The sequence below is a fragment of the Ambystoma mexicanum genome, chromosome 10 (assembly GCF_040938575.1).
Source record: "Ambystoma mexicanum isolate Mex_15411 chromosome 10, UKY_AmexF1_1, whole genome shotgun sequence".
Classification (NCBI taxonomy): Eukaryota; Metazoa; Chordata; class Amphibia; order Caudata; family Ambystomatidae; genus Ambystoma; species Ambystoma mexicanum.
Window position 1 is genome coordinate 1308032081 of NC_090932.1, and position 72089 is coordinate 1308104169.

The 72089-nt window shown below is 47.2% G+C and overlaps 1 long non-coding RNA gene across 1 annotated transcript; it reads left to right on the forward strand.

Moving 5' to 3' along the window:
- Positions 1 to 30358: 30358 nt before the first annotated feature.
- Positions 30359 to 50738, forward strand: LOC138492295 (uncharacterized). Its single transcript, XR_011276180.1, has 7 exons — positions 30359 to 30493; positions 31421 to 31448; positions 31654 to 31684; positions 33055 to 33098; positions 41675 to 41798; positions 47075 to 47277; positions 50665 to 50738. It is a non-coding gene; the product is annotated as an uncharacterized lncRNA (long non-coding RNA).
- Positions 50739 to 72089: the final 21351 nt, after the last annotated feature.

Here is a 72089-nt window from a genome sequence, read left to right on the forward strand (position 1 = left end):
TTGAGCATGTCCTATTCTATGTGTTTTAGGAGAGCTCAGTACCATTGCATGATTGGTATTTCTGGCCTCATCAATACATCATGGCCCACCGTCATTTGCTCGGTGTCAACAAGGGCCCAATATCGGGCGTGGCCAACATGCAAGCGCAGAGGACGTGAGCTCCGTGAGCTCCTCTTGCCGCCGACAACATCCTGAGGAAATTATCCTGTTTGGTGGGGCGATACGATTTGCAACTTCAGGATTAGCTGCATGAATGCCAGAAGAAGCGCCGTGTGCATTCTCACCCTAAGAACCCTGCTCTGGGCGAAGGAGAACGGCAGAGAAGATTCGGCGCGCAGGGCGCGAATAGCTGACTTCAAAATGGCCGCCGCGGCCCGATCCCTGTGTTAGACCGAACTCCTGAAGGGGGAGGAACCCTCGGCTGCCTAGCCCGGAGCGGTGTGCCATGCTGTGTCCCGACACCCGGTCGCTGGGAAAAGGAGAGTTGTGAGACTGTCGGAGCTGTCCCCGAGAGCGAGGGGGCCCGGTGGCGCCTTGTGAGCGGGAAGGACGCTCGACTGACGGAGGTCGGGCTGTCCGCACGCACCGGCGAGGAAGACCCACGGGGCTAGATCACACGAGAAGCTAGAACAGGCACCTTCTGGCTGGTCTCCTGCACACAGGCACCCCAGCAACCGGTGCTTACGTAACTTGGAGGGCTAATCACTGCGGACAATTGGCGGCCCTGGTCCAGGATGGCCTGCGGTGCCCGGTGACGCCGTACGTAGGGGACCCCGCGTGAGGAGTGTGCCTGCATCGGAAAGCGCCCTCTGGAGCAGCAAGCAAGTAAGTGGGACTTTCCCACCCCAACCACCCCATCTATCCCGGGGAGCGCCTGGGGTCTCGCAAGCCAACAAAGGGGAAGGGACTACACCGAGTACTCTCCGCCGGACCCCCGGGGCACTGGCCCTTCCCTGCGGAGCCACGGAACAGAGCATAACTGGGGTAAGAATCACCGAGGTGAAGCACACCGCCGGCGCCCTGCCCCGCCAGGTTTTCGCCGTTGGGCCTAGTGGGAGACGCGGTCTTCGACGCACGGCACGATGGGGAAGGACAGGCAGAGAAAAGCATCTACCCAAAGCAGTATGGATCAGTTTGCGATAGCCACGGCCCCGGCTCCCGCGGCGTCAACAACACGAGCGCTCCCTCAACCAGAGGATGAACCTCTCTCACTGCGGGACATTATGGCGGCTATTGCTAGCTCGCGCTCCTCCATGGAGATTAAGATGGATAGTATAGCAGCAGATGTCTCCTTCCTGCGGCACGACCTACAAAAGTTAACTTCCAGAACGAGTGAGGCCGAGCACCGTATCTCAACAGTAGAAGATAACGTCACTGGGATCAACAGGCAGATGTCCCAGGCACTGGCCCGCCTGAAGTCCCTAGAGGCCAAGGTCGATGAGGGGGAGGGAAGGTCTCGTCGCAATAATGTTCGCATCCTCGGCCTCCCCGAGGGGGAAGAGGGGCAGTGCATGGAACTGTTTCTAGAACAATGGCTCACTGACATTTTCGAACCCTACTCTTTCTCAAAGTTTTTCTCGGTAGAGAGGGCACACAGAATGCCCTCGGGCAGACCGATACCGGGCACTCCGCCCCGAACAATAATTGCCAGGCTGCTGAACTATCGTGACAGAGATGCACTCCTGCAATTGTCCCGCTCCCAAGGGTCGATTACACATAATGGGTCGCGAATAGCCTTTTTCCCAGACTACACCCGAGAGGTGCAACGCGCAAGGCAATCCTTCGAGCCTCTCAAAAGACAGTTGGCGCAGTTGAAGGTGAAATACGGCCTTCTCTTTCCGGCCCAACTAAAGATTCACCATAAGGGGACGACAGTGCATTTTACAGACCCACAGGAAGCCTGGAAATGGGCCGAGGCACACATTGAAGGGGATTGGTCCACGAGACCACGACGACAGAGGGGCAGGGTCCGACCCGGGTCACGGCAAATCTCCCCGAGGAGAGCTCCGGAACGAGGGGAGCAGGAAGCTCCGGAGCAACAAGCAGAGCAGGACGCACACTGAAAACGCTCAAAGCCGGCAGCGAAGAGAAAGAGCGTTCAAACGCAGCATACGACTGAGCCACGGGAGACACCCCACCATACAAAACACCAACATACGGCACAAGAAGGAGAGCCCCCCTGGGTAGGTCCCTTCTTGGAGTTTCTCTTAAACTTAAAGTCAAGCCACACCCGCGTTACAGGTAGACACCTGTACCGTTAAGGTAGTTTGTTTCATGTGAGTTGTCCAGTTGACAACTTGGTTTCTCATGTTCGGGCGACAGATGCTTCTAGTTGGGAGGAGTATAGGGTGGGTAGTTATGGGTTTGTTATGTTTAGTTATGAATGGGGCCAGACAAGCAGGGGAGATACGAAAGATCAAGATAGGGGCAGCACTAAACAAACACACGGAATCCCGGCGCCAGGCGTCGCCACCAGTGGCATATACCTTCTCGTCTACAAATAGTCATGGCCTCCAATAGCTTTGGGACCAGCAAGACCAAGTCACTTAACCTCATGACCTGGAACGTCAACGGACTCGGCAATGTAATCAAACGCCGACTGGTAGGGCAATACTTGAAAAGGCACACGCCAGATATAGTTTTTCTGGTAGAAACACACCTCGCAGGCACAGAATGCTCTTTTTTCAAACGCACTAACTACAGACTTGCACTCCATGCGGGCTTCACAATGGGTTCACGAGGTGTCCTGATCCTGATACATAAAAACCTCCCCTTCCATCTGAATACGGTGACTCAAGACACCGGAGGCAGGTACATACACACGACAGGCACGCTCTGGGGAAACTCCATCACATTGCTCGCTGCCTACGCACCACCAACTTTGCTAACACCACTACTCACCGACATTTCCCCCATGATTACGGAGGATAACTCCGACATCACGATACTTGGAGGTGACTTTAATGAAGTCATGAACCCAACCCTAGACCGCTCACACTTACGCAATAGAAACCCTGAGACACGTACCAAACTCGCCACGTTCACGAACGCCCTAGGCTTGTGTGACGTGTGGAGAGAGCTCCACCCCGACTCCAGGGAATATTCCTTCCACTCTGGGGCGCATGCCTCGCTCTCCAGACTGGATTATTTCTTCATTCCTTCAACAGACCTTCATAGAGCACAAGAAGCTTACCTATTACCCAGGGGAATCTCTGACCACTCCCCAGTGGTGCTGAAAATTATGACCTCTAGACCGACACCCCCGCCAAGTTGGCGCCTGAATAATTATTATTTGGGAAACCCAGACCTGGTAGAAAAACTCCAAGGGGCGACCGAAACGTATTTTGAGCTAAACACGGAGTCTGCAGCAGATCCAGGGTTACTGTGGGAGGCATATAAAGTAGTTCTAAGGGGGGAACTCATTTCATGGACTTCCGCACATAAGAAGAAACACCTCCTCAAAGTACACGAGGCAGAACAACAAGTTAAATTGGCAGAGGAAGCCCACATTGCCCAGGACACGCCTGAGACGAACCGAGCCCTACTCCGAGCACAGAAGCTGCTCCAGAACACAGCACTTGACAACGCCAAACAAGCACACACAGCAATGAGGGCACGTGTTTATGAAACAGGCGATAAAGCTGGCAAATTGCTAGCGTGGCTGGAGCGTAAGGAGCAGGGGAGCAGGCACGTGCATCAGTTACAGGGGGGGAGTGCAGGGCCACTATTATCGGATCAAGCCATTTCACAAGGGTTCGCTGACTACTACGCTGATCTCTACAAAGAGCCCACAACCTGCATGAACACGTCAATAATAGATGAAATTAACCTTCCCACTTTGGACGAGACCCAACAAGAACTATTGGACAGGGATATAACGGAAGAGGAAGTGGCTTGTGCGATGTCCGCCCTCCAATCTGGCAAATCCCCAGGCCCAAATGGCTTTCCGATCGAACTATGGCGGAAGGTGGGGACCAACGTAATTGCCCCACATCTCCTGAGAATGTACCAGCATGCAAAAGAACGGGGTACCCTATCCCCAGACCTGAGAGAAGCCACGATAATAGTATTGCCCAAACCGGACAAGCCCCCGGACAGCTGCAATTCGTACCGGCCAATTTCACTCATAAACAGCGAAGCGAAAATTCTAGCTAAGCTGCTAGCGGACCGTTTACAGCAGGTGATAACAGCGCTGATCCATCCGGACCAGTGTGGGTTCATGCCCCAGAGATCGACGCGCATGAACCTCCACAGACTGCATGCGGCACTGGAAAAAACTGACAGCATTCAAGGGCCGCTGGCCTTACTATCAATCGACTTTGAGAAGGCCTTCGATTCAGTGAGATGGGAGGCCATCTGGGACATAATGAGACGCATGGGGTTTGGAGGAAACTTCATGAGCTGGGTGCAGTTGCTGTACAGCGGGCCGGTGGCCAGGACTAAGGTTAACGGTTGGCAATCTGATCCGTTTAGTCTGGGCAGAGGCACAAGACAGGGCTGCCCCCTGTCAGCAATGATCTTCGCAATAGCCATAGAACCCTTGGCTATCCTCCTACGTGAAACGCTGCTCTGGGAAGGGTTCCGCTGGTCGGAGACATGGGAAGACAGAGTATCTCTCTATGCGGATGACCTGCTGATATATTTGAAAGACCCGTGCAACTCCTGCCACCGCGTCACACAGATGTTGAAGGAATACGGAGACTTCAGTGGCTTGCGGGTAAACTGGTCAAAATCCACCCTTTTTCCCATCAGCAACGTGGCAGCTGCTAGCCCCGCGGATTGCCCTTACCAGGTCGTGACAGATCAGATTAAATACCTGGGGGTAATCATCACGAAGAACCTGATGGACTACACATCGCTGAACCTACACCCGGTTGTGACAAGGTTTGCGGAGGACACTCGCCACTGGTCTTCCCTGCCACTAACGCTGATGGGCAGAGCAGCCCTATTCAAGATGATTGCACTCCCAAAGTTTCTGTACATCTTGCAAAACGCTCCACTACACATCCCACACCAGGAATTCCTGAAGATAGACCGCATCCTCAGAAAGCTGTTGTGGAGCGGGGGTCATCCGCGGATTGCCCTCTCTACCCTGCAAAGGTCCATCTGGGAAGGGGGGATTGGGCTGCCCAGACTGCAAACTTATTACTGGGCCAGCCAGATGGCGGTGGTGAACGACGTGCTCCATGGGGACAGGAATTTGCCGCACATCAAAAGGATCAACTCCCAGAGTGGAGCTGCCCCCTTGGAACTTCTGTATCGCGGCCGGGGCCGCAGACCAGCTCTAGATATGGACACTAGCATCACAAGCATCTGGTCGGAAGCGCATCGCCACATAGGATGGGACGCGAAACTGACTCTAGCCCAACCTCTGTGGCACAACAAATTTCTCCCCGAAATGTTAAAACTCCCCAAATGGCACGCATGGGCCAGTAGAGGTATCACCAAAATTGGAGACGTAATAAGGGAGGAGACACTGGTCACATTTGAAACACTATGTTCTGAATTCGCCCTCCCTCCTTCTGAGGAATACCACTATACCCAACTGAAACACGCACTGCACGTCCACCGTCACACCATCAGCGATATCCCGGAATGCACCCCGATAGAACGAAACATTGTCCAAGACCGTATACAGCGCAAAGTCACCTCAACCATGTACAACGTGATCACATCCTTTGCTACGCCTGAATTGCTCAGCCTGAAAGCCAGATGGGAGCGCGACGTGGGCTCGCTCCAACCTGAGGACTGGACAGAAGCACTGATGTATCCCCGGGAAGTGGCCATCTCATCGAGACTCCGGCTGGTGCAACTTAAAATCCTACACCGCATCTACTATCCCAGAGTGGCACTTTTCCGCTGGGGCAGAATCCCGGACGCGCGTTGCCTACGCTGTAAACGGGAAGAGGGCACCTTCTTCCACATTATATGGGAATGTGACAAAATACAGCAATTTTGGAGGAAATGCTGTGACAAGCTATCCAGAGCCATGGGCAAACCAGTGCAAAGGGGACCAAAACAACTCCTGTTAGGGATCTCCGACGAAAGTGATCTGACCCGCTACGAGAAATTGCTCTGGTCGACCGCAACAGCAGTCCTCAGAAGGAACATTGCGCAGCTATGGGGATCCGAGAGAACACCCTGTTATGACCAGTGGGTCACAGATGTGGACATTTGCGTGATAATGGAACGCAGGGTGTATGCTGCAAGGGGGTGCCCGCAGAAAGCAGACAAGATATGGCAGAGATGGGAAGAGGATGACTGAGTCCCAGACGAGATGTAACGAGTGTAACGAGTGTAACGAGACATATCGGCGGGCGACGCCAGGCTAGCGAACCTGGAACGCACAAACTGCCTCACGAGCCTCCTCACTGCAGAATTGATGACCCCGAGAATTAAAGCCCCATTCTTTGTTTTCTTTGCTTTCTTTTCCTTTTCCCTTTCCCTGGAGCTATTTAACCCCTCTCCTCCCCCCCCCTCCCCCTTCTTTGTTATGATGGGATACTTGTAATGTTATATGCATGTTTTCAAAACCAAATAAAGTTTTTGATTAAAAAAAAAAACAAGGGCCCAATAACATGCCAGCAACTGCTTCTCAAACGGAGTGTATGAGTTACCAGCATCGGGCAACTTACGACTCCAAAACCCCAATGGTACACGTTTCCTGTCCTGTTTCTGCCACACACTCCAGTTAGCATAATTGTCTTGTACAGACACATTCAATTCCACTTCGCCTTCCTTCAATGGCCATAAATCAAGCACCTGCTGCACGGTGTCTTTCACCAAATCAAGTGCTTTCTGCTGCTCTTCCCCCCACTGAAACTCATATTTCTTGCGTGTCACTTTGTAGAGGGGGGGACAATATCTGCCCTAAATGGGGAATGTGCTGTCTCCAAAACCCAAACAGCCCTATAAACTGCTGAGCTTGCTTTTTGTTCATTGGAGTGGTGAATTCAAGTATTTTCTGTCTGGCTTTTGGCACCATTTCTCGATGCCCATGATGCCACTGAATCCCTAGGAATATCACTGTTTCAGCTGGGCCTTGAATTTTATTCGGGTTAATCTCCCACCCTTCCTTCTTCAATCCTTCCATTATGACATTTAACTGGCTTTGCACACTGTGCTCATCCTTGCCCTGAATCAAAATATCATCAATGTAGTGAGAGATTTGTATGTCAGGTTTACACGGTATCTTGTCTAAGTGCTCTGCCACCAGTCGGTGACAGATAGTCGGGCTATGTATGTACCCCTTAGGTAACCTTGTAAAGGTGTACTGACGCCTGCTCCAAGAAAATGCAAACTGCTCTTGACACTCTTCAGCAATTGGCACAGAGAAAAATGCATTGGCTAAATCTACCACTGCATACCAAGTCCCCTCAAACTTTTGGACATTCTCAATCAAGGTAATGGCATCTGAGACTGCGGGCACTAAGGGAGGAGTGTGTTTATTCAACTCACGGTAATCCGCTGTCATCCTCCACGACCCATCCCCCTTTTTAATAGGCCAGAGAGGATTGTTCCATGCGGTGGTGATAGGGCATAACACACCCGCCTCCACATACTCTTTGATGGTGTCTGAAATTTCCTTGTGCCCCCCAGGAATGCGGTATTGCTTCATTGCTACCCGCTTGGTTGCCACAGACACTTGCACTGGGGGCATCTTCAATTTGCCTACGGTAATGGGTGTACAGGTCAATGCACTCACCCCAAACTGGTACGTTGTACCTCCAAGTCCCAAAGTCAACCCTTCCAGAATGTCAAAGCCAATTATATATTCAGGAATCGGGACAATCAACACTTGGTATTTCTGCATATTCAAATTGCCTATTTTCATCTCTGCTTTCGTTTGTACTGCGGGGGTCTCCTTTCCGCCGAGACCTGTAATAGTAAATTGTCTGCCTTTGAATCATGCTGGATTGCCATGAATCAGAGAGGCCTCCGCCCCGGTGTCTATCAATGCTCGCACCCCTTGCGTATTTCCTAGCCCCCAAAAAATCTTAACATCAACATGGGGCCGCCTATCAACTTTTAAGCGAGCAGACGCTGCGGGAGATTGGCCGTAGACCTAGTCAAATTTTGAATGAGTGTGACTTGACTCCGCCTCTAGCATTGCACTCACCACCTTCCTCAAATCAGTGTATGTTGGCTGGTACGGGGAAGGTGTCCCCATAGAGCCTTCTTCTTGTTCTTCCTCAGGAGGAGCGGAAGAGGAGGTGTCCCCCTGTGGCTTGGTTACTACCTGTTTCTTAACCTGGTTAAGTCCTCTTTTTTTTGTATAATTCATAATTCATACATTACTCTGGTTTCAATGCCATCAATTTCTTCTCGTGTCACACCATCTTTTAACAAAGCCAGAAACATGTCCTTTCGGGACACTCGGGAGTCTCTACTATCTTGCCTCCTGCCTTCGGTTCTTCTCTCACTACGCCACTCTCTCTCCCGTGGCTTGTCATCACTCTTGACCCACTCCCCTAAATCTGCCAGTTGCTGAATGCCATCTACTACCTCATCAGTGGGTTTGCCCGTCATACCTATGAGCAAAGTCATAATGACACTTTTGTATGGGGGTGATGCAGTTCTAATCACCATGTTTCGAGTTGAAACTAGGAGCGGCATGGCCCTCATGTGTCCTGGAGCATCTACGTGAATTGCCTCTTTCATAGCATGCTCTCTGACTTTTTGAATTGCCTGTTTCAAAGTATACCACTTTGTTTCCTCACTAGGCCAATCTGTGGTAACATGCTTGGGCTGCTAGGTGCAACAAAGACACCTGTGAATCGTGACCATTCTCATCAGGGGGCGGCCCTGCCCTTAAGACCTCCTGTACCTGTACATTGGTGTCAGTTGACAAGGGTAGAAAACGCGGTGAGTCCGTGGAATCTACCAACAACCCTGTAGCGCCCCCATCTAGCAACCTCACCATCCATGTCAATAAAGGTTCCCCTGATTTTTGCCTCAAATGGGTAATGATTTCCCCAACCTCCTGCTGGGTGTAATCCTCCAGCGTGGTTAAATCCACCACTCCGCCCGCAGGATTCTGTGGATGGGGTCCGGCTCACCGTCTTCTAACGGGCTTAGCCGCCACTGTTTTCTGCTTAATTTCTATTTTGGGGTCAGATTCATTTGTGGAACTACTCTCTGGACTGGTTGAGTCAAAATATCACCATCCCACTTATCCGGGTCCCAGTCCACACCGGCGGTAGCGATTACAGCTGCCACCTTTCTTTTGTTGACCCCTCACCGTCTTTTCCTATACTTACACCGGGCTACTCTGACTGCTGCCCTCTCGGCCACAGCCTGATATGTGTCAGCCTTATCTTTAAAAAGTTTCATTTGAATCTGCTGCATTACCGCAGTCTACCTTTCTGCAGCCAGCTCTCTTTTTAATCGCAAAACCTCATTTTTCATTTCCAAATTCCTTTGATGTATTTTCCTATAAGCATGCAAAAGAACCCAACCTCGCCTACCTAATGCAGCGCATTCTCTGCCACGTTCCACTGGAACTTGTTGCAAGCACACCATTACATCAGACGGATTAGCATCTCCCAATCCCAGATCCCATTTTTCACTTAGACCTGCGCCGCATGCCCACGCCTGGGCCAATTTATCATATGGACCCTTGGTCAAGCCTGGAATGATAACATCAGAACATTCACCGCCAGCGGGAACGCTCTTTTTCCTGAACAAACTACTCATTACTGCAAACGGTACAAAACCTCTTTATATCTATATTTTTTTTTTCTTTCCACACTGCAATCACTCCCACAAGCATGCACACACCGGCAAAAGGAGAAAAAAAAAAACAGTTTAACACAGTTCAACGCTCACTGCCAAATTACTTTCGCTTGTAAGGCAACTGAAGCCTGTCTACGTTCAAACAGATTCTTGAATATTTGGAACAATTCATCACAAATATCCTATTCGTGACGCCAAAATGTATTGCTCTCCCAGAGTGCACGGACAGTCATAAATCACCAGTGCAATTACGGAGCCAATACTTTGAACGCAGGAAGACGCAATAACTTGCAACCACACACTCTTAGAAAATAATGAGCACTTATACGGCTATTTATTCAAAGCTTAGAAGCAACCAGTGATAACATAGAAATAAATCACAGAAGAAACAGAGAATTCAAAAGAAAATTCATCACCGTGAGCGTAACTGGATTCCTCATCTCGCCAGAAGCGGCTGGAAGACCACGATAACAGCCAGGCCAAGAGCACAACAGCCCACAGGTATGTCGGACGGAAGCGTCCCCCCTCCGGCTGAAGTCTCACTTGACCGCTCAAGGGTTCCGCATATATGCACACTTCAAAAAGGGGTGGCAATTTCTCGAACCTTCTGGCAACGCACTTGCGCATTGATGAGCAGCTGTTGGTTGCCAGCAGGGTCAACCGACAGTAACCTCAAGGAGCAAAGTGCCTCCCTCCTCTAAAAACAAGCACCACGGAAAACAGTCCCATAGCTCATAACAAGACATAACAAAGTTAGCTTTCCCAGCAGAAATGTCCTTGACTGCATACCAGGTTTGGAAAGCATGTTTTCTTCAGCATCGTGAATCTAGCTCTCAGCAAAATGAGTACAGCTTTTCACTGCGGCATGAAGTAAATATACATCATGGCTCCGAGCACTCCCGGAATGCACTGCACACCAGCGCCATGTTTTAGCTCAAGCATAACAACCCTCCATCTTGAGTAGGGGCCAGACCCACCTAAATCACCAGGGCCTTTGTGCGGGGTATCCTAAACCCCCTATGGATATCCAAGAGAGCGGCGCGTAAGCCCCCGTATCCCCTCCTCCAAATAGAAATAGTGAACACTATCCTGATCTTCACAGTGATGCCGTATCTTAGATTATTTACAGTTAAAGATTTTCCCCCTGGACAGCTTTCTTGGCAGATGTAGGGGCAGGGCCACTTGGAGGGGGCCTGTTACGACCCCTTGAAACCTGTGACCACTCCCAAGGTCTTTGTCAGCGAGGGTGACTCGTTGGCCGCCCTCTGTCCACGGAGTCATGCTCGTCCTCCAAATTCAATAAACAGATCCCCTCCTGCAGCGAAGTGACCCTATGTTTGCCCTCCCACTGGAAGAGCAGCCCAAAGGGAAATATCCACCGATACCTAATTTGCTTTTCCTGCAGGATCTTTAGGACAGGTGCCATTTCTTTCCTTTTTAGAAGGGTAGCGTGGGCTAGGTCCTGAGATAAATGAAGCGCCACTGCGTTGAAGTTGACCAGTTCCACATGACTAGCAGCTCTGAGAATTGCTTCCTTTTGTGGGAATCTGGCCAGTGCTGCTACAACGTCCCTCGGTCTGGCCCCCGGATCCTGGTGCTTTGGGCCGATTCGATGGACCCTGTCGATTGGGATGTCACACACGTGGTCGTTTTCTATAAGGGTCTCAAAGATTTGCGTGACAGTGTTTCTCAGATCCTGATCCGAGACTGAATCTGGCAGGTTCCTTATTCGAATGTTCCATCTGCGGGACCAGTTCTTCAGGTCCTCGCATTGTTGCTCTATGTTGTGGGTGACTCTCGCTAGTTTTTCCAGTGCAATATCCATTTTCTGAGTGTCTTTCACCACCTCTTGCAGGGCCCTTTCCGTTGCATGCGGCCCGCCCAGCTCCGAGATGTACCTCCTCAGTTCAGTGATAGATTGCTTCATTTCCCCCATAAAGGATGAGAATTGGGCTTTGAACGCCAGAGTCATTTTGCTGGAGAATTCCTGAAAGCAAGCCTCCAGGTCCTGCCTCGTGGCTGCGTTCAAGACGGGGCCTACTGCTGTGATTTCTTCTCCTGGGCCGAGGGCGAATCCTCCTCGTCGACTTCCTTTGACAAGCAGTGCTGCAATGGGCCTTCTCTGGAGGAGTTAGTGAGGGGCTTCTTGTGTCCTCAGACTTTGCCCCTGCTTCCAGACATTGTGGATGGATGCCCTGTCCTCCTGGAGTTCGGGCTTATTGGTGCTCCTCTTCCCCCCGCCTCGTCGCGGGTCTGGGCCAATATAGAAATCCGGGTCTTGCCCGTTACCTTAATGTTTGGCGTTTGCCTGCCTAAGACTCCCATTTTCGTTGGCTGCTGCTGGGGGATGAGGCGTTGGGGCCCGAACCTTGAGATGAGGCCACAATAATTTGTTCCTGCCCTGTTTCACCCTCACGAGATATGTCCAGTATAGTAACGCCACGGACGGACCATAACCTCTGGACCCTTGCTCTCGGAGTGTGGGTGAGCAGGAGAAGCCCACCTAAGACGTCTTTGGGCCTCCTAGAGGCCCCCCCGCCACCCCTGTGATGGCGGTGAATGCCTGGAGGTTCGCCACTGTTGCTTCGGGGCTTTACAAGGTACAGTGCCTCCACACCTTCAGAAGCGAGTCGGGGATGTGGGGGGGTGGGGAACCCCCTCGATGCTAGTAATTCTCTCTCGCCGATGTCAGTCCCAGTGACCCGCCGGCGTGCCACCTCACGCTGCTCCACTGGGGGAGTGGGGCCCTCTCCACCCCCGCCCATGGAATTAATAGTCTCAGCCGGGATCAATGACCAAGGGCTATTGTCAGTTTACGCGTCGCTCCTGCGGCCGCGATTTTGAATTGAACTGCGTCCACCCTACCCCCGTGGTCCCCGGGCCGGCAGAGCCTGCTGCACCGTTTGTAGCTCTAGAAGGGCGCCTTGCCCCTCGTCTGGATGATGGCCCCCCGCTCCCCTTCTTTGCAGGGGAGTGAGTGGCCGTTGTCACTGAAGACGCAGCTCGCCTCCGGCGACATGGTAGTCAGGTAGGTGTTGTGTAGTAAATGTTGGCGGCCTGCGATGCCCGCACTGCCGCAATGTGCTTGGCAGCCGCCCAGCCATTCTGCTCGTCGCCTGCCTCTCAGTTGCTCGACAGCCAACTCTGTCTTTCACAGATGTCGTGGGGTGCGACCCCAGGAGGGCCCGCTTGCCCCCCGCCTGTCAGATGGATGTTTGCCCGGTTGTAAGCCTATGATGTTTCTCGGCGCTCCTGGTTTTAGCCCCAGGCACCCGGGCTGCCGCGAGGGCGGTCAATCACCGCCGATATTCAAGCCCCCCCTTTTTTACAAAGGGGGCAATCCTCTCTCTGCGGCCGGTGCCCAGGGAGGGTGACCCCCAAGCAATCGTGGAGTGCCGCTAGTGCTGTGTGCTGCTGTAGGGGGACAGAGCGCACCGCCTGTCTGCCTTAGCACGCCGCCATCTTGAAATCCAAAGTGCATTTCTAAGGATGACAGCTTGCACAAATTCTATATGCCTCACCATTGCTTTACTATTTGGCGATTAGTATTGGGAAGACACAATACAGGTACATGATTGCTGACGGCTATAAGCTCAAACAATATTCAATTTAGAGATTTGCCAACAGTTTCACTTTTGCCTGCACCTTTTCTGACAACATGTCACAACAGTACTTTACATACTGAAATGTCCATATCACTGAAAATGTCAATGCACTTCTGTACACTTCCTACAAACAAAGTGATCTTTTGTTTTACTTGTTGAAGGAAGACAATCGAAATGCGTCCATCATTTGCATTGCTCACATTGTACCTGGTAAATCAAAAATATGAAAATCAAGAGCATACATAGCATAGAAATACACATTGATTAACATTAAAATAAAAGTTGGTTATGAATTATACAAATGGCAATCTACGCTTCTGTTTGTATTTCACTCCAGTGACAAATACAATAATAGACTAGTGACCAAAGCATACTCTCTAGTTACAGACATGAATTAATTACTGTTAATCACCTATAGATATGTAGTCTTGACATAACAATCGACATAACAGCAGTGAGTCTATTGGGATATGTGAGGTAAGAGAACATTTGTCTAAGGTGTTTGAGGTGGTAGTGACAGGATGCAAACGTCTAACCTTTCTGTAATTACACAAGTGACACTCTCTACATCAATAACTAGCGTAATTTCACAATTTCATGTTTGACAAATATATGAATGCTGTATTTAGGATAGAAACTACAACTGACCATTCCTTCATCCAAACCTTTTGATTCAATGAAGTTGCAAGCCATACAATAGTCCTCAATGTTGCCTGCAAGAGAAACACGTGTTACTTTGTGTGACGCACTGCTTAATTATATACCACTCTTCTTCCATCAATATTTCCTCCAACTGGACCATGGGGGTCCTCAAACATGTCAAGCAAGGGCTGTTCTCGCAAGACATCTTGACTCCTCACTTGCAGTCCCCCAACGTGTTTGTGCGTGGTGCATGACTGTTTGTGAATTCAATGATACTCTCATTAGTTATGTTATGTGGCATTTAAATAGCGCTCTATATATCATTGGTATGATCTCAAAGTGCTTGTAGGTTGAACTCTCTTGGGGACCAGGTCAGTCGAGAGAGTAGGGCATTATAGGGTGCTTGGGTGCACCCTATATGTGAGAAGCTGATGAGATTGCCTGATGGTAGCTGCATCCTAACATTAGGTGTGTGGTATTGAGAGAACAGTTGAATGTATGCAGTCTGGTGGTTGGTCTCCCAGACTGCATTCTGTCGACCTTAGGCCTGTGTAGGATGCTTATTTGTGCAGCTAGGCTGTTTTTTTTGTGGGTATAACTGCGTTCTAGTATGATGTTGAGGTGTTCATGGAGTATTGTTCGTATGTGAGCAGCTAGGCCGAAATCGATCTAGGGGTGCAGCTGCGCTGTATTGTGTGTTGGTGTAGAGTAGAGAGTGAGCACAGTGATAGGAGAGGTGAGTGTCTGGAGTGGATGTGTTATTCTTGCCAGCCCACTGTTCCGGATTACATTCACGCATTTTGCGATAGATGCACTCAGAGGGAGATGGAACAGGAGGCTTCTAGGCATGTTTAGTAGACTCAGGAAGCGGATAGTCGGCAGTCATATCTAGCACCTGCAAGACGCTAAGGTTGTCATCTAAGGTAACCGTTTCCTGATTCTGTCTTGGTGACTTATTAGTCGCTTTCGGTGGTGTAATTGCTCGGTATCTCCTTGAACATTTGTCCGCAGGCTATGGTTACTTTCCAGTGTAATGTCAATGAGGTCATGATCGATGGTGTTGTAGGGTTTCAGCGGCCTCAGATGGTCTTATTCAGGTTTACAAAAAGAGCCAGGTTTTTAGAGCTTTGCGGAAGGCCATATAGTCTTGGGTGTGTCGAATGTGTGGGTGGAGTGAGTTCCACATAGTTGGTGCCAAGGTTGAGAAGGCGGATCTTCAAATCCTGACTGACTTGGACGTTGGACTCACTAGTAAGAGGGCAGTGCTTGATTTTAAAGTGCGTGATGGGAGGTAGGGTTTAATCTTCTCTTGTAGGAACATTGGGCCGGTCTTTGCACTGCTTGGTGGGTAATGCATAGGGTTTTGAAGGTGGCTCTTCGTCCTACAGGGAGCCAGTGAAGGGTGCGGAGAGCAGGGGAGATCTGGTCGCTGAGTCCAAGGGCGAGAAGGAGTTGGGCGGCAGCTTTTTGGGTTCTTTGGAGTTTGTGAAGTTGGTATGCCGGTGCTCCCAGGGATAAGGAGTTGGCATAGTCTAGTCTTGACATAACAATCGACATAACAGCAGTGAGTCTATTGGGATATGTGAGGTAAGAGAACATTTGTCTAAGGAGTTTGAGGTGGTAGTGACAGGATGTTGATACATTATTGATCTGACGGGAGAGGGTTAGGCCAGAGTCCATAGTGTAGCCAAGGTTTTTGACAATTTTTGAGGGGGGGTGCCAAGGGATGGGGGCCCTGGGAGTGGGGGCGGGAGAAGGGCAGTATTCTGGTTTCAGAAGGAGGTGGTTTGTTGTCATCCATCGGTCAATATCAGAGAGGCAAGCTTCAAGGTTGTGTGCTTGTTTTGGGAATTCTTAGGATAATTTGGGTATCGTCAGCGTAGTTGTAAAAGGAGAGGTTGTGCACATGGATGATTCCTGGTAGGGTGGTCAGATAGATCTTGAAATGGAGAGCAGAGAGGTAGGCGCCTTGGGGTACTCCAGTCTTCAGAGCACGAGCAGGTGAGACAAAAGGGGAGAGGAAAGCAATTTGTTTCCTTTTGCTGAGAAAGGAGGCAATCCATTTAAGTGCAGAGCCACGGATTCCTAGGGAGCGGAGGCGGTCAAGGAGGATAGAATGGGTAACAGTGTCAAGGGCTGCCGACAGAGCAAGGAGAAGCAGCGTTGAGCAACTCTCAGAATCTGATGCAACCTTGCAATCATGATCGATGTTGAAGCCTGATTGCGCGGGGTCAAGTAGTTTGTTGGATTCTACAAAGCAGTTGAACTGGGAGTATGCAGCCCGGTCAATGAGTTTTGTGAGAAATCTGGTGTTGGAGATCGGCCTGGGATGCCTTTTTTAGAAGCGGTTTGACATGCGCTATTTTAATTGCTCCTCGACATGGGAGAGCCCTGTATACCTCTGACACACGGTACAGGTTTGATCAGCCTTAGTTCCTAGTCTTCGGTTTCTGACTTTCAAAGGTTCATGAATGTAACAGTCTTTATAGGTCAAGGGTGCTTCCCGCCTTGCACCCCTCTCCTGTCTCGCCATCTTTCTCCTTCTATTAAACTGCCATCTTGGAACTGTTGTTTCCTCGTGTGTTGTGCCTCGCTCAGAGTGTGCTTTCCTGCTCCGCCTTTTATCTGTGTGGGGAAGTGTGATGGAAGTTAGGTGTGTATAATGATCCGTAATTGCCTGACCATGGTGTTGGGACATGTCAGGTATACAGCTCTGGTGTTAGACTGTTGTCGCTCACGGTGAACTGTCTGTGAGAAACTGTTTGTGTCGGGCAAGGGGGTGGGAGGTTGAGTTTCCTAGGTATCCTACCTGGGACGATGGGGAAAAGGTGCTACAGGGAAGGGGATACCGCATCTCACCCTCCGATGTCCCACTTCTACTCCCCGAAGACCCCTCATCCAGGTGATCCTCCCACACTGGTCCACCCCCAGGAACTGGATACAAAAGCAATGGCCTGGATGACAGATCCCCGGGCAGTGGCGGTTGAGACACACTACCAACGACACAATCTCAAGTTTGAGTGGAGACCTTCCAGTGGCAGTGCAGTAATAATAGACAAATAGACTTGCTGGTCAATGGCCAAGCATTCTACATGGAGCAGCAATCACTGTCTTAACCTGTAACTACCACCGACTGAGCTTGTTAAGCAGATTACTGAATTTGGGCATTTGCAGCACTGCCCTCCTACTGCCCCCTTATCCTTATGCCCCATGCAGGCCCTGACTGCCGCCAATTCGTCCTCCTGGATCTTCTGTGTCTTTCTAACCCCCCATCCCCCACCCCCAATCAACTTTGCTTGTCTTTTCCTGGACCCTTCTGCCTCTTGACTCAACCCTGATCCAATCCCTTCTTCACAAATCCCTGAATCAGTCCTCCCCTTTCCCTCCTCAGTCCCCCCCTTTAAGCCTCTCCCCTGCTCCTTTTTCATAATCCTTCCTGTAACTTCCCGCCCCCTTTCCTTAGCCAAAGTATTGAAATGGTCCCAACACCCATCGTCTGCATTTAATCCCCTGCTTGTGCTGGGTAACTCTTCCTTCATCAATATTTCCTCCAACTGGATCATGGGGTCCTCGAACATGTCAAACCAAGGGCTGTTCTTGTGAGACATCTTGATTCCTCGCTTGCAATCTCCCAGCGTGTGTGTGTGTGTGTAGTGCACAACTGTCTGTGTATTGAATGATACTCTCATTAGTACAGAGGGCAATGCCTGCTCTTCCTTCCCCCAATGCCTTCGGGGCGCACCCTACCTCAATGTCTCGAGCCACCCACTACATGCAACCCCCACACCGATCCATCATTCCCCCAGCGTCCCCCCCAACCTTGCCCCCCAGTACTAATCCAGATTGGCCCTGCGGTGGCCCCCTCCTGAATCCAAGCCCTCTATACCCAGGCAGGGACTCCATTGATACTCCCTGTTTCTCTTTTTTTTGTTGCCTTCCCGAGTCCTCCTACCAGCTCGCCATCTCAACTACCTGTCCACCTGTGTGATCTTCTTCCGCATCTCTCCAAAGCTCCTTGATAACCAGCTCTATTTTTTGTCAGACACTGTGCCCCTTCAAGAACTCTGTTATTGCAGGTTACATGCCCCCCATGCCATTCCCCGCCCCTATGCCACCCTGCCCACATTCAGCCAGTCCCTTACCTCCTTACCCCCACCCATTGTTGGCCCCTGACTCCACCTGTAATCTTTGCCCTGCCCGTTGCCTCCCCACCATTTATCGCTGCACGCTCGTCTGTGGGAGGGTTTATTTATTTTTATTTTTTTGCTTTTTTTAAACGCGGCTTAAGGGGAGGTGGGTTACATCAATGAGACGGGTCCCGCAGCAAGCACTGCTGGGCACACATTAGCTCACATGACATTTACATTCATATAAGAGTGCTCTTTCTTAAATATTATTTTTCTTTTTGGCAGAATATCCCAACTGTATCCTACAACGATCAAAGAGCGTCATGCTTTCTATAGTAGCATTCTGAAGACTCTTCGGTCCGACTGGAGCATAGAATTGCCTCAGGCACAATAGAAAATGGCCCACCATTGCCAATTGATATTGATATTTTATTTCTATCGCGCTCGTACACAATTTGTTTCAGAGCGCGAAATGGCAATGGCAATTCATTTTGTTGTGTCAGACTGTTTATGTAGGACACACGTTTTTTTGTGTGTGGATAAAATGTGATGCAATTGTGCATTTTAAAGAATATTCATTTAGTAACACTGGCCAAAACGAATCACTGCATGGTGAAGTACCTTTTCACAACTGGTGGCCCATTCTGACCAATACCACTGGCCCACACTAGCATTTTGCGTTTTGGTTCGGCCAGTGCCCTATAGGTCAATCCACACCTGCTCATTGCTTGCCACGGTTTTCGAAAAGAAACTTAAAACCTTGAGTGTGATTTATGAATGACACTCGCATTGCGGACATACGTCGGACCCTATACACCTTTTGCCATTTCCGTTTCCCATTAGTTCATAGGTTGAGCACAAACTACCTCATTCCTCACCAGTGATGCTGAAGGAAGGTTGCGTACCGAACGTACCTCAGACACTAGATCCTCTTGCCTCCTTAGACATTCTCACCTCCATTTAGTAGATAACTGCACATACCAGAATGCCGCTTGGCGTGATAGCAACTACGGCCCAATTCTTTAGCAGATGCCATTTTCAACCCTTCCCCAGCCTCCATGCAATACCCCTATCTCCCAACCCCTTCCTGTGTCTCCACTGACATGTGCGATCTTCCTACCACCTCTTCCACTGCTTGTGATGCAGCTCAACCCTGAATTGCTAGTAGGCTAGGCTATTTAATTCGCCATGTCTAACCGGTTAGCTGCCTCCGACCTTTAGGTTTTATTGCGCCCCTGTTTAGTCCCCTTCGCATACCCACGTGAACGTGAACGTTTAACCCCCCCCATACACAGGACTAGGAACTTTGGAATGCCAATGCCCCCTGCCCAGTGAGCTGTAACTTCAAAGAGAAGGACGACGTTAGCACTCTCTATCTCACACTTGTGACTGCCACATCCCAGTAATAAATTATAGATGGGAATTAGGGAAAGAATTGGGCCAGAACAGAACTCACAAGTGCTGAATGTGACTTGGCTGCAAGTGCAATGTTAGGGGAAAAAATGCACAAAGTGATTGATCACTTTTAAAAGTTCACCTGGGTAATAGCCAAATAAATTATTCATATATGGATCATGGGTGTGTGCTGACAGACAGCAGGCAGGCAGAGGACCAGGGTCGCACTGGCTGTCCAATATACAAATTAAACTGTGTGATGCGTTTTCTCGCAGCACACAGCTGCATGCGAGTATGGTGTCCAGGAGACATGAGCACAATGCTGTAAGTCACATCCTGTCCTCTATCTCCTCCTCCTCCTCCTCTCCCTCTTCCTCTCTTGGCCCCCCTGTGGCCATCTCATCCTCTCCTCCTCTTTCTCTCTGACAAATTGGTTTGTCTTTCTCATTGGTTTAGTTCTGTCCAGGTAAAACATGACTGCCCTACGCAAATCTAACGTGTGTAGGCTTCTTTCGGCCACGTTAGTAGGGTTCTGGAAGAAAGTAGGCAGTTTTATTGCTTGGTTCACATGGAACTTGGAGATAAATTTAGGCGCAAATCGAGGGTGAGTGCGCAGAACTACCTTAGCTCTGTGAACTGTAACGAAAGGGCCTAGAACTGAAAGGGCCTGTAGTTCACTAACCCTTCTAATAGAATTGATAGCCACTACGGAGGCTGTTTTATAGGTAAGACCTTTGAGACTTGCCTTATGCATAGGTCCAAATGGAGACCCCATAAGTATGGTTAATACCACATTCAGGTCCCATCCAGGAGCTGGATTAGAAATGGGGATGGGGAGGAATCCTCTTGACCCCTTCCATGAAAGCCTTAATAACTGGTATCTTCCACCACAACACCTTCTGTTGTGACGTAGTTTAGGCTGAGAAAGCAGCTAAGTAAACCTTAAGGGAATTAAAAAACAGCCCTGGGTCAAGTGAGTCAGTCAGGTACAATACAATGTGCATGGGAGAGCAGTCAATGGGATTGACGCCCTTGGTACCAGATAAAGCGTTTCCAGTTACTGGAATAGCAATATCAGGTGTTAGGTTTTCTCGCTTCCCTAAGTATGTCCATGCATCTCTGAGGGAGTTGCAGGTGTCCAAACTTTATGATCTTAGGAGGCAGGCCACTATCTTCAATGTTTGCGGGCATGGGTTGAGTGTCTCTCCTTTTTCCTGAGACAACAGGTGCTCCCCTGCTCCTCCAGAACCATCAAGGACCATATTAACACCCTCGCTCCAGCGTTGACCGATTTCTGTAATCACTCTTTCACCACTGGAACTTTTTCCTCTCCCCTTACGCACTCCCTTGTGCACCCCCTCCTCAAGAAGCCGTCTGATGATCGTACCTGCCCGGCAAACTATCGCCTGATCCCTATGAACCCTTTCCTGGGCAAACTCTTGGAAAAGCTGGCCATCTCCCATCTTACTCTCCGCACTGCATCCGTTGGTTGTCTCTATGACCATCAGTCTAGCTTCAGAGCTGCCAGAGGCCCGGAAACTGCTCTCCTGAACACCTGTGATGGTCTCCTCTCTAACCTTGATTCCAGCATCCCTTCTGTCCTCATCCTCCTTGATCTTTCCTCTACTTTCCACATGGTCAACCACACCATCCTGATCAATCGACTCTGTGAGAACCTGGGCATCACTGGTCAGGCACTGGAGTGGATGACCTCCTTCCTCTTGGACCGCCCCTCCCAGGTCCAGCTTGGTCCTTTTCTCTCTGCCACCTCTCTCTCTACCTGGTGCATTCCCCAGGGCTCTATCTTATCACCCTGGTTTTTCAACCTCTACTTGACCCCTTTGGCCCACCTGATCTCTACCTTCTCCTCTAACATTTTGTGTTATGTGGATGACACTCAGCTTTCCTTCAGGCTCCCCTCAGCCTCCTCTCCTCCCTTGCTCATTCCTGACTGTTTATCTGCGATTCAGGATTGGTGCGCCTCAAACGATATTTGCCTTAATGCCAGTAAGACAGAGATCCTTCTCATTGAGACCCCTCCTCCTGCTTTCCCTCTCACACTCTGGCCGCCCGCCTTGGGCCCTCTTTCTTCGCCTTCCTGTGAGGCAAAAAACATTGGTGTCATCTTCGACTGCACTCTCTTTCTCTCCTCACATCTCGGACGTCGCCAAGACATCCCACTACCAGCTGAACCTCCTCTAAGGGTCTCTTCCCTTCCTCACTCTCTCCCAGCAGCTCACCGTCTCCAGAGCCCTGGTTCTCTCTAGGCTGGACTACTGCAACAGCCTCTTTCTCAACCTGCCTTCCTCTACTCTCCACCCTCTGCAACTAATGCAGAACAGCACTGTGAGACTTATCCTTGGCCTCAAGCCCAGGGACCATATCTCTCCAGTCCTGAAATCTCTCCACTGGCTCTCGGTGGATGCAAGGATCAAGTTCAAGACCCTTTGCATTGTCCACAAGGCTTTCTGGGGCGGGGGCGCGCACTACATCCAACGCTCTCATCCAAAATACCTTCCTTCTCGAGCCCTTCGCTCAGCTACCTCCAATTCTCTAAGGGTCAAACGCTCCTCCAGGCAGAGAATGGGGGGTAGATCTCTGTCCTCGGCTGGAGCCTCCCTCTGGAACAGCCTCCCTGCCCCTCTCAAACTAGAGCTGGACCAACTGAAATTCCAGAAGCGGCTCAAAACTTTCCTCTTCTCCTCTGCTTTCTCTCTCTCCCTCCCCTGCTGACCTCCCAGACCTACCTGTCTGCTGGACTGACTGGTTTCTTGGCTACCCTCAGAGTCTCACGGAGTACAGGCTCCTCATGATCCGTCACCCTGCACTGCCTCCCGGCCTGCCACGCACTTAGGGGCTGTAACTGTCACCCTACGTTCCACTGTCTCCTTGCACTTACCCAGAGCCGCGCTGCACATACTCAGAGCTTCACTGCCCTGTTTTCCACTTGCACTCCCCCCTCCCTACCCCATTGCACTTCCCGTTCCTCGCACTTGCACAATCTGAATAACACAGGCCCAGTAAGATCGTTTGTCTTGTCGCGCCTAGAAGCAGTTGTGTACAGGCGCGTTATAAATGACATATCATATCATATCTGCAATAAACAGATCCCCGAAGGGGTAAGTGTGTCCCCTTAGGGATGTGACGACAGAGCGGTCTTCTATACTGAAGAGATAAACAAATCGCTATGGGCCCCCACTAGTCTCAGAGATATTTTTCCGATTGTACATGCTGGTTGTCCCTGGGTTCCTTTGGTGAAATGGATACAAAACATGAATACAAATGGAGGAACAATCTATCGCTTCTGTGAAAGTGGTATGAGCAGGCCTATTGAGTGTCCAGTTGGGAGAGGAGAGGGTCCCTGAAAGGTATCAGTGAAGAGAGGGGCTCAAAGTCACTGAATGGGACAGTCCACGGAGCTGCCGGAGTATGCCCATACAGGGGTGCACCTAAGCTAAAATTTCAGTGGGGGTGCAACCCTTTAAATGTCGGGAGAGGTGCTAACTTCAGAGACTGTGGGGACGGGGCAAACTTACTTGTGTGGGGGCAACGGGGCATCTAACTTCTATACTAATTATTTCTGATGAGACTATTTTGGTGAAGCTTCAATGTTACAAACAGTTAACTCTCTCCTTCATTTCTGATATTTCACACTTAAGGACTGCTGTGAGAATAGGCTGTCTCCTGTCCCCATTACCCTTTTAATCACTCTCCTGACATGCAAGTGCTAACCCCACGTCACATTTTCAAGTGCCCAAACCTGTATGCATATGAATGCAGGTGCTAACAGTGAAATGCTTTATGTTAGTAATTGCAGTCCTTTGTTAACAGCAAAGCCCAGTTTCTGTCCATGGCTCTGTAGGTCAACCAGGCTGAGTGAACATAAGGCCGAAATGTTCTGGGGTGCTCTAAAGTCCGATCTGCTCAATGGTGTTGCGCCACTAGTGTGGGGGCAATGGGGCATCTAACTTATTTACACATTATTTCTAATGCGACTTTTCTGGCTTACAAGCAAAGCAACTCTCGTCTTCATTTCTGACACATCACATTTAAGGACTGCTGCGAGAATGAGCTCTCTCCTCCTCCTGTCCACAAAGCGTTTTACACACCACAGGGCACACTCCGCGCACCACATTTGCAATATGAAGAGCATTATTAGACATGTTAAATGTGTGGCTGCGGGACCAATGGGTTTTTAGCCAGTTTTGAAAACAGTACGTACAGTGAAAGGTCAGGCACCCACATTTCGTATAGCTTCTGGTGAAACTTTAACAAATATTATGACATGTACAAACCTAGCACTTATATTCTACAGCACTGAGAAAACACTGATCGAGGACATTCACACATCTGCGGGTCTACAGCACTGAGAAGGGACTGTACAGGACATTCACACTTCTGGGGACTTCTCAGCACTTAGAAGGCACAGCTCGAGGACATTCCCCCACTGGGATCCTACAGCACAGAAAAGTTCCTGCTCAATGACATTTAAACCACATAACTTTGCCTATTCCTTGGAACCATCGGCTGCTGGTGTAGATGTACACAGGCACCCAGAGCTGGCATTGCGGGACCAAGCAGCAAGAGGTGGTACTGCATGATCAAGAAGCAGGAGGTGCCACTGCACGATCATGCAACAGGTGGTGGCACAGCACGATCAGGCAGCCAGAGCTGGCAATACAGAGCCAAACAGCCAGAGCTAGCACTCCAGATCCAGGCAGCAGGAGGTGGCACTGCACGATCAGGCAGCCAGAGCTGGCAATACAGAGCCAAACAGCCAGAGCTAGCACTCCAGATCCAGACAGCAGGAGGGGGCACTGCACGATCAGGCAGCCAGAGCTGGCAATACAGAGCCAAACAGCCAGAGGTAGCTCTCCAGGTCCAGACAGCAGGAGGTGGCACTGTACGATCAGGCAGCCAGAGCTGGCAATACAGAGCCAAACAGCCAGAGCTAGCTCTCCAGGTCTAGACAGCAGGAGGTGGCACCGCACAATCAGGCAGCCAGAGCTGGCAATACAGAGCCAAACAGCCAGAGCTAGCACTCCAGGTCCAGGCAGCAGGAGGTGGCACTGCACGATCAGGCAGCCAGAAATGTCAGTGAAAGATCAGGAACGCAGTGTTGGCACTGCATGCTTCTGTGCCCAGGACTGGCAATGCATTGTTATTTACCCTCGGCTGACATTGCAAGATCAGTCACCCAAATCTGGAGAACGGCAGGTACCCTGAGGAGACAGGCCCCAGCCAGAGACCCCCTTGGGGCAGAGGTGCCAGAGGCTGACAGGCATTCCCGGGTCACACTTTCGGGAACCTGACTCTTCTCCGTCTGCTTTGAGAATGCTGTACTCTGATCAGACACTGCTGATACTGTACTCGCAAACACTGCTGCAGGATACCGGACTAAAACGGAATGCAAATGATGCTGGGCTCACACACACACACTGCAGAGGATCCTGGACTGACGGACACAGCTGAGGATGTTGGATTCACAAACACTGCTGAGCAAGGATTCTAGCCTTGGGAACAGGCACGCTTTCCTTTTCAAAATTATGTGGGACTCGGGTATAATTTACTTCTCCATAAAGTGCACTCAATTTAAATCATGGAAAGGCAATGTGCGGTTGCAACACAAGTAGCCATTGGTGCTCCATAGGGTGATTGGAGAAGAGTTGCTGCATGTACACTTTGCATGTCTGTGGATACAATGCTCCTTTTTGAGATAGTTTTACAAAGGTAGCGGGCGCCCCTCTCTCGCAAGAACAGACATGATAACCTGTTCAGTGGTTATTAACCACTTGAGAGTTCGCAGCCACTGCTTTTACTCACTGTGCCTTTCACAGATGGGAAATATCCATTTGCATATCAGTCTTTGTCCTGCCCAGGGGCAGTCCAGCACCGGAATACAATGGCAACTCCAATCTGAACGAGAGTACCACCAGCAACCCCATACACATGTTTCACCCTTGTTGGGGATCATCAGTGAGGTGAAGCTGATGCCTCTCTAAGCACAGTGAGTGGGAGACCACGTCTGGTTGCCCCCAGGAGACCTAGGGTTACCAATCTCAGGTTCCTTAAAAAATAGTTTTACAAAGGTAGCGGGCGCCCCTCTCTCGCAAGAACAGACATGATAACCTGTTCAGTGGTTATTAACCACTTGAGAGTTCGCAGCCACTGCTTTTACTCACTGTGCCTTTCACAGATGGGAAATATCCATTTGCATATCAGTCTTTGTCCTGCCCAGGGGCAGTCCAGCACCGAATTACAATGGCAACTCCAATCTGAACGAGAGTACCACCAGCAACCCCATACACATGTTTCACCCTTGTTGGGGATCATCAGTGAGGTGAAGCTGATGCCTCTCTAAGCACAGTGAGTGGGAGACCACGTCTGGTTGCCCCAGGAGACCTAGGGTTACCAATCCCAGGTTCCTTAAAAAATAGTTTTACAAAGGTAGCGGGCGCCCCTCTCTCGCAAGAACAGACATGATAACCTGTTCAGTGGTTATTAACCACTTGAGAGTTCGCAGCCACTGCTTTTACTCACTGTGCCTTTCACAGATGGGAAATATCCATTTGCATATCAGTCTTTGTCCTGCCCAGGGGCAGTCCAGCACCGAAATACAATGGCAACTCCAATCTGAACGAGAGTACCACCAGCAACCCCATACACATGTTTCACCCTTGTTGGGGATCATCAGTGAGGTGAAGCTGATGCCTCTCTAAGCAAAGACTGATATGCAAATGGATATTTCCCATCTGTGAAAGGCACAGTGAGTAAAAGCAGTGGCTGCGAACTCTCAAGTGGTTAATAACCACTGAACAGGTTATCATGTCTGTTCTTGCGAGAGAGGGGCGCCCGCTACCTTTGTAAAACTATTTGTTAAGGAACCTGGGATTGGTAACCCTAGGTCTCCTGGGGGCAACCAGACGTGGTCTCCCTCTCACTGTGCTTAGAGAGGCATCAGCTTCACCTCACTGATGATCCCCAACAAGGGTGAAACACGTGTATGGGGTTGCTGGAGGTACTCTCGTTCAGATTGGAATTGCCATTGTATTTCGGTGCTGGACTGCCCCTGGGCAGGACAAAGACTGATATGCAAATGGATATTTCCCATCTGTGAAAGGCACAGTGAGTAAAAGCAGTGGCTGCGAACTCTCAAGTGGTTAATAACCACTGAACAGGTTATCATGTCTGTTCTTGCGAGAGAGGGGCGCCCGCTACCTTTGTAAAACTATTTGTTAAGGAACCTGGGATTGGTAACCCTAGGTCTCCTGGGGGCAACCAGACGTGGTCTCCCTCTCACTGTGCTTAGAGAGGCATCAGCTTCACCTCACTGATAATCCCCCACAAGGGTGAAACACGTGTATGGGGTTGCTGGTGGTACTCTCGTTCAGATTGGAATTGCCATTGTATTTCGGTGCTGGACTGCCCCTGGGCAGGACAAAGACTGATATGCAAATGGATATTTCCCATCTGTGAAAGGCACAGTGATTAAAAGCAGTGGCTGCGAACTCTCAAGTGGTTAATAACCACTGAACAGGTTATCATGTCTGTTCTTGCGAGAGAGGGGCGCCCGCTACCTTTGTAAAACTATTTGTTAAGGAACCTGGTATTGGTAACCCTAGGTCTCCTGGGGGCAACCAGACGTGGTCTCCCTCTCACTGTGCTTAGAGAGGCATCAGCTTCACCTCACTGATGATCCCCAACAAGGGTGAAACACGTGTATGGGGTTGCTGGTGGTACTCTCGTTCAGATTGGAATTGCCATTGTATTTCGGTGCTGGACTGCCCCTGGGCAGGTCAAAGACTGATATGCAAATGGATATTTCCCATCTGTGAAAGGCACAGTGAGTAAAAGCAGTGGCTGCGAACTCTCAAGTGGTTAATAACCACTGAACAGGTTATCATGTCTGTTCTTGCGAGAGAGGGGCGCCCGCTACTTTGTAAAAATATTTGTTAAGGAACCTGGGATTGGTAACCCTAGGTCTCCTGGGGGCAACCAGACGTGGTCTCCCTCTCACTGTGCTTAGAGAGGCATCAGCTTCACCTCACTGATGATCCCCAACAAGGGTGAAACACGTGTATGGGGTTGCTGGTGGTACTCTCGTTCAGATTGGAATTGCCATTGTATTTCGGTGCTGGACTGCCCCTGGGCAGGACAAAGACTGATATGCAAATGGATATTTCCCATCTGTGAAAGGCACAGTGAGTAAAAGCAGTGGCTGCGAACTCTCAAGTGGTTAATAACCACTGAACAGGTTATCATGTCTGTTCTTGCGAGAGAGGGGCGCCCGCTACCTTTGTAAAACTATTTGTTAAGGAACCTGGGATTGGTAACCCTAGGTCTCCTGGGGGCAACCAGACGTGGTCTCCCTCTCACTGTGCTTAGAGAGGCATCAGCTTCACCTCACTGATGATCCCCAACAAGGGTGAAACACGTGTATGGGGTTGCTGGTGGTACTCTCGTTCAGATTGGAATTGCCATTGTATTTCGGTGCTGGACTGCCCCTGGGCAGGACAAAGACTGATATGCAAATGGATATTTCCCATCTGTGAAAGGCACAGTGAGTAAAAGCAGTGGCTGCGAACTCTCAAGTGGTTAATAACCACTGAACAGGTTATCATGTCTGTTCTTGCGAGAGAGGGGCGCCCGCTACCTTTGTAAAACTATTTGTTAAGGAACCTGGGATTGGTAACCCTAGGTCTCCTGGGGGCAACCAGACGTGGTCTCCCTCTCACTGTGCTTAGAGAGGCATCAGCTTCACCTCACTGATGATCCCCAACAAGGGTGAAACACGTGTATGGGGTTTCTGGTGGTACTCTCGTTCAGATTGGAATTGCCATTGTATTTCGGTGCTGGACTGCCCCTGGGCAGGACAAAGACTGATATGCAAATGGATATTTCCCATCTGTGAAAGGCACAGTGAGTAAAAGCAGTGGCTGCGAACTCTCAAGTGGTTAATAACCACTGAACAGGTTATCATGTCTGTTCTTGCGAGAGAGGGGCGCCCGCTACCTTTGTAAAACTATTTGTTAAGGAACCTGGGATTGGTAACCCTAGGTCTCCTGGGGGCAACCAGACGTGGTCTCCCTCTCACTGTGCTTAGAGAGGCATCAGCTTCACCTCACTGATGATCCCCAACAAGGGTGAAACACATGTATGGGGTTGCTGGCGGTACTCTCGTTCAGATTGGAATTGCCATTGTATTTCGGTGCTGGACTGCCCCAGGGCAGGACAAAGACTGATATGCAAATGGATATTTCCCATCTGTGAAAGGCACAGTGAGTAAAAGCAGTGGCTGCGAACTCTCAAGTGGTTAATAACCACTGAACAGGTTATCATGTCTGTTCTTGCGAGAGAGGGGCGCCCGCTACCTTTGTAAAACTCCTTTTTGAGATACCCTCGCACCACATCTGCCAATGAAATACAGACCCCCTTAAACATTTCTTGACATGTTTTTCTTGCAGGAAGCTGCGCTAAGTACACCCCAGGACAAACCTGTATTTATACATTCGGAATTGACCTAGCTGCCCTGGCACGAAGCTGGATTAAAGCAAGATAATGATTTGTTATTTATATAGCGCTTTACAGAGAACACACATACATACAGTTTCACCTTACCGAAGTTGGTACTCATTTATCAACCTCAAACTAATGAAAGGCTGAGTTGGCCTTGCCGGGATTCGAGCCAGAAACCTGCAGATCACACACATCTCACAGCAGCAAATACTCAACCCTCTGAGCTATCTTACAGACACAGGACTGACACTCATATTGACACGCATTTTCACAGACCACGCCATGAACCTTGTGTGGTGAACTGGGGTACAATGCACCTTCCCTCATCAGATGGCTAGGATGGCTTTTGGTGTGTAATGTTCTAAAATAAACCAAACCGTGTAATCTGCACAGAGCAAAACAACACGCACCAGTCCATGATTTACAGTAGAAGGGGCAGGGTGCTTTGTGAAAGCGCTTGGCACAGTGGCATGTGCCCGACATGCTCCGTGTGCAACCCCAGCTATGATGCACGCAGGCACAGCACACCCCCTGTAAAGTTACACATGATTGCGATGTGTGTGCCTTGCACTTTGCAATCCAACTTCCTGCGGCTTTCAGAGCATGGGTCTAATGGGTTTCTTGTAACTAGTGCCCACTCGCAGCAGAGAGGGGAGGCTGAATTACCAAGATGTCAACCTGCAGACATCAAACACTCCCGAGATCTTTAGCCCTTAGAAAGCAGATAGCTCCCCAGGCATGAAACTCACGTGCTGCAAATGCACGCAGGCAGGCATTGCTGCTTCTCAGTGTTCCCAGCTTGCGCTCCTTTTGCAGTGGAGGGGGCAGGCTAGGTAGTGCAATAGCTGCCGTAATAACCCAGGTTGAGGGCAGCTGTGAGCAGCGGCCTTGTGGCTCCCCCTTGGCACCGTGGCGTGGGCCCCCCCCAGCACCGAGGGGCTGCGGGGTACAACGACGCTATCAGAAAATCCTACCCACTAATTACTTACTGAGCATGCGCAGACACACTACGCATGCTCAGTTGGCCAGATAGGATTTTCTGACAGTTACCAAAAAATGACGTTACACCGGCCCTCCCCGGCAACATAACAGGCCTTAAAACTGGTGTGCGGACCCCAACAGTGGTGCCAACACAGTTCACTTTCCCAAAATCACACGGGCATACACCGGTGTTGTATGCTATCCTGCCTCCCATGGTAGATTGTGGGAGGCAGTGTTCGGCAATCTTCGGAGTCACGCCCACTTGATGGCTACAGCCATACATGCAGCCCGAAATGAAAAGCTAATGTAATAGCCCGCCTACAGCCCGCCCTCCAACATCTCTGTTAAGGGATTGGCCAGTGATCTTCTTGTAACTCCACCCCTGTCCTCGGGCGTCTGTGCCATCATTTACACAGTTGTTCTGTATTTTCTTCTGTAGCAGTTGTTCACGGATTTTCGCAGTTTGCAGCACGATATTTTCTCTGCTTCCAGGTAAGCTCTGTCATTACTGCTATTGCTTGCATTTTGTAAAGATGGCCCATTTTGTAGGTGCCTTGGTGTTAGTTTTTGTCCGTGTTTTTTAGCTCCGCCCCTCTCCTCGAGCGCACGTGCCCAAAGTACGCAGTTCTATATTAGTATTTTCTTCTGTGTAGCAGTAGCAGCCGTGCTCACAATATACTGTATTAACTTATTTATATATTCTCTGCCTCCAGGTAAGCTCTGTCATTACTGTTATTGCTTGCATTTTGTAAAGATGGCCCATTTTGTAGGTGCCTCGGTGTTAGTTGTGTTTTTTAGCTCCGCCCCTCTCCTCGAGCGCACGTGTCCAAAGTACTCAGGCAGCCGTGCTCACAGGGGTCAAGTCCTAAAGAAAGAAGTAGTGGGACTCATAAAAAATGCAATTGTATTCGACATCGCCATCGCCAGAAATGAGCATATCAAGGTGAAAAATGCACAATACATTGAATTGGCTTTGCATATCCACCCAAATTGCACAGGACGAATGGCATTTGCCTTTCAAGAAATCAACATACAAAACCAAGAGAGGATATTTTCTTCTAATAGTGTTTTTGAAAATGTTTAAAGGTGTGCATGTTTTAAACTTCAAGAACAAATACCAGTTTTCCCTAGAACATGCACTACTGAAATGGAACATATCAGCTTTAGTAGTTTGTTATTTTTCATAAGGTTTTATAGTGCAGTGGTGAAGTGTCTGCCGTGCCAACGTAAAGACTGGTTCTGAGCCCCGAGGTTCGTGTTAATTCCTAAATTCAAAGAATATACTCAATGTTTCTCATTTTTGCTGGGGGGGGGACTGAGTCCACCCTCCGAAAAAAGTGGGTGGACTCCGTCCCACCGCGTGTACCCTCGACTTCAGCCCTGCGTGCTCATAATATACTGTATTAACTTCTTTTGCAGTCGAGCATGATATTTTCTCTGCCTCCAGGTAAGCTCTGTCATTAATGTTATTGCCTGCATTTTGTAAAGATGGCCCATTTTGTAGGTGTCTTGGTGTTCATTTTTGTCTGTGTTTTCTTAGCTCTGCCCCTCTCCTCGAGTGCACATGCCCATAAAGTACGCAGTTCTAGTATTAGTATTTTCTTCTTTGTAACAGCCGTGCTCATAATTTACTTTATTACTTTCTTTTGCAGTCGAGCACGATATTTTCTCTGCCGCCTCTAGGTAAGCTCTGTGATTCATGTTCTTCCATTGTGTAGGTGCCTTGTTGCTCATGTTTGTCCTAGCCGGACCCTTGTTCTCGATGATAGTGTTGCCATTTTCCAGATAGTGGGCCTGTGTATACCTAAGTGATGCTCTGTAGTGTGGTTGTAGATGTAGCTTGCAATCTTTAATAAGTGCTGACACTGAGTCTATTTACATAGACCCATAAACATGTTTTTAAAAAGTATATATATATGCATTTGATTTTATCAGGAAGAAACACCAAACCGCAAAAGTGTGCAGGAAAAAACTGTCACGTTTTGACTATGATTGTTGTGGAAGTGAATCCCAAGCCCAAAATCCTACTAGTTTCCAAAAAACATAAATTATGGCAGGTCCTGAGTCCCAGTTACCTTTGTGCCTAGTCCAGACCTGACACCCCCCACACTCACATAGCGCAAAAGGGCCAATGTTAGCATGCAAGTTAAGCTCCCTCCACGAACTCCTCACTGCCTTCCCCCTCCCTCCACACACATCATGGATCTTAACTTCCACTACGTCCCTTCGATCTACCGCTATAAACCTCAGCAGCCCTGGGACCCCAGTACCGGATGTTTCCACGCTCTGCCACACTTTTGAGTTTTGTTACCGAAACTCAATTTATCACTTATTTATTTATTTCATTTTATTGGTTATTTTTAACGTGCTTAATACCCAGAGGTTTCTAAGCGAAGACCCGGGGGTTGAACCTTTGTTGCTCAGTGTCGTCTTGCTTCCAAGGCGAGCCCGTTGCCCCTGAGCTATCCTCCTGAGACTTGCTTCTGTGTCATGGTAGCTACCTTCCCACAAATGCATTATTGCTTGCAGTAATATCCACATGTATTAATTACAGGTGTCATGTAGTCCAATGGCGCTCCAAAATGGGGACTAATAGAAGGATTCACATGACTCTGAATCATGCAGGCACTGGTAACGTAAATGAGTTTAGTGGCATTACCATATCTAATACCACCAAACTCATATTAAAGCAATATGAGTGTATGGAATCTAACTTCCAGTTCCTTGACAGATAATTCAGTTGGAATCCATCCAGGAGTACATATGCAGCACCTGTGGGTATGGCATGTTCGCATTTCCGGAAGATGAGCAAGTGGTAACCCCGCCCACCCACAGATGCTACAGCCATACATACAGCGTGAAATGAATATATAACGGGATAGCCCGCCCTCAACAGCTCTGTTCCTGGGATTGTCCAGTGATCTTCTTTGTAGATCCGCCCCTGCCCATCACTGTCCTACAGCGCCCGCGTATATAACTTGTGCAGTTGTCCTCATTTTCTTCTTTTGTACATTGCCCGTGCCCATTACTTACTGTATTTTCTTCTTTTGCAGTTTTCCAAAGTGTACATCAAGCATCGTATTTTTCCTGACTCAAGGTAAGCTCTGCGATCTGCAATGGGGATCTCGTCTCATACAATATTCTGCTCCCCTGTTGTATGCTTACCATTCGTTGCTCACAAGCTGTTTCATGTTCTTCCCCTGCCCTTACCCCCCATTTCCCTTCCCCTCAGCCCCCTGTACCTGACAAGAGCTGGTCTTTGCATAAGTGACCCTTGGTCCTCCTCAGCTCCTTGCCTCCACCATCCTGCTCTTTGTGTGGCAAAACCCCATGGCCTCCCTCAATCGTCTTATACCCCCTGCTCCCTGCCCCCAGACTTACCTTTTGGCTCTCGGTGAACCTTGCCTTCATGCCTGCACTTCTTCCCTCAATGGCACTTCTCCATTTTGGGTTGATACAAGAAACATAATGATTAAACCCATTTTCAAGCAATGCCGTTCGTAATAAGTGTAATCCTTAGCTTTTTAATGAATGTGGATGCACCGGTGTTGTATGATATTCTGCATCCCCATGGGAGCACTTTCTAATCTTCAAACAGTCAATATAAAGCAGTTTGACACCCACTTTAACTTTCTGTTCACTTTTTAAAATAACCTGTTTCCTTCCCTCACCCTTTAAAATATTCATCCAGTCCACACACAACGTTTATGCTGAAGGCAGGGTATGGGTGTAAAGATGTAGTTCATTCAAGTGAGAAATCGGAAGGCTCGCTTACGCATTACAACAACCCGTTACTTAACGTTCAACTTGGAGTAAATGTTTTACAACGCACCATCTTTTCAGCTCTCCTTTTTCCCCAGCGCATTTGCTCTCACCATTAAATAGTTCAAGTAGCCCAAAACATGTACACATGAAATTGCGAAGTGTTAAAGAAATCACAAACACTTTTCATGGAAATTAAAACGTTTAGGGCAGTAGTCACAAGCTACTTTCCTTTGCAACATAATGTACCCTGGCATAACACGTGTGTGTGTATAATACTTTCTACAGTGTATGTGCCCCCTACTTTTCTGCCCGATATTAACGGAACAATGAATACAAAATGATCAGGTGCAGTTCGTTCAAGGGGAAAATTATGATGGAGTTTATTGCTGCCTTAAATCTGGAGGCCAGGGAATACTCGATGCATTGGGAAAAGCCAAGAGGGATCATGAAGCTCTTAAGAAAGTCAACAGGTTCAGTGTAGCTGGAGATATTACATTCTTACCGCAAGAATCTCCCCTTCTCTAGTTTGCCTACCGTATTGATGTTTTGAAGACTTCCGTACACCACTTCCATCATTCTGCCATGGCGATGCAGAATATCATACAACACCCCCATGGCAGAACCCTGATGATTGTAACTACATACGTTGTACTGCATTTGCATGTGTTAGTCAGATCAAAGGCAGGGCATCGATCATTGGGAAGATCATGCACATCCCCCCACCAGGTCAGTTCCTAGCCAACTTGGTGACCAAGGCAAACTAGAATGCACATCCTCTGAATGGCAACTGTCACTCCCAAACTACATCTCTGTGTCACGCAATAAAACCCTCCTCAATATCCATGAATAGTTGCTAAATGAAGGAAGCTGGTTTCATTACATTGTAATTCAAGTACCTTACAGAATACATCTAATGTGAAAACAGCTGTTGCTATCCAAGTAAATGGTATTTCTGTCAGCTGCTCTTAGGGGATGCCTTGCCTGAATGCAGTTTCAAACTGTCCATAGTAGCAGACTGGTGTGACCAGCCTGCCACGGTATGAGGGCCCACTGGCCCTATGTTGCAGGCACTCTGTTCGAACCACCTCACTTGTTTATTTATTTTAAAATGTTTTTATTTGCATTTGGATTATACAACAATTAGCTCTTTCATTGCAGCCTGTATCAATTGTCATTTTGGATATTTCAGAGCATCAATAAACCAAACATATAACGTTAACAACACAAACTGTCTTCGATTCTCAGGCGAGATCTCTTCTAGGTTCCTAGTTAGGAAGTGCAGGAGTGGTTTGCTCCGTCTTGGGGGGTGGAGGGGGGACATCAATGGCGTGGTTCCATAAGTGAGTTTTGCTTCGCAGCTCTTGCATTACGGGTTCCGTTTATAAATTCAAGGTGGTTTGTCATCAGCCGGCAGGAACATGTCTCTTAGTAGGGCTTTCCATGCTTCGAACGTGACACTGATGTCACCCTCTGATCTATCCATTCCCTTTTCCCAGGCTGCGGTCTCCGCCTCTGCACATCTTTCCAGTTTCTTGCTCCATTTCTCGTATTTTGGGCCTGTAGTCGATTTCCAAGTCATGGCTATTGCCCTTTTGACCAGTATGCAAACTAGGTCCATCAGTTGCACCAGGTGTTTGTGTTTGCTCAGGCGAGGGTATGTTCCCAGGAGGCTTTCGTTGGAGTCCAGGTGTATCTGTTCATACCCCCTCTTCTGCAAGTATTTTCTATTTTAGTCCAGAAGGTCTGTATCTTGTTGCACTCCCAGAACATGTGTAGTAGGCCAGCATCTTTCTCACTGCATCGTGGGCATTTTGAACTCGGGTGCCTGCCAAACCCAGCTAATCGCTTCGGGGTCATTTTCACGCCTTGAAACACTTGTGTATAGGCGCGTTATAAATGCCATATCATATTATATCATGTAGGTCCTGTATTGGATGTTCAGTTGGATTAATTTGAATCTAGTGTTCCTAGACACCTCTTTCGGGGACGTCAGCGCTCTTTCCCATTCCTTTTCGGGTATGCTAGTCGTCAGGTCTTTCTCGCATTTCTCTTTCAAGGTTAGGCTGCAAGGGTTAGGTCTATCCGATAGTTGGCTATGTAATCGGGATATGGGCCTCCATCCATTGCTCAAGTTGTACATGCCTTCTGCACCGCCGTTGTGTAATCAGGATATATTGTAATTTTGGAGTTGTCTCGTTCTATCACTCCTCCTTCCCTTGAGTGTCTGAGTATCACCTCTCTATCTTGAAAGTTGAGTATTTTCGCTATTATCGGGCGGGGATATGAGCCCGGTGGTGGTCTTTACTGGAGGGATCGGTGCGCTCTTTCCACAGCGAATCCCTGTGACAGCCAGCCAGCACCTATTTCTTGTTGTAGTAGTGATTCTACATATCCGGTCGTATTTGGCCCTTCCTGTCCTTCAGGTACTCCCAGTATTCTGATGTCGCTGCATCTAGCCTGTTCCTCCGCGTCCTCAGACCTTGCCTCCAGCGTTGCTACTTTCTTTTCTAGCTCCGCCACCTTAGCTTTTAGTTCGGTCATGGATTCGGTCGTCTCTTGTAGCGTGGCTTCAGCAGTAGTGACTCTTTCTGCTAGGTTGCATGCATCTTGCCGCATCAATTGCATGTCAGCTTTTACTTTGTCTATCTTTGTGTCAATGAATGTTCTTAAGGCAGCTATTGCTTCCAGAACCTGGTGGTCCTTTTTTTCACCGTCCTCATTTCTCTGGGTCTCAGGCTCTGCCGTCGTTAACTCCATTGGTGAGCGGGGTTTGGTTGCGGCAAAGGAGTCCATTATGGATGCCCTCCCTTTGTTTTTGGATGGTGAAATGGCAATTCGCAAGTAGGTGTCTGGAGAGGCCTTGTCTAGGGACGGTATTTGGGGAGGTGTGCTCAGCGTCCTCTATTTGCATGATAGCTGTGTGTTTCGTTTCAGTTGTGGACTTGCCAGGAATTCTAAGCAATATTCCGGGCTTGGCTTCGCTCCCAGATCTAATCAACTTAGTGTCAGCAGCCTCCCAGCCTAGGTGTTCTGGGTTATCTGCGTCTTGCGTGTTGCTCGCTGAGGTCTGTCTCCTGTTCCTTATCCCTCCAGCCTGGCGTTATTATGTTAGTCTGCTAATGGTTGGGTGCTACCATTATCTTCCATTCCCATGGGGTCATCAGCGTTGTCTTGACCATTCCTGTGCCTTAGGTTATGCGTTGTTTGGCTGTGGTGGTACCCCAGGTTAGGCCTGCACATCAATGGTGTTAGTGCCAGGCCGTTGTTTACTTTCCAGGCTATAGGTTTGTTAGGAGCAGCACAGTACTCATAGTGTCTCGCTCTTCTTGTAGCGTGTCCCCTGTATGTTTATGTGGCCTCTCCAATATTAGCTCGTGGGTTCAGGATTACTCGCTTTGCATGGCCGTTGGGATTATGGCCATTCGGTCGGGTCCAGGATCAAGCATGAGCGTATGTGTGCTCTTTCTAATCTTTATCTCACTTAGCCAGTTTAGCGTTCCTATTATGGTTCTGTCCCTCGCATCCCCCGCGTAGTGCAGCTGCTCGCGCTTTTCACCCCGCTCACCTCAGCGTTTGTGTTGGCGCCAGTCCTCTCTTCCCCCCCCCTGGCGCCAGGGGTCCTGCTGATTCCTCTGCTCCTCAGGGCGGCCCGCTCAGGGCAGGCTTACAGACAGCGCTGTAGTGGAGCTGTAGGAACGCTCCTTTATATCAGCCCGGTCTGCACCGCTGAGCATCTAATAAGCCGGTCCAGCTCTGTTTTTTTCTGCCTGTATTCAGGCGTTCTCAGGCTGCTTCTCGTTCTATTGAGTCGGGTCTGCTCCGCCCCTCCCCCTCTTCTATCTCCAGCACCGGGTCCCGTCCGCCATTTTGTTGGGACCCAGGGGGGAGTAGTACACAGAGTTTTGCACCTCCTTTTCGGGTCCGATTTCTTCTGGATTTGTTGCGGTTGTGTGTAGAATCCCTTTGGCTTCTCTTGGGTGTCTTTAGTATTGTCTGTAGCGTCGTATAACCGCCAGTGCAGGATCTGTTTACAGGATCTCGGCCGGAGCCGCAGGTTAGCACCTCCTTACACCATGCTCACCAGGCCACGCCCCCCTCAAATCCCCTCACTGGTATTTCCATCAGGGTTAACACTAGACTATTGTTGATTGACTATACACTCTTGGCTTGGGTATTACTTGTAGCTTTTAGACTGTTTAAAGCTTTCCCTTGGTGCTTTTGGGCTTTCCACACTTTCATGCGCTTGTTTATACAGCCACTTAGTTTCAACAGGTGCCACTTTTGTTGGTTTCGTATAGTTCAGTATTCAAAGTTACTGTTGCTGCTGCTTTCATACACTCGGTTTATTTTTTTCACCTGGTAAGAGTGTGAGCCCTTTTCCCACTCTTACATGTGTTTTGCTGTGTGTGTTTTTACCATTTGTGTGACCTTGGGCTCTGGAGCCTCACCTACTCCATGGGCATCATTTCTTTATGTTACACAGCACCTCCAGTGCAGTGACACAGGGTTGTCTTTCAGACTTCCCACTGACTCAATATTTCTGGGACCTGACTATTGTCTCTGAGAAACATGTAAAGTGCCATTAACTTTATGTAGTCTCTTTAAACCACATAGCCAGTACACCCCATCTTACATGGAGTATTGGAAAGGGTTAATTCTTATCCCTTTTTGTCTGTTTCACTTGGAGCACTGTTTCGCTCCCTTTTCATCAAGTCTTGGCTGGTGGCAGTGGTAACTACCCTATTTTTTATTCATTGCTTTGCTCTGCTGGTTTCTTCCCTGCGTAGTGCAGGACCCTCGAGTCTTCCTACTTCTTGTCAGTCCGACAGTCGTTTCAGGAACTGTGAGCCTGCAGAAACTACCAGGAACGTCCGCCTCAGCTACAGCTCCCTCTCTGTTTCAAGGTACTGTGCAAATCGGTTGTTTGTTTCGTCCAGCCGCTGGGCTTGTCCTTCTCTTCTCTTTGAATTAACTTTTCTGCTGGCCAACTCCGTCCGGAACTCGTGGCACGAACTTTACCGTGAACTACCCTGAACTGTGTGATCTTGAGCAAAAGACTTTTGACCTAATGACTTTGGCCCTAAGCAATTGCACTGAGTACTTACCTGTTGGTGTGGTTCAATTACCATTAACTTTGTCTTTCTCTCTCTTTTAAATTGCTTGACTGCCATTTTGCTCCCACTTCATTTTGTGAGCTTAACTTGTCTGGAGCATATTGGGAGTGGTGTATTAAGAGTGTGCTTTTTAAACTGCTTTAACTTAGTGAAATGTTATACAACTGAAGAGTAAAATAAATGTATATTCTTTTACTTGAAAACCTTGAGTCAGTGTTTGTTTGAATCATAGTAATTGCTGTCCTTTGTGTAACTATTTGATACTGCTCACTTACTCTTGAGATAAGTCTGGTTGCTCAGCCATCACTACCACTTTACTGTGTCGTACAGGCTTGTACCAAAGGTGAATTTGTACTGTCACTTGTAGTCCTAATTGTGTGTGGTGTTCCCAAATGGTACTACATATAATTCTGCCTAACACTGGTGTATAGCGGTGAGTATCAAGTATAGTGATTACACTAAGAGTGCTGCTATTACCTTGGATCAACTAACCACAAGGCTAAAACATCACTAAAAAGCAATATTAATCATGTCAGATATGGAAAGCTACAGTCAGGAGACCCTCCTTAGTTACACTGTGTAGTACAGGCTTGTACCAAAGGTGAATTTGTACTGTCACTTGTAGTCTTAATTGTGTGTGGTATTCCCAAAGGGTACTGCATATAATTCAGCCTAACAAATGGTTTACTGCTATCTTGGTTTCAAAGAGAATTGTATTTTTTCTTCAACCAGCTCTTACAATTCTTCTTCAAATGTCACTAATCAGTATGAGTTATTTCTGTTAGAACCATAGTTCAGCACTTGCATCAACTAGTACCTGGCTCATTCTTTTGCCAGGTTCTTGTAGGGAACAACTTCTGCCCTACAGGTATACTCGCCTGCCTGTCTACCTCTTCAACAACAAAACAGAAAAAAGTGTTTCAGTGGTAACTTCCAACTTAGAATAACAACACCTTCATTGGGCTTCTTCAGCATAAAACTTTAAACGAGTTGTGGGGAAACAAGAAACCACATTGGTCCTCTTTAAGACTTCTTGGCAACTATGCTCCCCTCTCTCTGAATAACCTTCTCCAGAGGGCAGCCTGTTTGTCACCTTTTTTTCCCCTCTGTACCAAAAAACAAATAATGCTAAACAGATAGTCTCACTTTTCCTCTGTCTCGGCTTTGGCTATGTATGTTTCTATCAGCATAAGATCTGTGTTTCATAGCACATAAGCAGTAAGTCTCACAATCCTTAAGCCTCCCAGTATTGCTCTCTGGCCTTGAGTGTGGTTTGTTATATTGGTATTGTTGATTGACTATACACTCTTGGCTTGGTTATTACTTGTAGCTTTTAGACTGTTTAAAGCTTTCCCTTGGGGCTTTTGGGCTTTCCATACTGTCATGCGCTTGTTTATAGAGCCATTTAATTTCAACAGGCACCACTTTTGTTGGTTTTGTATAGTTCAGTATTCAAAGTTACTGCTGCTGCTGCTGCTTTCATACACTCGCAAATGAACCGGCCTGCCGCGAGCACATAGACAGTGCTTGAGAGCTCCAGAGTCACTTGCAAGCTTTGCACTCACCGGGTAAGTCGCTCGATTACACTTCGCTTGGTTTTCACAGGTCTTCGGTACTAGTGGCTCCTTGTGGTTAGGTGGATAGCCTCCTCTGATCCTCCTCTGCTCACCCCACTCAGGAATGGAGCCTCCTCTGCTTCTGAGAGGGCCAGGTGCAACCCAGCCACCTGGAACCACCGAAGAGGGAACACTTCCCTCTGCTGCTTCCTGCTGCACAAACTCTTCACAATGAAAGGTCACTGGGCAAACGACCTCTACAACAGGGAGAGGCAATGGAAAAGACTCTCAGGACCAGTAGTCCTGGTGTTTTCTCTCGCCACAGATTTCCCTTTGAGCTGCAACCAAGGCCCATACTGCATCTTCCTCTTCTTCTCTCTCTTAATGCCTGCACCTGAGGGGGCTTTTTATGCCTCTCAGTCCCCTTCAGGTGTAGGTCATTTACACCAATTAGGAGATCACTCCCACAGTGGTGTTTCTTTGCCATCCCTCTTCTTGTCCCAGTAATGAGGGAATTATTGGACTTGAAATCCCTTGCAACAAAGTTAGTTTTTCTTGCTCTTTGTGCTTTGCTGATTTGCCTTCTATTTTCTGAAACATTTCTGAAGGAATTTCATACAATTGAGTGACCATTCTTGTTTGAATAGAGGATTAAGGGGTTCTAGGCTTTTTGTGATTATTATTCAGACATCTTTCCATTACCCCCTTTTGAGGTAGGGAACCATTGAGCTCTAGGGGCTTTACAATGAGTATTCTCTTTTAAACCACTGTAGCTTTGGCTGATTTTACCTACATTTATATGTTCGACAAGTGGAACATTTAGATTATTGTGGCAACAAGCAATTAGGTATTTTGGCATTTGTAACTTGTCTTCCTCAGAGGAAGTTAAATACTGTGTCTCGACCCCATTGGTTCCTCTCACCTCTGAGCCTTGTCTCCTCCCAGGTGATCCTCCCGCAGAGCACCACCTGCAAGCTCAGGATCAGGAAGTGTCTGCCTTTCCCTGGCCACCTGGGAGGAGACTTTAGTCAGGGATTTGGTGAGGGATCCATAGGAACAAGCACAGTAGGCAGGGAATTGTGGTAGAGTATAGGGTGGGAGACGTTTGTGACGGCTTCCTGTTTTCAATCCTGTATTTAAGTAACCTTTTGTACCCTTCATGGTGGATGCATTGTTGGTTTTATATGCTCATGTTTCCCATATTCCACCAGCATCATATTTTCAATGTTTTCTTTTAGATAATGGATCCCCAAAAAATAAAAGAAATAATTGATTACAAGTCAAATACGACATATCCATTAGGTGCCACAAAGTCAGAAAAGCACACAATTCGAAGAAGAGCCGCACATTTTGAATTATCAGGTAAAATCATGTTTCCATATTTCTATTTTAAGCCTGCTCTTTCATATTTATTTGAATTACAGTGAAACTGAGGCTCAAAACATGGAGAAATCACCAGCTTAATTAGCCACAGTAATCATCAATGAAAATGTCTTTGGTCACTCTTATTATTTACACATGAATCGTTAAATATTTCACAATACAACTCTCAGACATGTAATTCACAATCATATTACTCAGTAGCTGTGATTGAACCATTCATGACATGTCACAAAGCATCCTTGTTAGGGGTGCTGTTGCACTCGATGAGTATGGCCGCCTGAACGTTGAGCTCCATGTTAGGGAAGATCCTTTTCTGCAAACGATCTGCTGCGTTGCAGTATATCCTGAATATCTTAGGCTGAACTCTACATCTCCCATTCCTGCAGATACTGGCTAACTTGCAGCCTCCGGAGGCCGTAGACCTGGGAGCTACAACCACTTGAAGACCGCTGCGGGCCTCCCCGGCCAGGACCCAGGACGCTGCTCCACGCGGCACTGCTCATTCTCTAATCGAGAGGCGAGGCTTCGCAGGCCTTGTGGGGGAGGGGCGTCACTGCCCTGACTGCGCGCCTCGCCTGTGCTGCTCTGCCTGGGGGAAGGCTCTACGGCCATACTGCAGCACTATTATTCGGGCTGTTGGATACTTGCTGGTCGCCACTGTGTTCATTGCGCCTGAGCCCTTCCACCACTTGGAGACAGCACCCCATCACGCCTGCGGCTCTTCGGTGGGCGGCAGTTGACTTCTGGAGATCCTCCCTGACTGGCGCTGGGCCCCCATCTCCCGGATCGCTCCTGGAGACTGAGGCGCCGGTTCCTGGCTCAGCTTCTGGGCGCTCCTGTTGCTCCCCTCCCGCCGCTCACCAGCATGATGTGACGCATCTTTGGGCAAGGTAGGAACTGCAATGGCGGCACTGCAGGGGCTTTCGGGGATCCTCGCAGTGCATGGATACTGCGTGGCGGCGCATGAGAAGCAGGGGATCCACAAACCCTCCTAGGTTATAAGGACTTCTTCGCCCCTTACTGCTGTAGCATGCCGGGTGGTCCGGACTGCCTGCTCTTGTGCCATGTGTTGCGACTGTGTAGTCAGCGATCATACGCTGCGCTGGGCTCCCCCGAACCTCCCCACGCACGGCTCCTGGTCTCCTAACTAAACACAGACCCAAGCTAGCTTGTCACATTACTGCCAAGAATTCATAGTTAAGCATCCACGGTGGCAGGACGCGGACATGCACTGTCTGACAGCCTCCACTGTTCTCCTTTCATAAATCCTGCCTGCTGCGGGCGCATACATCAACCTGGCACGTGGGGGCACGGCTGAGCGCAGTGCTCCTTGATTGCGCCAGTGGTTCTGCTTGCATATTACTACTAGCGCAGGCTCACAATGTGTTGGGAGTCTCAGCAGGCTGTGACATTGTTGTGCTGAAGCGGACTACTGGTCTGGCATAGTAACTAGCGGCACTGGCCCTCCTGTTGTAATTTTCACATTTTTGAACCTACGTGGAGGGCTACAGTCGAGCCTGGGACAGCCAGGGGATTCGGCTTACACCAAGCCACGTCCCTATGATCCATCAATCTGCCAACTCTAAAGCCGTGTACACCAGGGTCCCCTCCCCGATCATACTATTGTAAGGATCTGTGCTACATGTGTGGACCCCTCCTGTGCCTGTGTGATGGTGCATGCTCCCCTTAATTGAGTTGGGCGACTCGGGCCCAAATACCAGACTGACCTATCCTGCAGCACCTAAGGGGCACTCCCCCGTGGCATCACGTCTTAACGTGTCCTGGACTCAGCTGGCAACCATTGAAGGGCATACATCCTGTACCTGCTGCCTCGGATCGGGGTGAGGCTACTCCCCCCCCTTTGGTTGCGGTAGGGCTGCTTGTAACACCTGAAAAGACTGCCTCCGTGTAGATTGTTAGAGACATGAAAGTGCTTGGAGGAGAACAGCAACTGAAATGCATCAGTTATTCAAAGCTGGGAACTAGAGTGCGCGCCTCACCCTCTCTCTTTTTTCTACATACTGATATTAGCACTTAACTAGATATGTTTTGTGCGCATTCTGAGCAGGAACGGAAGTTCTTTGATTCCCCCAGGCCACACATCAATACGTGGAGGCCGAACGCCCAGGTCGGGTTTTTGCCAGGTTGATCAGACTTGAACGGCGTGCATCACATATCCTGGCAATAGAAAAGGCTGATGGCACTCTGGATGTGACATCGCAAGAAGTCAACACTGAATTCCGATCTTTCTAGGAGAAGCTCTACTCTAAAACTGATACAGCCAGTGAAACGACATTGGGTCGTTCTTGGAGAGTCTCCCGCTCTCGGTTCTTTCTTTGGCAACTAGAGATACCCTTGATGCCCCGATCACATCAGACGAAATATCTACCGCCATTGACCAGATGGCTTAGGGAAAGGCTCCATGATCCGACGGTCTCCCTATCGAATTTTATAAACATTATAAATCCCATCTTGTATCACTACTCCTTGTGGGAGCCCTGGCCCCTTCCCTCTGTGAAGCAGTAATAACTGTGCTGCCCAAACCGGGCAACCCCCCACACAGTGTGGCTCCCACTGCCCTCTGTCACTCATAAATTGTGACGTTAAGATTTACGCCAAAGTGTTAGCCTTCCGTCTGGCCCCATACATGCACCATATTATACGCCCGGATCAATCCAGTTTTATTCCTGGCCATGCTACCTCCTTCAATCTACGCCGACGATTTAATGTACTGACGCGCATTAATCCCAGCAGGCAAGCAGTTGCAGCAACATTAGATATGAAGAAGGCCTTCGATTCTGTCTCATGGGGATACCTTTGGCAGGTACTTGAGAAATGCAACTTCAGCCCCGGTTTCAGAGCATGGATCAAACTGTTATATTCCTCCCCTGTTGCTAGGGTCCGCATCGACAATATGTGCTCAACTCAATTCCCGATAGCAAGAGGCATGAGACAGGGCTGCCCCTTCTCGCCACTAGTCTTTGCACTGGCTATTGGACCACTAGCCGATAGGATACGCCAGAGGCACGCACACAGAGGCATACGATTGGCGGGCCCATCGGAGATCATCTCACTATATGTGGATGATGCTCACCTTTTCGTTCGCCAACCCGAGCTCAACCTTCCCCCAATACTCTTAAGGCGTTATTCATTTCAGCGAGTTGTCAGGCCTTCAAGTTAATTGCTTCAAGTCCGTATTATTCCCGCTGACCGAAGCTACCACCCCGCCATCGAATCTCCAGGGGTTCACATGGGCACAGAATACGTTTACATACCTGGGCATGGTAGTCGCTCGTAATCCAGCCACGTTGTATGATGCTAACCTGGGTAAATACCTAGCCACTCTAATCCGGAAGTGCGCGGGTTGGACAAACCTGATGATTACCCTAGCTGGTAGGATAGCCATTCTCAAAATGCTGGTACTGCTGCAACTATGTTACAGGTTCTTAAATGTCCCACTGTGGCCGGGACAAGAATTCTCTGCTACACTCACTCGTACCATTAACGCATTTCTATGACACTCTGGCGCGGTCCGGCTGAAGCTAGCAACACTAACCACCCCAATAACGAAGGGAGGATTCGGAGCTCCGAATTTCGAGGGCTACTGGATAGCGGCTCAAGCCCACTTTGCATCATTCTGGTTCATGCCCTCTGACCCTCCCCTTCATGTCAAATTGGAGCATCTTGCTGTGGATAGCAAAAATATCCTTACCATAGTCCTGCGATCCCAGATTTGAACCCACCGATCCTGTAGGCGCCACGGCCCTAGCCTTAAGCAAGATGTGGAAACAGACCGGTGACACACAGCCGTTTCACGGAGAGTTCCCCTGAATTTTTTTCCTGATTTCCCCCCGGGTTGACATAACGACCGCGAACCGCTGGGCGGAAGCCGGCCTGAATTTTATTTGTGATATATGTGTACAGGGCACTTTCACTGAATGGGCCAATCTGCCGGGGTCCCTGCGGGGCAGGCCTTATCGTTGGTTACACTATGCAGGCCTGTAACGCGCACAAAAGTCCAGACTCCCTGACTTCCCTTCACTTCCACAAGATAACCATTTACTATCGGAACTATTAAACACTACGGCTCTCAGGGGCAAGGTCTCCAGATTATACGCTACCCTTCAGAGTGGGATATCCCCACAGATCACTAGGCTCAGGGAATTGTGGACCAGAGATCTGGGAACCGAGATTTCAGATCAACGGTGGGAACATATGTGCACTTGTACACACAACATCTCATTCAACTCATGCAATTTAAGATCCTACACAGGTTCCACTATACACAGATCATGCTTCGCCGCATGTCACAGTACCACCCCGCCACATGCCCAAGATGTAATTCTGATAGCGCAGACTATATACACACGCTGTGGTCATGCCCGCGACTTACCCAATTCTGGTCCGAAGTGTGTGCATCTCACTCTGCAATGCTGGAGTGTACCAACGCCCCATCCCCCTTGACATTTTTCTTTTACGATCTTCCCATGTTAAACCGCGGCTCCAGGAGACTGGTGAGTCTGTGCCTGCTTCTTTCCACCCGGTGCATTCTCTTACTTTGGCTCCGGCCTAGATCCCCGCACACGAACCATGACTCTGCGCTGTCACATGGGCTGCTGACACTGAATAATGCTGGGTACTACTACAACCATTAAGAGCTAGATCAAGCAATATGTGTGGCCCCTTTCGCTCATACATCTCCTCCCTGTCTGCCAGTTCGGGGGACGAGGTCAGCGAGCCACCACCCCCCCCTCCTGAAGGTGCTTAGTCCCTTTGTATTGCTATACTCATGTTACTTGTATTGATGTCATTCCCCTGGTCACCTTAAACAGTTGTTCTGCTGCTCATGAATGATTTGTGACTGTATATGTACACCTGATGTATGTTCACTGATCAAGTATGTACTGTTGGTGTCCGTTGTTGGGTTGTCAAGCTCTTCAATAAATAAAGTTTTAAAAAAAATATAATCATCCTTGTTCACATTGAAATATTTGCATCTGCAAATGCACAATCATTTTTTAAAATATGTGGATTTGTGTGTGCATTGTAGTAATTATCAATTATTGTTCAAATGTATACTGTATAAAACCAATAGATGAACAAACACCACAAAAGAAAGATTATTCTTAAAATCAATTCTGTGATTGTAAACGGTGGAGCAGCCACCTACATGGCTTTTTATATGAATAATATATCCTGCTCATACACAATACCTTTCTCATCCGCATCTATGTTGCCATTATTCCTCTCTACAGGTGAAGATTTGTGTCACGTTACTGTTAAAAGGGACGGGACGACAACTTCAGAAAAAGTGGTGTCTAGCGCTGAAAAGGCACAAGAAATATTTAAACATTTCCATGGCAGTGGAATTGGTGCCCACTGTGGCATTAATAAGACTTGTGATGCAGTTTCCCAACGCTACTACTGGCCAAACATGTATGCCGATGTTAGGAACTGGGTAACTATAAGTTGGCTATTTTGCATAATAAGTCTATAGAAGCAGTCGTGATATGTCCATTAGCATTTATTTCATTTCAAGCATCTTATGTTTTGCATATCTTCATGCATGCTATTAATATATGCTTTTTCTTGCATACCATTTTATGAGTCCAGTTATTGGCTGACTGTAGTATTAAATTTCAATTGCATGCATACCACACCTTACTTGAAACAAAATCCAATTATTAACTCTTGACCATGATATTTTACAATACTACATTTTCTTTACTCAAAACATTACAGGGTTCAAAATTGAGATTCTATGAGTAGGACCTAAAACCAGCTTCTGGGTGTCGGGCATCACCCATTAGGCAGGAGCCACTGCTGGTGAACTAGAAGCTACCAAAGATGCTCCTTTGTACATTTTGTCCAGTTTGTATGAACCATTGTGTTTAAATGTATATTAGATGTCTTCTAATTCTTATTTATTTATTAAATCTCCCGGCTACAGGACTGGGCTCCCAACAACTAGAGCGCAACCTGTGCTTTTGGTCTTTTATGTTCTGCATTACTCGATTCCTCTTCCTTGTCCCAGCTTACTTGCGGTTATGGGGATAGAAGTCCACCGAGCACCTATTTCCCCTTCCTCGTCCACACATCCCTTGACAAACATGACCCTTCCACCATTTAACCCCTCTATCCCCCCGACCACCATCACAAGACCAACTTTGGCCTTTCCTGAACCATCGCTTCAACCCCCTTCCTGCCTCCCTCGACCCACTTGCACAAACCTCTCCCACCCAAACACAGAAAACACAAAGGCAGTGGGCCACTCCTCACCATCAGCTCTACACACCTCTCTGGCCTACGTCAGTTTACCTACTACCCTTTCCCACCCCCTCTTTCTCACCCCTCTCTGTCACCTATGCCTTCCACCTCCCTCTTTGAATACAGCTCTTACCCCTGTCATCTCCAACCACCCACAACACCACCTCATCCACGCTCTGGACACCAATCCCAATCACCCCTCTCGAAGGCCTGTGACTGCCTGCTCACTCTCACCAATACCAGATTCTTGGCAAAACTGATTGCCCGCAATGCATATTCCTATATGTAAGGGAGGCATGATATCATCAAGGAGACACTGACACAAGAGCTGCAAGTTTTCAAAACCTTTATTTTAACTTGAACGGGGTTGGAAAACTCCTACCTTGCCCTACAACTACAAGTTTAGGAGTAAACTCTCGCCCCATGTTTGTATAGCACGGGGTAAGGTGGCACACTCAGACGGGGTGACACACTCTGGCACTGGATGCAAGGGTGCAGTTCACAATGTGGATCAACCCCTCCAAAACTCCACCATTGTCAAAAGCCTTGGCTGCATAATGGACTCTGGCCTAACTCTGTCACACCACATTAACAATGTCTCCAAATCCTACCACTTGCACCTTACGCTTTTGAAACTCATCTTCTTACCTCACCTACCTCAATAGACTGGCAGCAATTATGTTGATTGTCATGTCCATACCTGACTATGCAAACTCACTTTACCTGGATACACTGGCCCACCAAATAAACAAACTCCAAAGAGTCCAAAACTCGGCTGCCAGACGGCTCTTTGCGCTCAGACCAGGGGATCGCATCTCCCCTGCACTCCAGACACTACACTGGCTCCGGACTGGACCAAGGGTCACCTTCAAAATCCTGTTCATTACTCACTGAGTAAAGCTGGGCCAAAATACTGACAGGAAAAGATTATGTCTTACCACCCAAGCCACACTCTAAGGTCAAGTACTGCCCTCCTCCTAGTGGTCCCCGCCTCCAATTTAGCCAAGATTGAAGGCGCCACCTATTTAACCTTGGCATCAACATTGTGGAACTCAGTGCTGTGAGAAACCAAAGGGTGTCTCACCTGCTAGTCCCCGGGGATCGATCTCTCTCTCTCTCAGGTGGCCAGGGCATGCCCATCGCCTTTGGATCCAGACCCTGGTGGTGGACCAGTGCAGGAGGATCACCTGGGTGAGGGATCTTCAGGGAGTGGGGGTGAGCAGCCAGTGGTGAGACGCGGTATCCCCCTTTCCTGTACTCACACCCCATCCTATTTTATAGGATTCTCCCAACTCTGCCCCCTTTCTGCAAAAACTGGTGCAAGGAGGAGGAGGCCTGAGAGTAGAAAGGCTAACACTCAGCTATCTCATTGGACATGTCCTGTTAACAAGGTCCGGCAAAGTCTCCCCTCTTGGGGACAATGGCTCCCGTTCCCTGGAGCAACTCCACAACCCTCTTCCTTTGTGCTCCTCAGATTTGTTCCTGTATCCATTAGCATGATCTACGCTGGATTAATTTGACTGTTGCCTTATTTTCTCTGTTCAATGATTTCAAGCTATTTGCTGTGATTAATGCTTAATAAAAAGAAATTTAAATGAAGCATCCCCACGGTGGGTTCCCGTAGACAAGTTTGGATACTGAGTTACATTTTCATAAACGCAACATAATACCCAATATTTATTCATTCACGGGGATCGAAATTAAGTTTGGAGAAGGGGGGAGCTAAATGCAGCTCCTGTGTATCCGGCATTAACCATTGTGGAGGAGCTACCACTGGGGAGTGAGGGGCTAGTACATGGCGTTCCACAAATCTAACTTCTACGTAATGTGCAATTTTAACATTTTCTCCATTATTTATGACCTCTTATGCTTTTTTTACATGTTGTACAGATGTGTTATAATGCTTATTTAGACATAAGGTCTAATGGGAATGTGTGTTTGGCATAATTTGGCTTGGGGGGCCAAAAGTAGCTGCTGGTAGTTGTTGGTGTCAAGTTAATCAGGCGGTTCTAGGCCGCAAGCAGGACCTAAATAGCTCCCAGCTGCCCTGAATTTCGAACCCGGATTCAAAAAGTTCACAGAAGGCTACCGTGTGACAGGACGGGAGACACACAGGAATAGAAGTCATTTTTCTTTTTTCTATGACCCTCACTGGTAGTAGGTTCAAAGCAGGTGTGCACACGGGGGCTGGGCACAAGTAGAAGAAAGGCATACGTGCATGGTGCACCCTGCTAGAAATAAGAGGTGAAAAGTGAGATTAGACAACTGCAGGATTGCTAAATCAGGAAGGAGACAGGGATCTAGCTCGGTCCAAATCGATGAGGTGTGCAAGTAAGTGATCAGGATCTTTGAAATGTCTGCCATTATTGCCTGCAAGCCAAAGAGTCTCTTTGGGTGATGCACACCCAGTGTCCCAGTTAGTTTCTTTTCTTAAAAGTTTTGATGTGTTATTACAAATTAATGGAAAACTATGTTCATCTTTTTATTTTTCCTGAACTATATGGATTCAGAGGATACAATTGTAAAGTGTAAGGGTAAATGTGTGTATAACTAACATTTACATTCAATGTTGTTTTAGGTATCGCAGTGCACCGAGTGTCAAATGGAAAAAATCAATATTAAAACACCGTTCCAATACACACCAATAATGGTAATTTATAAAAAACGACTTCATTTTCCTCCTGAACCTTCCTCTTCATCAGTCCTGTTTCAAGTACCAGAAACACATGTATCTGCTTGTTAGGGCTCACCATACCTCTTTGTCTTTGAATATCTTGGCCGCCTACCTCGAGAGTTGCATTGTCTTGCTTCTTCAACTTTTAGCCTTCCATACATTAATTCAAATTTTCTATCATTGTTTTCTATAGGTGAAAGAACCATGGGAGCTTGTCGGTATGGACCTCATTGGGCCACTAGCTTCAACAAAAAATGGAAATCAGTATATATGTACAATTACTGATTACTTAACCAAATGGGTAGATGCATATCCTTTAAGATCCAAGACTGCAGCCGAAGTCGCCGACTGTATTGTAAAACTTGTTTACCGTTTCGGTGCACCAAAGCGCATATTGACAGATCATGGAAAAGAGTTCATTAATGAGGTAACTGTTAAATGTATGTGATTCATTTTTTTGACTGTCCATTCTGATAATTTATCAAGCTTAAGGAGCCGATTCATGGAATTTGTGTGCCGAAAAACGGGGATTTGTGCGCCATTCTGCCCGCAAATCCCTGTTTAACAAGTACAAAATATTTTGTACTTCTACATCACATCCAGTTTAATCCATACTTGTGGGTTATCATATCCTATGGTGATGGGGCATGAGGTAATGGGACAGTGGAAAAGGTTACAAAGTTCACTACAGTGAGTAACTTATTTTAATTTCACTAGGTATCTGAGTAAGTGTGCTGGACAGTAGACAGCCCATTTAAATAAACTTAGATAAACTTATAAAAAGCTATCACTGAATATAAATATAACTGACAGCACCTTCAACTTCATTAAAAACGTAAGATATCGGTGGCCAAGGTGCTTGCTTTAAAGCATTTACTTGTGCCCTTAGCCATATCCTTTAAAGTGTTGTCAGCTGCCCCAAGCCCAGTGGGTGGGGAAGAGACACAATGTTAGGATGGGCATTACTCCTATGTCCTGTCTCCTCTGTTCCATACTTTTGCTTATTAATTTGTTAAGTGCAATCTGCAAACCAAATTGCCTCTAACTGTTATAATGTCAAGATGTTGCATTTCAAGGTGGATCCATGGGTAGCCAATTAAGGGTTTTTACGAAGCAGGGATACATGATGTGTTTATATAATGGCACACCTAGACATATGGTGGCATTTTGCACTTTGTTTATTTTTTCTGTTAGGCGGTTAGAAGTTTCAGCATAAAGGGCATTGCCATAGTCCAAGCAGGCATTGATCAAAGAACCCATCACTAAGCAGCTTTTTGTCGCTGGGAATGATTGGTAGGGCTTTTTTGTTAAGAAGGGGATGACATCTTTTAGATAGATTAGAAGAGGCCGAATTTTGCTGTGGCTTGCATCTTCTAAGAGGGAGGAGGTTCAAAGCATGAGAAGAATATCATGGAGGTATCAGACAAGCAAACAGGCAGGTTGCAGGTATACATGGATGGACTGCTCTAAGCCATTTTAGTATCTGGACAGTGGTCTTTAGAGTGACATGGTGTTCTGGAGAGGATGTTGAGGGAGGATAGATGTTCAAAACCTCTGCGATTATCCTGTCGATCAAAGTAATGCAGAGGTCTATCAGGAGTGACAGAAAGTCAACAAAGACATTTGGGGTCATGGGTACGATAGAATACGAGAATTCTGTAGCAGACTGATGTGTGGTTAAATGTTAATGAATTCAAATTAGTTGAGCTTAATGTCAGCAGCAAGGGGAATGTGGGTGTATCCACACTCACTGCCCAAGTACGGAAGCTGAATGGAGAGCCTTCCCAGCTTGGTTGGTACGGGTTACTGATTTTGTACACAACAGAGGACCACGAGGCAGGCAATGGGTCGAAGAGGGTTAGGGGGAGTTTCTGGAGACGTTAGGAAAACTGGGAAGAGGTTAAGGGAAGCAAGTTGGATAGTTATGGGGACACACAAGGAAAGTTCTCACATGCATTGATACAACCTTTATGGTAAATATCCACACTTAAGACATTGTCAACTCTTATTTGTGGCTAAGAACCTACCCTAACCCGATCCATAGATCTATGTATACTGCCTAAATTGATATTACAGAATCAACCACTCAGCCTTCTGGTCTGTTTTACAAAATGAGATGCCAAGTGGCACCCGCTAGGGTGAATGTGGCCAAATAAGTGTTGAACAACATTTCTTCAATTATTAGGACAGCTAGAATGAGATCTAGTGTTCAGTCGTGAAGTTTTATTATATTTAACGTTAGTGATCTGACCTGACATTGATAAGGAGACAGTGGTGAGCAGAGCATGTTCAGGGTTTCAGTAGATGATTCTTAATAGGATTTTGTAATGGATTGATGAATGACAAAAAAGGTTTAGCATGGCATCTCTGGATTATGTTAGTATTTTCAATACAGTATCATGGAAGCTTAGTTTGGGGCACATACAATAAAATAATTTTACCCAGCATACATCCAAGAACAGCAACATTGCCTCTGGCTGCTGTGGTAAGTTAGAGGCATCCTATGCTATGATGGGGCTGGGCCACAGGTGACTGCAACATTCTAGCCATTTTCCAATGGGCTTGCAAGATGGTGGATAGAGCAGCTTTCCCTTGGGTTGTCACCGCTTCTAAGGCACAGTAATATAATTTCCCATTTGGGGATACCAGACCTTAGCATATCGCAAATGCATTGCACGTTTTGGCAGCCTCTGTCCCTAATCTTGGAATGATCGTGGAGCAGGGTTTATCTCTAACAGCAAGCATTCAACAGAACAAGCTTAGCTGTTTGTCAGAGGAGATGGCAGATTCCAGACTCCCCATGGACCCTTGCTTTATAGACTAGGGTTTGGACTCAGGACCAGGACCATCATTGCATATAGAATGGGGTTTATATCATATTGTTTCACCCATACTGACACTTTGATTAGATAACAGCCCCATTTGGTTGTATAAGAGGAAAAGCTAACTCCCACTGGAATTCAGCCAACACGTGTCTAAAATCCAAGAAGGTAAATTGTGAAAAGTCAAAGACTCCTGCAATGAACAAGGAACTAGGAACATTGACAGTCTTGCCTTGGGTGACAAGCTTCGGTGTTGTTCCTTACGTTTGGGAGTATCCTGGCCAGCTTGTGGACAGAATTCGGCAGGGAAACTGGGAAAGTGGAGGCAACAATAACATTTATAAGATACCACCTTTCTCCTTTGAGGGCATCCTGTCTTTATATTTCTTTTTTTAGTCTGTTAATAAACCTGGTAAAAACCTTGAAATCAGGGTGTTCTGTTTCAACCTCTGACAATGTGCACTTTCACCAGGAATGAGTATACGAACTACATTACACATTTTTCACAGGTAATCAGGTTAACAAAGGGAAAACTTAGAACTGACCTATTTTACTAGTTCAATATGCTGTACTTTTAATGGAATCACAATAGTTAATCTTAATAGCAGCATACACTTGTCATCAACTGTGCACATATTCATGGTAACATTTATTTTGACAGCTCAACACAGCTCTGTGCCGTTTGCTAGATATTCAACAGAGTCTTTCCTCACCATACCACCCACAGACAAATGGACTTGTAGAAAAAATGAACGGAACTATTCAATTGTAAGTTTTCAATTCTATCGAATTCAACTTTGGGGATCTTATATTTTGAAGGACGTATTTAGGAAGCATCAGCATTTTAAAGAAAGCAGCTCTAGCAAGTAGTCATACAGTGTGTGTGTGTGCTCGGCTCTACATGTGTAGTGTTGCTTTATGCCTGCCTCTGGTGACCTCCGATTGCCCATGAACAGTTGTTTGGAGTTCTATGTTTGCCTGCTCTAGCTAACTCTTTGGCAGTATTTTGATGGTCTGTTTTAGCATCGTGCATCCCCCGTTCCTGGCATGCACTGAAAATCTCTAACTTTTGTCCTACGCTCAAGCTGAAAGATTGTGCCAGCACGATGACTTGTGCAAGGGGGCGGGGCAAATTGAAGCTGAGTGCACACATATAAGACAGAGTTTCGAGAATCTGTGCACTTCTCAGAGCTCCTACAGTAGCTCCACAGCAGGTGCCACAACGTTCTGTCATACAAATGAAGATTGTGTTAAGTCTCCCTGGCTCCTCCTCCTCTTAATGGCTCCATACTTCAATAGGTGTAGTACACGTCAATGAAATACCACAATGGCGATGTTTGGGTACCGCTCACCACCCCGCTTGAGCAGCTCACTGCACAACCTGCAATGTATCTGCACGTGAGGCCTGCCGCCCCATCCCCAGGCCCTCTAGAGAGTCAGCATTCAAGCAGCGAATTCTGACATAGTGTTTCTTCTATCACCAGATACTCTCTCCATAACGAGGGTACAATGGAAATCTGCATTTGCCTTATACTTGGAAGCTGTAGATGGGTTGGACTTTGCACCTAGCAGGAAACAAACCCTGCTGCTCATGGTATTGGGGTCTGACGGTTGGCGTGTTTTCGCCTTGGAGCATGAGTCCCAGCAAGCTGATGGGTCTGCCTTAGATTCATCATACGTTGAAGAAGTGGCCCACATAGAACACAGATTTGGGAAGAAAATGAACACTATTAGAAAGGAGAACATTCTACAACAGATTGCAGTCTTGATCAGAATCCATTACTGCCTTTATCACAACCCTCCATGACCTGGCAAGAATGTCCATGTTCGGACCTTTTACCAATCAATTGATCAGAAATCAACTTTTTCTGCCCTGCTTTGATACCAATCTACAGGAGGAACTATGGATGCACAATGATCTGCCATTGGAACAAGCCACCACCATTGCTAAGGCTTTGAAACATTTCATTTGTTGCATGGAAGATTCAATGAAACAAAGCCCATCGAAGAGGTATGTACTATACGACCTCACCTGAGGGTACACGTACATGTTCCCTGTGTGGCAGTCACACTCAGTTGAATTACCTTGATTATTGAAATTCTTGAAAAAATCGAATGCACCAAATGTAGAAAGACTGGGCACTTTGCAGTGAGAGGTGTGCCACGTGAGACATTCCTGGATTGTTGTTATAGTTGAGGATCACTCAGATGAAGAGACCATCTGTGACGATATTAAAAGTCTTGTCCTTGTGTCACATATGATAAAAATGTCACTGCTTGTAAGACGCCAACATATATTATGGTGATCAGTCGTGTTCTCTAAAAAGTTATTGGGACGTTATCTTGGCATTTGCCTGAGGAGGTTAAAGAAAAGATTCGGAAGGGGCTGTTTGTCGATGTCTGAGTTGGTGAACGAGGGCCTAAATCTAGACCGCTATAAACATCGGAAGGCGAAGAGGGGTACATTCAAGAAGCCACCAATTGTGAGGTCAGTAGTGAATTTGATGCAGAGTTTCTTGGTGTATATGTCATTGCTGTTGGAGAGGAATCCTGAATTGGGTCCAAGTTGTGTTTTTGCATGCATAACATTATTGAGGCACAGAGAGAATTTGGTTTGGAAGCTTGTTTAGCATATGATAAGAGGTTTCGAAGGATGAAGGCAGGCCAGCCCAGCATGCTGTGGTCCCTGATTGAATGGTCCAGTTGGCTTTCTAAGATGACAGCTAAACAGATAGCCCCCAAATATCAGTATTTATTTCCGCTGCTGAATGTTTTCGGCGATAAAAGGGGACGTAGGGGAGGATTGCTGGGCTTTCAAGAACCTGTCATTCAATAGGGGTGTCAAGTTGCAAGTTTAAACAAACCTGTTCTCGCTGCGGTCTGCCTTCCCACCCTGAACGCAAATGCCACAAGAAGTAAGTACAAAGTGAAAGAAGGGGACACATGATTTGGGGTTTTCAGGGGTGAGGGTGAAGAGGATGGGTGTCCTCTGGAGAGTAGGCAGGGTTGTCAGTAGCGCAACAAGTCCAGATCCCCGATGTGTCTTGAGACACAGATTTATTTATTTATTTATTTTTACATTTATAAAACACACTAAGCCCATGGACATGAAGGCCCTGGTTACAGAAATAGGTAAAGAAAGCAAGATAGTACATTTATCATTTGCAATTTTGACCTTAACACTGTTAAGCTCGCAGGCTTACTTAAAAACCAAGACAGATCATATTATGTTACATTGGACGAGAAAATGCTTTTAGATTTGCTGAGCAAAGGAATGGGATTACTTGCACAGTTTGCAGAAGAAAAGTTACTTCAGGTAATGATCGAAGAGACACGATTTTAGATGCTTGCCGAAACCCTATAAGAGTTGTCTGCTCTCAATGCTGGTGGCGGGGCATTCCAGATCTGAGATGCAAAGACTGATAAACTGAGACCTCCAGCTCATTGCATTTTGAATCTGGGGGTGATAACGCAGTGCTGATATGTAGAGCGGTAGGTCTGTTAGATTGCGCTTTGCTGATTTTGAGAGTTAAGTATTTAGGGGCAGTGTTTGAGAGACATTTGTGTGTAATGGCCAGTGTCTTGAACAATATGTGCTCACGAATAGGCAACCAGTGCACTTTTTTTCTCACAGCTTTGATGTGGTCTTTCTTTGGGATAATCGGTGCGGCTTGCAGCGAGTTATTTTGAATGATCTGCAGTTTGTTGATATTCTGTGTGGTAGTGCCAGCGAATACTGAGTTGCAATAGTCAAGCCTAGAACCTATAAGCGCTCTACATATGGTGGTGCAGATGTCCATAGAGAGGAAAGGCCTACACGCATTAAAACATTTTGTGGTGCAGGCTGCTGAAGAGGAGATTGCATTGACTTGCCTCGTTAGAGACAAGATGGAGTCCAGATAGACTCTGAGAGTTTTGACTTCCTGAGAGACTTGTATGGAAATGCCATCAATGGTAAAAGGTCTGTATGCAGGGTCAAGTTTGTTGAGGTGAGTCGATCAGGAGCAGCTCGGTCTTGTCATCATTAAGACAGAGCGAGTGATGGGCCATCCAGGCCTGAATAGTGTGGTAGATTGCTTCCAGTGAATTGGAATCGGTAAGCAAGTCTCCTGATATCGGTAGAAGGATCTGGGTATCATCCGCGTAGTTTGTGTAGGCGATTCCTTGTGTGTCAAGGAGGTCGAAGAGGGGCTTAGTGAAAATGTTGTACAATGTGGGTGAGACACAGGAGATTGTCGTACATCGCAAGTGACAAGGACTGGAGTGGTCGAGGCAAGGGGGGAGAACACTCTCATAGACCTGTTAGAGAGAAAAGAGGAGATGCGGACGGTGGCTTTGCCAGAGAAATGGGCTGCTGAGGTCAGGTGTTTGCAAAAGATGTGGTGACCCACCAAATCAAAGGCAGCAGAAAGTTCTAGAAGTAGTATTAACGACTGTCGAGGCATCCTAAAATGCATGCTGCAGAACTACTGCATGATGGATTTAGTTTTGGATTCCAAAGTCCAGTAGTTGGAGTGACTGGTGATGCAGTGACTAGGAACCAAGTGTTGGTATCGTCTAATCCTGAGATGGTACACCTGAAACTAGAGAAGGAACTGAGCTTGGGGAGTTTAGCAGGACCCTTTAAGGGCTCACCTCTGCAGAATCTAGATTATTCACCTTAGGGGTGGTGCCCAAAAAGGAAGTGGGGCAATTTAAAATATTTTATAATCTGACCTTCTCAAAAGGGGCTTTGGTGAATGATGGGATAAACCCAGGTCAGTCAGTATTCTGTGAAATATGCATATTTGACACAGTGCTGATAAGACTGAGGAGAATGGGGAAAAGAGGGATTAATGGCTAAGGCACACATCGAGTCAGCATTTAGGCTATGGCTGATGCACCTGGACAACTTCTGGTGTTTGGGTTTCCAATTTGATGGTGGATGTTTTGTTGCCAAAGGCATGCCAGTGGGTTGTTCTGTGTCCTGCTTTTCAGTTGAATGCTTCAACACATTCCTACAATGGGCTGTAAGAATTCTGGCTGGTTCGAGTGACTTAACTAGATGACTTACGTAAATTGGGAAGACCCAACAGCCTGGAGTGTGAGATTTTACTGGAGACATTTCTGTGGAAAGTGGAGAAATTCGGGGTGCCACCTGTTCCAAAACAGATGATGGCACCAATGATGCAATTGCAATTCTTAGGCGTCATGATTGAGTTAGTGGACGGGTGTTGCAGGCTAGCAGTTGAAATGGCCAGGAAATTCAGAGAGTCAGAAACGGGGTGTCTGGTCGCTAGCAAAGTGATGCCTGAGCATGTTCAGGTGTTAGAGAACTTAATTTCACATTGCGCACTATCTCCACTGGCCGCTCCTTTTAAAACCTATTTCCTGGGGGATGGTGAGGCTGAGGAAGAAGCAGCACAGGGTGCGGTTCTTGGATGAGGCAGAGCTGGATTTGAGAATATAGGATCAAACATTTCATACAGACAAACCTTACCAACAAACCATAGAAAGCAGACCACGCAATCACACCACAGACCCCACCTATCCTCACGAGGAACATCCGAACAAACTACAAAGCTTTCCTGAAATATCAGTGGAGACTTTCGTCAAACTGGTAAATCCAAGCAACAAATCCACAAGACTCCTGCCCCCCGGACATATACAAATCAATTCTCAAAGAAGGAACTCCCATGGAATACCATAGGAATGTTCTCAACCTTTCGATCTCAACAGGTAAAGTACGACAAGCCTTCAAATCGGCATACATCCGGCTGCTACTCAAAGACACAACAGGAAACGTAGAGGAGTTATCCAACTACAGACCCATCTCAAATATCCCGTACATAGCCAAACTTCTAGAAACTTACGTTTACAAAACAACCCAAGAATTCATAGAAGAACACTGCCTACTAGACCAAGGATAAGTTGGATTCAGACCAATGAGAGGAATGGAATCAGCGCTCCTCTCAATATGGGACGACCTGAAAACAAACGTAGACTTGGACAACATTACTGCATTGATTCTTCTAGACCTATCCGCAGCATTTGACACAGTCAACCACGACATCCTCATAACGAGATTAGAAGGACTGTGAATAACAGACACTGCCCTACAATGGATCAAATCCTTCCTAACAAACAGAACGGAAACCATATGGCTGAAACCTTTCAAGTCCAACCAAAGACACTCCACATGCGGAGTACCAAAAGGATCATCTTTCTCCCCGCTTTTATTCAACATCTACCTATATCTATTAATCAAAATCATCAAAAGACACCGCCTCACCTGCTACAACTACGCCAACGACACACAAATAATCTTTAAAATACAAGACACCCAAGAAGAAAACACAACACTAGAGAACTGCCTTCATGATATATTCAGTTGGATGAACTTGAACCACCTTACAATTAACCTAGGCAAAACAGAGATAATGATTGTCCAAAAAACGGAGGAGACATCGACTACATCCCTTGGCCAAGAGAACTCCTCATGACCCCAGCGCCATCGTCGATTGGAAAAAACCTGGGGTCCTGATGGACAACAATCTGACTCTAGAGCCACAAGTAAATGCTCTACTGAAGAAATGCTTCTTTCTCCTGCGAGCGGCAAAAAGGATCCTACCATTCCTACCGTTCCTGTCATTTGCAACAAAACACATCACACCCGTGCTAAAAATACTACTTTGGCTACTAATAAAAAAATGAATAAAATTCAAATCAATGTGCATCACACACAGAGCAATACACAACGAAGGCGCAGAATTCCTGAGAGATAAATTATGCCTACGCCAGCTGACAAGAACACTCCAATCAAGCAACGACATCCTCCTGGAACTGAAACCCTACATCAGAAGAAAACTTTGGAGGATCCTCTTTCTCTCACCAGGCACCGAAAACTTGGAATGACTTATCAAAGAATATACAGAACACAAGAAACCACCTAGTATTCAGGAAACCAAATCAAATCCTGGCTCTTCACTGTGTAACTAGAAGACCACTCACAAGAACACCCACACCGCTAAAACAACGATGACGGAAGATACCGATCCCGGCTCCCACCAAGCAACCGAATACGAACAGAATCCAAGGAACGCACTCCACGACATACCATAAGACATTATGAGAGATAGCCACAAGAGGAAGGCACTAAAGACTGAACACATAGACAGACCAAGACGGAAGCACTTAGATGACTCATCCCTAGCATCCTGGCCCTGTAACAGACCGAAGTTCCAGCACACAAATTCACATAGATAGTTGGGAAAGAGGACACCACAACTGGGAATAGCCTCCATCCTTGCATGCTGTATCATGAGATGTAGTTTATTGTGAAGCCCAGACCTCTTCACAACATTGAGGGGCACTTGGATCTAGGTGTGGCATATACATCTGTCCATTGTATGCTGATAGGGAGTGTACCATGGGACTGAGGTTTTTCGCCACCATGCAGGATTATCAAAATCTAGGCATTTAGCTATACTGTAAAGATTAGATTGAAATATTTACCAGACTAACCAAAAAGCTCAAACTTTCTGCATACTTAACTCACTCAAAATCTCACACAACCATATCTTGCACAGCAAGCCGCACGCACTTCACCACACCACAACAACACCACACCACAACAACACATAAGCCGCACCAACAGCACACGAGGACTGCCATCAATCCGATACTCGCACCAAAGCTCATCGCACAGTGTATACCGAGATGAAGCTGCCAACAGAACACCACTCCTCTCACTATCCTACTCCCTCTTCATCTTACTAACCCATCGCGCCTTCTCCTTTGCAGATCTGCCAGAGCACCTGGGAACCAACTCCGTTGGAGACAGTGCGCGCCTGGTACAAATACATTTAACATTTAACATTCTCTGGGTCAGTGATTTGGCCGGAGGCCCTGTGGCCCAATGCTACAGTTGGCCTGCATACAGAGGTTGCAGGGTGTTTGGGTTTTAGGGCTTTTTTACGAACATGATTGGTGTGTGTCAGAGTTGCCCAGAAATTGGTTTGAGAGGGCACTAGTATGGAGTTTGTCTTTTTTGGAATGTTTCCCTATACATAACAAATATAATTTTCTACAGAAAAATGGAGGTACTCGAGATGTTTGCTCCTTGTACTACACAATTACAGGGCACAGACACCTTTGTGCCCCCTCCCTCGCCATCGAATAAAAAAATGTAAGGAAAACAGAATCTCTGGCCACGCAATAGGCATGAGTAATCCCTTAATGTATGCTTAGCCTCTTCATACTTATTGAAATCAGAATAATAAAGAAGAGGCATTCCAAGGGCAATAATAACAGTAACAGTTTAAGACCAGGATATGTGTGTTCTAGCCTAGGTGCGGGGTCCTTTTTAACAATAGCAGCCACGAGGAAGGTCTACTGGCCATAGAATGATTGCAGGGCACAGTCTTTATGAACAATTATCCCATAACCCAGCATAGATAAAGACCTCAGATTGCAGCCTCACTGAATATAAATGTGATCTATCTGTCTCATGGATACAGGAGACAGATAGGAAGCAACAAATAAAAGTTCACACACCATAGCATAGGTAGTGAGTAAAGATTAGAAGCTACCAAGAAGGTGCACAGATCAGACTGAGATCAGAAGAGGGGTAAGGTTTTCAAGTTGTATTGCTGTCAGTGATATATGAAGCAACACAATACCCTGTTAAACCCATGAATGAGTACTCTCACAGGGGCTGACAAGTTTGAAATATTTAGGGACTCACAGAAGTGGCAGGCTAATTGATTTGCCCAGGATCAAAGCTGGAATTTGACTCCAGTGTGCAATTTCTGCCCTTGACCCAACTCTTTTTCAGTTCTTGTAATAGAGCAAGGTGCAAATATATGTGAATGTTTGACTTCCATGAACCAGAATAATGCAGTTTTGTAGACCTGACTTAGTAAGTACACAGATCACATAATAACCCACATTTAGAACTTGGTAGACTAATGTTATGCTAAAGGTGAATGATTTGAGCTTAATTTTCTACATCATAAAGGGAAGTAAAAATATAACAGAGTACTAGTTGATTCGAGCATAAAAAATACCATGTGAGTTTTTCCATTGCATTTTAAAGCTTTAAATCCACTCAACAAACACACTTGCAGATTGTTATTCGTTATATGTGTTTGAAATTTTACAAATAAGAAAAATAAGCAGACCTGAATATAAGCCTGCGATTGGGTCAGTTCTTTTCTCTCTAGGACCTCTTCCAATTAAACGGCCTACATAAAAGCAAACAGTGGCCTAAACAATATTACCAGAATGTAAGAGGGAACATATTTTCCAAGAAGACAGCACACTACTATCTAGTAAGATCAAAGGATGTAGCCAGGATCACTGTATCGTCTGGTGGTAAAGTATGAGCCTCAGCACTTTGGTTACACAGCCATGACTTTGGCTACCTAATCACCTCTCTGCTGTTGCCGTCCTATTTCGTTCTATCATCTTCAGGAGGAAGAGAGTTCCAAACATGTCCCATACTGATCCTATCTTCACTTTTATAACTCCCGCAATCTAGTGCAGGTGTGTTGCTTTGTAACACAGTAGGTGTTACTATCTCAAGAAATATCTACATGTAAGCTTATCAGACATAAGAAAGGCAGAGTCAGCCTTGCCAGAATGTGGCACTGTGATATGGCAAATGAAGAAAGATCTCTGGAATAAGTGCTTAACACGCTGAGATATCTTCTGAATCATAGTGGCCCCCAAATGTATCAATATGCATTTTAACTTTGGTTTGCAAGTGATCAATATATTGTCCACAAAAACTTGGAAAAGCTAGAGACGTTTTACTATAGTACATGCAAAAATAGTATGCACTAGAGTGAACACAGGAAGCATTGCACGAGGAGTCTGACTGGAATGTACTTGCCAACAACATCTGGGCAGCAGGTTTATAACCTCACTGGCGCACTAACAAATATCCTGATAGGTGTGATTTATGTTTTTTTTTCTAAAATGCGCAAAGGCTTATTTGCATCAGTAATCCACATACCCCCCAAGGTTGGGGCCTGGGGCACGTGCCCCTTTTGCCCTCTTTTCATGTATCAGTATGAAGCGATCTCATCAGGCTTCCAGTTCCACAAGATGCCTGCGAGGGGTTTTGCAGCAGCAGGGCCGTAGGCGCCAATTTCTCTTCACGTTCATTTAGAATTGGGGCTGCAACCTGCAAGGGCCTGAGTGACCCTGAGATGCAGAGAGCAAGGAGGTGGGATGGTGGGCTCTCACTTGTTCTGATCAGTTTTGCAGCCATGGTCAGTGATGTCATTTTACCATCTCTTTTTTTAGCAGGAGCCTACAAGTACGTGCATGGTGTGGATTGTGAAGCACACATTGGTGAGAAGGGGGCTGGCAAGGCTTAAAGACTACCCGGAAGCCAGTGCATTGGGCAACATCAGGTATTTCTGGTTCAATGGGTGATTGACAGCGGTGAGATACCAATGGCCGAGGTGATTGTGGTCTATTGGGGGAGCAGGGTTTGACTATGTTGTGTAGGAGACGGGTCAGAGAATTGTTGCTGAAAGAGTTGTCATTGTTGGAGAAATTGTTCCCTAATGCTGTGATTGCCTGGTCACAAATGATTCCACAAAGGGACTGGCACGTCACTGGAAGCAAGAAGCGCTCACTGCTTTGGTGAGGAAGAGATGGCAAAACCGGCGATGGGAAAGGAAAAATGACGCAGTGTTCGTCATGGCGGGGAGAAAGCAGAGATAATGTTCCCCAGGAATGGGGAAAACGTATCCAAAGGGGCACACAGGTGGACATGTGGCAGACGAGATGGATAAAGTACACAAAAAGGGTGGGAGCAGAGAATATGAATGAGGGATAGGAGACATAATGGAGCCAAGGGAGGTGGTGATGTGGCGAGGAATAGAGAGCAGAGCTGTCAACTAGACCCCTGTGTGTAGCCAATCCTGCCTTGGGTTTTATTCTTTGCATTCTGGAGTTATAATTTGTCTTTTCCATACTAAATGCAGGATTGCAAGCCCCGAATGCAAAGGGTAACAATGCAGATCACAGTGGCTGCACCCACAGGGGCTGCACCCACTGGACTGGGGGCTAAGGGACAGGTATGGTTGGGGGGCAGGGTCTAATGGAGAGGGGAGTGTATGAGGGGCAGTCATAGTGATGGTGGAAGGTGAAAGGCAACAGTGAATATCTTTGTTAGCACTTGAGTGTATAATAAGCCCCTCCATGAAAGTTCTTGGAATCCCTTTGTTGTTGAAACATACACCAAAGTAGGGGGAAAGCCACGTTTTGATGGCTTCTTTATACATGTCATTGATGGGGATAGGGAGGACGTTCCATATTTGAGGTACCACTGTCGAGAAGGGGTAACCCCTATTCTCCTTTTGAAACGTGGAGGCATTAAAAAGGTTAGATGCAATGAGGTGCTTCATTTTTGGTTCCAGCAACTCTTGCTCCAGCCCATGAAAATGCTCTGACCAGGAGTACACGTAAGCTATGATTAGAATTCAGCGTGCCTCGTTCAAGGCCAGGTTCAAAGTTAACAGTTTCAACAAGCCTCCTCTGGGAAGCACTACACGGCCAAACAAATAAATTGTTCAATCATAATAGAAATATATGGGTGCAGGTCTCACATACAGAAGGGTTTGCGACACGAGGTTTTTGTGGAATGCAAAACCTCCAGCAAAAAGGAAGTCTGGCGTGTGGCCTCCCTGCATCAATCCACGTTAACAGGAAGCATTGGAACCACTCTCCACTTTCAGTCAACTTTGTTTTTGCAGATAAACAGAAAGGTTCCTATCTGGCCTGAGGCTTCTTTGCCCGTCGGCAAAGCTTTATAAAAGATGGCTTGAATTGTGTACTTTTCAAGCCATCTTTTATAAACCTTGAAATAAACCTTGAAATATGTCAAGGAATACGAAGGTTCGCCGAGGCGACCTGGGGAAACAAAGGGACAGTAACTTCCTCTGGTGACCCCTGGCGTGAGGGGTCACCTGAGGAAGTTACAGTGACTGGCACGTCTGTCAGCTTATCTGCCTCAATGGCGGAGCATCTCCCATCGCGGCTAGAGTCCTGGCGGGATAATTTGTCCCGCCATGTTGCAGTGGACGGGGGGCCCCGGCAGGGCCCTGGCTAAGTCCCACTTTTTGGAGACTTCTGGGGCCCGGCCCACTTAAAGCACTTCATCTACCTTAAAAAGGGAAATGCATGGTGAACAAGTTCCACAACTGCAAAACCTGAGTTGAAAGTGTTCAACCATTCAACTAGGATTTCCAGAATCCAAAGAAGAGCCAACTTTATCTCCCAGTTCGACCCTTTCCACTTCCACTTTTCTTGTGGCTCCGTAACACGTCACAGTGTGAGAGAATGGACGGCTTCTGAGGCAGACAATAATACACAGTATCTCATAGCTAATGTGACAAGCCACCGGAAGTCAATGGACCCTGCACATGGTTGGGAGTCATATGACAGCTTTATCACAGATATGAGATTATTTGTGTAGCACCAACTAGAAGTATTTGCAGATGCGCCAGTACATATTTAGACAGGCCCAAGAATACTCGACTGGCATATTCTAAACCTCATTTGTACTGTGCCAAATCAGTACTATAGAACACCCAGAGCACCTAGGCTTGTCGGTAGATTGGTGTGTTCTGTCCCCGCCGGTGCAATCCAGACCTTTGTCTGGAGAAAGAAAAGAAGCAAGGGAAAGGTAAGAGGGAAGGGAAACACGGTGCATAGGGAGGGTGTAGAAGGGGAGAGAAATGTTTCGCGATAGCACCCATATGTAACTGCTGGCCCCATTAGGGTCTGACTAGGTGGGGTTAGATTGCTTGAACCTGGAAGGAGTGTTGTTTGTAGACACCCGTGCCACCTGAGCGAGAGGGAGCCCGCCTCACGTGACAAAGTACGAGGAGCGGACATAAAGCAAGTAAGCCCCAGAAGGGATTTCCTGGTAACTCTCCATGCTGGCTGACTATGTCTTCTTTGAGCTCCAGCACACGCAGTGTGCCGACAAGCAAACAAGGATGATCCCGACCCGGGGGCAGTTACCAGAGGTCGGCGCATCGCATAGCATCACACTGGCAACAAGGATACGATGTACCCACGTGTGCGCTCGCCATTTTCGATGGGCCCCGCACAGACCGTCAGTGCCTCATGGACAATCCGGGAGAGGGAGAGAGAAAAGGAAGAAAAAAGAAATACAGAAAATGACGGCATAAAGGCGCCAGAATGTTATCCTCACTCACACAGCAAAAACAGAGATGAGAGTGCAGTGGGGGAGGGGCGTATTTTCCCCACCGTGACAGAAAAAGAAAAAAAAAGGAAAGATTAAAACATAGATAATGCAACACTGAGAAACCACAAAGTACAGGAGCATCACACCCATGGCAAGCCCTCAGAACAGCCCCACAAGAGCGAGTGCCAGCAGCAGCAGAGGCAGAGACAGCTCAGTAGGACTAGGAGGCTGTTTTGCTTTTCGGACACGTGTAATGACCTCAGAACTACTCACCCTATTACACGGGCCAAACGTTCTTGGAATCAGGAAGGCAATAATACACACCTAGACCAATGATTGGAATAGAATTGGCTCTTTACAGGCCCTTTATTCACACAGAAAATAACCATAAAGAATACTATTGGAATAAATGCAATTGGTTATACATAGACACACAAATAAGAATAGTTACAAAAGGGTCTACATCACTGTTAGTTCAGTTGTAGGGGAAAACTTAATGTCAGCCACAACAACACTATCCATTCCCGAGGCATGTAGGCAGAGAGATCACACATAATAACGGGGTCTGGAGGGGAGTGTCCTCCCACTCAGCGAGACTTCATCACCTGGGCTTCCAATTCTTTGTCTTCTCATCAGGATACCTCTCTTCTTATGGGGGACAAACCCCGCCCATCATAGGTTGCAAACTGTCCCCGGCCGAAGGACAGACAGCAAGCATGGGAGGCAAAGAGCGGAAAAATGCAGACAGTAATGGAAAAACCCAGCTTGTCTTTTGCGCGCTCTTTCCCAGCACCCCTTATCAATGCACCTGCACATCTCTGACTCCCTTTCTCGGCTTGTCCTTGAGTGAACAATACAACAACTATCATTCATAGTGAGCTCCTCAGTTTCATAATATAATATTGCAATCATTGCAGAATTCATGTCTGCCTTCTAACTGAGCTCACAGAAATGTAGACTTTCATTCCGGTTTGGAAGTGAATGTCCAAAATGTCCACGCACCGGTGCCATCGTTTAGCTCATTTTCGCACACGCATTATACTCCACCCTTTGGACAATCAACTGCCATATCCCAATGAAACAAAAGACGGTTTCTGAACCTGACGAAACATCCCCACCAGATTGGGGAAGACTTGGAGAATTTTGACTTCCTGAGAGAATAGTATGGAAATGCCATAAATGGTAAAAGATCTGTATGCAGGGTCAAGTTTGTTGAGCTGGGGTTGTGAGCCGATCAGGAGCAGCTCTGTCTTATCATTAAGACAAGAGCGAGTGATGGGCTATCCAGGCCTGAATAGTGTGGTAGATTGCTTCCAGTGAATTGGAATCAGTAAGCTAGTTTCCTGAGATCGGTAGAAGGATCTAGGTATCATCTGCATAGTTTGTGTAAGTGATTCCCTGGGTGTCAAGGAGGTCGAAGAAGGGCTTAATGAACATTTTATACAATGTCGGTGAGACACTCGAGCCTTGTGGTACGCTGCAAGTGACTAGGGCTGGAGTGGCCGAGGCAAGGGGGGAGAACACTCTCATATACCTGTTAGAAGGGAAAGAGGAGATCCAGGCGGTGGCTTTGCCAGAGAAATGAGCTGCTGGGGTCAAGTGTTTGCAAAGGCAGCAGAGACGTCTAGAAGTAGTATTAACAATTGTTGAGGTATCCTAAGATGCATGCTGCAGAACTACTGCATGATGGATTTAGTTTCGGATTCCAAAGACAAGCAGTTAGAGTGGCTAGTGATGCAGTGACTAGGAACCAAGTGTTGGTATTGTCTAATCTTGAGGTCGTACACCAGAAACTAGAGATGGAACTAAGATTGGGGAGTTTAGCAGGACCCTTTAAGGGTCACCTCTGCAGGATCTAGATTATTTACCCTTTGGGTGATGCCCAAAAGGGAAGTGGGGCAATTTCAACTACTTCATAATCTGACTTTCTCAAAAGGGGCCTTGGTGAATGATGGGATCAACCAAGGTCAGTATTCTGTGAATTATGCATCATTTGACACAGTGCTGATAAGATTTAGGAGAATGGGAAAAAGGGGCATTAATGGCTAAGACACACATCGAGTAGGCATTTAGGCTCTGGCTGATGCACCTGGACAACTTCTGGTGTTTGGGTTTCCAATTTGATGGTGGCTGTTTTGTTGACAAAGGCATGCCATTGGGTTGTTCTGTGTCCTACTTTTCAGTTGAATGCTTCAACACATTCCTACAATGGGTTGTAAGAATTCAGGCTGGTGCGAGTGACTTAACTAGATGACTTACGTAAGTTGGGAAGACCCAGCGGCCTGGAGTGTGAGACGTTACTGTAGGCATTTCTATGGAAAGTGGAGACATTCGGGGTGCCACTTGTTACAAAACAGATGATGGCACCAATGATGCAATTGCAGTTCTTGGGCATCGTGATTGAGTTAGTGGACGGGTGTTGCAGGCTAGCAGTTGAAATAGCCAGGAGATCCAGAGAGTCAGTAACGGGGTGTCTAGTCACTAGCAAAGTGATGCTTGAGCATCTTCAGATGTTAGAGAACTTAATTTCACATTGCGCACTATCTCCACTGGCTGCTCCTTTTTAAAACCTATTTCCTGGGGGATGGTGAGGCTGAGGAAGAAGCAGCACAGGGTGCGGTTCTTGGATGAGGCAGTGCTGGATTTGAGAATATAGGATCAACCCTTTCGTACATTCTCTGTGTCAGTGATTTGGCCAGAGGCCCTGTGGCCCAATGCTACAGTTGGCCTCCATACAGAGGTTGCAGGGAGTTTGGGTTTCAGGGCTTTTTATGAAAATGATTGGTGTGGCAGAGTTGCCCGGAGATAGGTTTGAGAGGGGGCTAGTCTGGAATTTGTCTTTTTTGGAATGTTTCCCTACATATAACAAACATAGTTTTGTAGAGGAGGTACCAAGCGAGTCACACGCAAACCGCCCATTTTGAAATACCAGGAACATTCACGCCGAAATATGTGACGTATGATGAACAAATAAACCAGCAGAGAGCCACAATAGGGCTCTGTCCAGTACCTATCAGAAAAACAACAACTGCTGAAGTACTGACACCTAAGAAAACCTGGACAATAAGGTACCCATTGAGAAAACCATACCGACAAGTGAGACAAAATGACGATTGTCAAAATGCAATAACTGAATAAGCCAAGAAGATACTAAAAGAAGACGAATGGTGATGTCATAAGAAACCGGACTGAAAATATAACGACCTAAGAATGATGAAAAGAGACAAAGACACCATGGATAAGTGACATCCCGAGCCTAACTGAAATAATTGATGTCAAAACGTCAGAAACGTATGCCATAAGCGTGATGAAGATATTCAGCTAGTTTAAACGTGTACATATGCACAGTAACCGCAAGAAGCACAGAAATCGTAAGGCTTGCTTATGCTTAGTAGTACGATAAATTGCGGCAAGCGCCACATGTACATATCTACCTCAAGAAAGCACTTTATACATGTATCCTTCCACTATGCACAAGAGCAGAATCGACCAAAGGTTACTAAAGGTCTCAAGAGGAGAGCTTTGCAGCAAACAAATTGAGAATTAAAGACGGAGAGAAACTCAGACGAAGACAACCATGCCAAGAAGCCATGGTCATATTGGCTGAAATAGCCCAACAGTGGATACAATTAATGAAAAGAAGAACAGAGTATCCTGCGCAGAAAGGTCAAGATAAGCCACAGATGGCAGACAACTGGCAGAATTAAATGAAATACACAAAATTGCATGGAGAATAAGACGATTTCCCGATGTCGGAATCACATGATCAAGCAAGCAGAAGAGATCAAACTTTCACACCTACGCATGGACCCTTGCCATGCCGAGACGCCTTAACTTTCTCAGATCAAAAAGCAAACTCAAGGCCAGAAATACAAAGAAATAATTGACACATGACCACTGAAGTGATGACTGATTGTAACAATAATTGGAGGGAAGCTTGGGGTGCAGACAAACTCCCTGCACCTGGCCAGCTATTCTGCACGCTGCTAACAAATGGAAAAGTATGAGTGGGATTGATGCCAACCCAATCATAGTGGACCATTTAATCTAGGGTCCAATAGTTAGTAGAACCAATGAGACGTCGTACTTTTAGTGACGTTTACAGTAGCCATTTTGAAGGAAGGGCTTAGTTGCCCCACCTGTCATTGTTTATCCAATCTCCTCTCCCTGTTACCATATACAGATATAGTACCTATATTAAAGTTACCTTCCTAGAACCAATCAAGTCCATGCTAAGTTTCAAGAAATTATACGTCAGTGATGATACGTTTTTTGGAATAAATACTATGTTTTTTTCTGAAATTAGTTGTAGTTGAAGCGAGAAGGAAGATCGAGCAATTGCTGATATTCATGAACTCCCTGGTTTTTGTACTTGTCATTAAACGGACTCCCTTTGCCAAACTATTGAGTTGTCATTATTGATTTGATGCGAGAATACAAATCTGCATCCCCATCCATATCAAGGGTGCTGCTACTCATCTTAAAGTGCTGTTTGGGAAACCCCCAGTCCTATCGGCCGGCTGGGGTCCCTACTGCACACTTGGTAGCAGAGAATGATAGTTCGATTAGAATCGATTAGAATAAGACACCCATTGTCCGTCGACATAAGTGACTCTGGGTCCTCAGCAATATCACAAGTCTTTTGCCATCCGGCTAAGTAGAACGAGAGGTTCCTTGTGGATAGTGGATAGTCTAAGTGTAAACCCTTCAGGTTAGGTCTGAAGGAACCTGTGCTTTCCCCCACACACCCCTTCCCACTTCTACAAGCAGCTAATCGGACGAACAGCAAAAAGAGGCGGTAACGAAGGCGGTGATACCGAGCGTCCAGAGAGGAAAAAAATGTGAACGGTGAGTGAAAAAGACTAAGGGCCTCATTACACGGAAGGCGGTAATGGTTAACGGCCACCGTTAATGGTAACGGTGACCGTTAACCATTACCGCCTTACTACGAGGTCCCTTAGCGGGTTGGTGCTTTAACGCCTGCTTTTTGCAGGCATTAAAAACCAACCCGCTAAGGGACCTCGGAGCTAATTACGGCAGCGCAAAACTGCGGTGCCGTAATTAGCGCCTTCCCCATTCCCATAGAGCCCTAGGGGCAGAAATGGGAATGGGGAAGGGCAATGGCGGAAGGGGGATTTACCGCCCCACCAACCTTGGAATGGGGCGGTAAATCCCCTTTCCGCCAAGGCGGTGCCGGTAATAGCGCCATGGCTCACCGCCTTCCGTGTAATGAGGCCCTAAATGCTTTGGCAAAAAGCACAAGTAAGGAAAGGTAACGGAGGTAGGTGGGACAAAAA